The 72,089-nt window shown below is 33.0% G+C and overlaps 2 protein-coding genes, 1 long non-coding RNA gene and 1 pseudogene across 4 annotated transcripts; 2 read left to right on the plus strand and 2 right to left on the minus strand.

Annotated features, from left to right (window-relative positions):
- Positions 1 to 19,760: 19,760 nt before the first annotated feature.
- Positions 19,761 to 20,314, minus strand: LOC120090462 (uncharacterized). The gene is made up of 2 exons (XR_016524859.1): positions 20,126 to 20,314; positions 19,761 to 20,002 (listed from the first exon to the last, which is right to left on the minus strand). It is a non-coding gene; the product is annotated as an uncharacterized LOC120090462 (long non-coding RNA).
- Positions 20,315 to 21,968: 1,654 nt separating this feature from the next.
- On the plus strand, positions 21,969 to 27,148 carry LOC120090460 (Tetratricopeptide repeat (TPR)-like superfamily protein). 2 transcript variants are annotated; one of them, XM_039048141.2, is made up of 4 exons: positions 21,969 to 22,641; positions 23,055 to 24,293; positions 26,413 to 26,466; positions 26,549 to 27,148. In XM_039048141.2, exons 1-2 carry the CDS (start codon positions 22,231 to 22,233, stop codon positions 24,174 to 24,176), a joined length of 1,533 nt encoding a protein of 510 aa, XP_038904069.1. In that variant the 5' UTR covers positions 21,969 to 22,230; the 3' UTR covers positions 24,177 to 24,293; positions 26,413 to 26,466; positions 26,549 to 27,148. The 2 variants fall into 2 exon arrangements, with proteins under 2 accessions (XP_038904069.1, XP_038904068.1); XM_039048140.2 differs by lacking the exon at positions 26,413 to 26,466.
- An 18,413-nt stretch (positions 27,149 to 45,561) lies between these two features.
- Positions 45,562 to 54,531, plus strand: LOC120090542 (cytochrome P450 87A3-like; annotated as a pseudogene).
- Positions 54,532 to 64,887: 10,356 nt separating this feature from the next.
- Positions 64,888 to 68,124, minus strand: LOC120089731 (RHOMBOID-like protein 2). Its single transcript, XM_039047103.2, has 5 exons — positions 67,366 to 68,124; positions 66,386 to 66,549; positions 66,108 to 66,271; positions 65,760 to 66,010; positions 64,888 to 65,210 (listed from the first exon to the last, which is right to left on the minus strand). Exons 1-5 carry the CDS (start codon positions 67,641 to 67,643, stop codon positions 65,099 to 65,101), a joined length of 969 nt encoding a protein of 322 aa, XP_038903031.1. The 5' UTR covers positions 67,644 to 68,124; the 3' UTR covers positions 64,888 to 65,098.
- Positions 68,125 to 72,089: the final 3,965 nt, after the last annotated feature.

Below are 72,089 nucleotides of genomic sequence, written 5' to 3' on the forward strand. Positions count from 1 at the left end.
GTATGTGTGGTTGCACCCCTCTAGTCCAATCTTACATTTATGTTAATGGTTGATGTTGGATGCGACTCTGGCCCTACTGACTGCATGACCCGCTAATCATCAGATGGGTTAGTTTCCGCCTAAGTTCTCATCTTCCTATCAAGGCGGAGAAATTTACGTTAGAAGCATAACCGACCACCACATGTTATTATATGTTTTCGGTCCCAATCATATGTTTTCAGAACATGTTGCATGTGATTGTGCATTTGGTCACTACCCTATGTGAGAACTACTTACTGGGAATATTATATACTCATCCTATTTTTACAGACTTTGTAGGTAAGGACACAGCGTAGGTGACAGGATTGGACGTCGCTCAAATGGCCAACCATCAAACTCACTATTATAGGCATATGCATTTTTGTAACCGACCACCACATGTTTTTATATGTTTTCGGTCCCAATCATATGTTTTCAGAACATGTTGCATGTGATTGTGCATTTGGTCACTACCCTATGTGAGAACTACTTACTGGGAATATTATATACTCATCCTATTTTTACAGACTTTGTAGGTAAGGACACAGCGTAGGTGACAGAACTGAACGTCGCTCAAATGGCCAACCATCAAACTCACTATTATAGGCATATGCATTTTTGTATCACTATGCTAGTGTTTTATAGATCCTGATGTTTTGTAAAATAAACTTTTCATATAGTTTTCTACCTAATTAATAAAATCTTAGATATGTTCTTTTGGGATTTTTACCAAAACTCATCTCATAATAGAAAAGTCTAAGTATGCATGTCATAGCGGTCGGACCATAATATGTAAGGATCCAGTTGTTACAATTTAAAACAACTAATTGAAAATAAGTTTTTAATAAAAGTATTTTTTTAAATCCAATTTTGGACCATATAACATAAATCGATTTAAAAAAAAAAAAACATTTTGCATGTATGTTTGGAATCTTAAGTCTGAGAATGCTCAGCCTAGGGATTAGGTTGAAAGGTTTAGGTAGCCCGAGTTTAAGAAAATTGTGTTTGGAGTGTAGGTTTTGAAAGTCTAGGTTTAAGAAGTCTCGGTTGAAGTGCAGGCTTAGGAAGTCTGAGAATGAAGTGTAGATTTATAAATCTTGAGTTTGTTAAATGTTTATTTGTATATTTAGTCGATGGTTAGATTTTAGAGTAGTTTAAATTTTATCATCTTAATTATTTTAATATAGTTAAGTTTAATCTAAAAAGATATAGAAGAATATTTCTTTAATTTTAAAATAGAGATTTGACTAAAATTATAATTTTATTTAATTTATTGTTATAATAATTTGATATTTTGATTTTACTAGGATTTTGAATAAAATTTCATAGACCTTTGTCATTTTAACTAATTTGAAAAGAATAATTTTTTAGTCATAATATGTGAACTTTAAATTGAAAGAAATTAGTATTTTAATCTTAAATTTAATTATTAAAAAATTATTCTTTTTTTATCAAATTACATTTGAGAAATAAAAATAAATCATAAAGTTTGAGTTTTAATTCTTATTTTACCACTAAGTTGTTTCCAACATTTTAATCCTTTACATTTAGAAAAATAATTTTAAGTCTTCGAGCTTGTCAAATTTACCAAAGGAAAAAAAATAAAAATGTTATTAAATTAAATTAGGGGTTTCTACACCTATATTCTAAATAAATATATCTAATTACACAATTACAGTCTAATGGACCATAATTTCACACAAAAATCAGGCCTAATTTACCTTTTTGCCTCATTACTATTCAATTTTTATAATATATATATATAAGTAAATAATAAATATACATACACATATACATATAAATATATAAATATATATGTTAAAAGTTAACAAAAAAATTATTTGGGGTGGGGTTAAGGTCGGGGATACCCTCCCTGTTCTCGGTTTGACTCCATCCCCGATCAAATCGAAGATTTTTCGCCTCGATAGGGGTAGGTACCCGCGAGAATTTTTGCCGACCCTACTTCTAATCATTTTTTCTTTTAGAGTTTTTTGAAATATTATTATTATTAGATTTTTCTAAAAAAAATTCTCTCTTCCCTTGTTTGTTCAAAATTTAATGTTTCATGTATTTTACGAGATCTGGTTTATTTTCTTCTATTTTTCATAGTTGACAATCCATCACCTATCTATTGAGATCTCAAGTATATATCGAATATACTGGTAATATAGTAGAAAACGTAAATATGCATCACATATACCATGGTTTATTTTTTGTGTGTTTACAAATATATTGAAAAATATAAATATACTTCGAATATATTGTTCAGTATATAAGACAATATATTGTACAAATTATATTGTTTATGTATTTATCAAATATACACTAATTTGGTTCTAGAAAATTCAAATATATAGTGCTATATATCTCAAATATATCTCATTTCTCCTTCAAAGCTTCTCGTTAATTCTTGCTTTCATTTATGAGGACAACAATTATCAAATTTTTTAAGAAACTTTCTTTACTTGTTATGTTTTGAAAAGAAAACTGTTTAGAAAAGTTCATAATCACAAAAAACTTCACTTACATGCTTCTTTTGGTATCATCATCATCATTAATATATTAATCATCATCATCATCTACATATATATATATATATATATATATATATGTACACGCTCAAAAATAGTAGCTTAAAAGCTATTGTTTTTATTTTTTTATTTTTTTACTTTTTTTAATTTTCATTTTATAGTATAATTAACTTTAATTTTTTATTAAATTTAAAATATTTTTTATTATTAATTTTAATAATAATAATAATAATAATAATAACTTGTTACCTAAAATATTTATGATTTCAATATAAATACAAAAATTTAATTAATTTTTAATAAAAAATAATTTAAAATAAAAAGTAAAAGATGGAGATTTTTTCTCATGGGGATTCCCCGACTCGACTCCCACTCTCCAAAACAAGGAATGGGATGGGGATGAAGATTACAAATCTTCATGGGGACAAGGATGGGGAATGCATCCTTAACCTCGCCTCATTGCCATCCCTAATTAAAAGAATAATAAAGTGTATTATAAAAAATATTATTGTAATTAAACTATGAGCCTGTTTGGAATGACTTAGGAAAAAATGTTTTTCAAATGTTCATTTTTATTTAAACATTTTTAATAAAAACTCCTTAAAAAAAATACACATGTGTTTACCAACTCTTTTAAAAAGTATTTTTATGTACAAGTTTGTTAGATTTGTTATATACTAAAATTATTTTTATTAATGTTTTTCAAAGTTGATTGGTTGCAATCGCCAGAGGTGGGGTTAGAGTTGGCCGCGATGGTCATCAGATGTGGTGTCCGGAAGTTGGTCGGTGGATAAAGGGTAATCCATGGGTTTAAATAAGGGTAGGAAGCCAACGCTTACTAGATCCTTGCCCCAAACAAGCCCGACCCTTGAAACAAACACCCCAAAAGAAATCTTTTATCAATAGGTCAACAATCCATAGAGCCTAAAGTTAAACTATTGATAAACCAAATCAATGCAATATAAAATATTAGGCTCAAATTATAGTAGCTTGGGATGGAATGATAGAGATAAGTGCATAGAAGGTAGAAGAAAAATATTTGATAAAAAAGTAAACGTTGGTAAAGAACTTTGTTATTCCATTTACACTCAATTTTTGTGACTCTCATTTGTAACTAAATTACCATGTAATTGCAGTTTTAACCACTTGGGTTAAATCGATCATGGTTAGCTTATTGGGCATCATTTTTTTTTTAGAATAGGTGATATTATTATACAACAATAAAGAGGATCCCACAGCTCAAGATCAAGGCATCAAAGCAACAAAGCACAAAAAAAACAAGACTCCAATGAAACAAAAACAAACAACACTATCCACCTGGGAGAAAAACAAAGAAAAGGAAACAAAACCCCACAACCTGGGGCCAACAGCAAAACAAAGAACAACGAAAAGAAGAAAAAGAAGAAAAACATCCATAAACGCATTATATAAGACCAAGAAGATCAACCCGTTAGGAAACAGTACGAGCACGAACCGTAGAGACCATAATGTGAAACAGAGCAGACACTGTCCTCGGATTACCCCCATGAAGCCGCCGATTATACTCCTGCCAAATGTAGTAGATGGAAGCACACCAGAAAACATGAAATAGCTTACTATGCACCTCCTTACCCGACCCCACTCGACACATCCAAGACAACTCAACATCCCAATCCGTCACTCGATGAGACGAACCCAACTGATGCAACACACCTGACCACACCTCTCTCCCAAGCCCACACTCAAAATCACTTGATGGAGAAAATCAGGATGTAATCTTTATAAATTCACTTCATTTTAAGGAACATTGACTTAAAAGTAGAGAAGAAAGACTCTTAAGCATTGTTTGTTAAGGGACAAAAAAAAAAAAAAAAAAAAAATCACTTACAATTACTCCCACGAATAGGGACATAAAATTTGACTGCCCTATTTTAGAACAAAGTAGTTGCTCATGTTCTTGAAGTGTATGGGTCAACTGAACTACTTGTTATTAGTGAGTCTTATGGAACCAATGAATGGATTTTTAGGATATGTTTGGAATTCATTTTCAAGTGTTTAATTTAAAAAATAAGTCATTTTGGAAGAAGTTAGAGTGTTTGATAACCACTCAAAATAGTTTTTCAAATGTATTTTAATCGGTTTTTATCAAAAGTGTTTAAAGAAAAATGAAATTTTTAAAAAACATTTTTTTCTTAAATTGATCTTAAACGAGATTAAAAGAAACAGTGGGTGGCAAGGTCACTCATGTGAAATCAAAGGGTATGAATCTATAAAACTAGAGCTTGAAAATGGTACCATTAAGATTCTCTCGTAAGTGAAATAAGTGCCAGGCCTTGAGAGAATAATTTGACACGATAAAAATAAATAACTTGTAAGTTTTTTTTTTTCTTTTTATAGAGATAACTAGTGTAAGTTTTTTTCCCCCTAAAAGAGATAACTGATTTAAGTTAATTGTTGGAAGTTAGTTTCGATTAATTTTATGCTTTATAATTACATAAAATTATTGAAAGTAAAAGGCTGGTTTGGATTAACCTTTAATTGTTGGGTTGTTTGTTTGACTATAATAGAAACAGAATGTAATGTAATTTAAAATTTATGTTTGGCTTGAGCATCTTGAGTCCGAATTGTAATACTAAATTCATTTCATTCCGACAGCTTTCAATTCAATCCCCTTTTTCATTGTTTTCACGTTTTACGATTCCATCTTCGTTCCACCCTCGATTCCACCTGCATTCTAACACCCCTCTAATTTTCAATAATCCTAATTATATTCCAACTCCCTAAACAATCCCTTAAATGCTTAAGAAGTATTTTTAAGTGAAAAAAAGAGTATTTTTAAGTATTTAAAAAGTCAATCTAAATAGGTTCAAAATAGGGTTGGAAATAGGAAAAAAAAAACTATTTACAATTTATAGCAAAAAAAGATTCAATGTTCCTTTTTTTTCAAATTACCAAAAATACCCTTCATTTGCCACACGTTATCTTTGTTTCTTGTTTTTTTTTTTCTCAATTTCAGGCATCACGTTTCATTTTTTTTCAATTTCAGCATCACTAATCTTCTTCCTCGCCGATCTCCCTCCTCTACACCATGATTTTCTTCCTCGATCACGATACGATTCTTTTCTTCTCTTTTTTGCGCTTGTAGGTCTACATTTCTTTCTTGATTTTCTTCTTTGATTTTCTACACACGTCCATCGATGGCTTCTTCCCTATTGATAATGGATTCTTCTATCCTTCATCCATCATTGATAATGGATTCTTCGCTCTCCCCAATTTCTTTTCTTCTGTCTTGCGCTCTTTCTTCTTCGTATTCTCTTCTCTTCTTTTCTAGGTTTTAGGTCATTCATATGATGTAGCCTTCCTTCTTCTTGTTGTTTTTCCTTTTTAGATTTTCAGTATATTAGAATTCTATCAATTTGGTTGTTGTATTTGTGTTCTTTTCAATCTTTCATTAATTTTTATTATTCTTTATTTTTTATTTGTTGTTATGCATATAGATAGTTTTTGGTGTGAATATGTATGAATGTGAACATTTTTCTACAACTGATAGATAATGATAGAGCTCTATCACTATTTATTATTGATACAAAGTGATAGAGCTCACTTTCTATCAGTGATAGACAGTTATAGAGCTCCATCACTCTTTATAACAATGATTGAGCTCTATCACTAGTTGATATACTGTGATTGAGCTCTATCATTATCTATCAGTGATATACTATGATTGAGCTCTATCATTGTCTCTCACTGATAGACAGTGATAACACTCTATCACCGTCTATCAGTGATATACAATGGTAGAGCGCACTGATAGAGAGTGATAAAGCTCTATCACTGTCTATCACTTATATAAAGTTATTGAGCTATATACATATGAACATCTTTCTTATACAATCTTCTTTTCCTTTTATTGCAGTAATGTATATAATTTTTTTTTTCATTTATAGATCTTTGAATATGTATGGATGTTAACATTTCTCTACACTGATAGACAATGATTGATCTCTATCACTATCTATCAATTATATAAAGTGATAGAGCTCTATCACTGATAAATAGAAAGTGATAAAACTCTACCACTCTATCACTTTATTAGTCTTTATTTTTTATTTGTTGTTGGGTAGATAGTTTTTGGTGTGAATATATATAGATGTGAACATTTCTCTACCACTGGTAGACAATGATAGACATCTATCATTGTCTATCAGTTATACAAAATGATAGAGCTCTATCACTGATAGACAGTGATAGAATTCTATCACTTTCTATTTCTATCACTGTCTATCACTGATAGACGGTTATAGAGCTTTATCACTCTCTATAACAGTGATTGAGCTCTATCACTAATGATATACTGCGATTGAGCTCTATCATTGTCTATTAGTGATAGACAGTGATAGCACTCTATCACTGTCTATCACTAATATAAAGTTATAGAGTTATATATATATTAACATATTTCTTATATAATATTCTTTTCCTTTTATTGCAGTAAATTGATACTATGGTTAATATTCTTATAGTCGTTTTTTATGGTGGACATTGGACTCATTACAATTCTTGTCAGAATTATAGTATTGCTGGAGTTTTTATTGATGATATGATAGACTTCAATGGTTTAATTAGTTTGACATTAGGTGAAATTTAGTTGGATGTTTCAATAGAATTATTAGTATTAGATTTTGGTCAAACTAATATTCAATTTGTATTCCAAATAAAGGAAGATAATGATGTTGGTTGGTATTTGTTTTTGGCTAAAAATTTAGGGATTAAGCATCCTTTAGTTGCTCATATTAGTCATCATTTTATAGAAGAATCTTGTAGTTGTTAGGTTTTATGTCCTAAAACTCGTGGTTTTGTAAAATAATAAACTTATTCTGTAAATCAAAAAAGTTGTTATTGATGTGTGGATTTAATAAAGTTGTTATTGAATATATGAATTGCTTATTTCGTTTCAGAAATAAATCTAATAAACTAAAAGATCCATGACTGTTACATGAGTACTTAAACTTTATTGGAGACATAAGAGTGGATCAGGTTCGAGTAAATAGTCTAAATGATCTATAGTATACGAATAAAGATGGATACCTTATTCTAGTAACACTATCGGATGCAACCCACTCTGTAGTTGTTATAAGAAGCTGTAAAGTGCTACAAACGAAGTGATCCTAATTCATTCATGTGGTGACATGAGAAGTGAGGGCGTCCTGTGCAATGAGTTTTCATAATATTGGACCAAGAAATAAAGTCACTCTTACTTTATAACATTGTTTACTATTTAAGACTGACTATTTCATAACGATGACCTAGGTAACTTAACCTTAATCCTGAGTTAACTATGAACTCCTATTTATTCAGGATTATCCTTAGATTTACATAGGTGAGGATTGACTCAACAGCGCTAGCTCAATAAACCTCCCATTTCAGGGGTAAAACCGGATAGATAGCTAGAGACATAGGGTGCAAGAAGGAATTTACTCCTACTCGCTTTCAAGGATAGTAAAAAGCTTGTTCCCTCAAGTTCTGACTCCCGGTCTTGAACAAAGGGCTCCACCTTCTCATTAGCTCGAGAGGGACTCAGTCTGATGATTAGATCACAAACCAATTGTTCATTAGAGGATCGGTGGGACTTAAGGAATAAGAGGTAATCTCGAGGATAAAACAACCATTTGACCCAGCTTTCAGGGATAGTAGAAAGCTTGTTCCCTTGAGTGTAGGAAAAGGTACACGATCGTGTAGGTTTTACTAAGCGATCGTCTAGTAAATAGTAAGCAATCGTTTAGGTCTGCTCGACGCACTAAGCAATCGTTTAGAAATCGTGTGCGATCCTCTAGTGCGCGGATGTGCGATCATTTAGGACGATGGGCGCTATCGTATAGGCTCTCAATGCTAAGCGATCGTGAAGTTTTCACACAGTGAGGAAATTTTTGAACTCTTTACAAAATGAAACCAATTTTCATTTTATTCTTCAGTTACAAGAACCAAAATCAATCTTCCCACTTTCGCACGATTTAAGAAAAATTCTCAGCCAATTATCTCATAACCGTCTATTTAAATAAATAATGAATATAATCATATTATATTGCTAACCTATAGTTTGATATTACATATCACATATAGTAATTTGTCTCTACTTGATATAAATCATATTTATATCCAATATCCTCCAAAATAATGTATATCATACATTTAGTCAATTATACCATATATAATTAACTAGTTCAATTATATCATATATAATTGAACTGCCACTTGTCAATTTAAATATTTCAAACTGACCCAAAAACTGATTTTTCAACTTTATCCAAGCTACCAAGGGGGCCTTATGAACCTGTGGCTCGAAGCTCCAACTATACGTGAATAGTAAACTAAACTCTTTAGCCACGAGATCCACCATCCGTTAATTGCCAGACATTCCACTAAAGACCAACAACTGAACTCTTCTTACCACAGATATATTTCTGTGTCCATCGGATATACCCAATCCTGCGTACGATGACCCTTCGCAGATGTTCATAAGTACAGCTAGGCCAATTTACTGTTTCGCTCCTGTAGTTACATTTCACTCCTCAAGTACCACTGATCCCTCTAATGAACAATACAACATAGTCCAACTATGTGTGAACATTTCTCGGGCCAAGAGAAGGTATGTGGCGCCACATCGTTCAAGCCCTGGAATCAGTCCTTAAGGGAGCATCTATCTACTTGCCCCTGCTTCAGGGAAATAGTGAATTTCATCTTGTGTAGCTGAGTTCCCAGCTCCCAAATCAGACGAATCCCCAAAGTGGTAGGTTTGAGTTGGTGACCTGGCCACTCGCGTCCATGCAAATCAAAGGACCACCATCAATGGCAGAAGTTCCCAACTCACTCAGGATTGAGGTCATGTTACCTATGGTCATTCTAGTGAAGTGAAGTCTCTGTCATGAACGGTGTTATATAACAAGACATCAACACTTTGTGGTTAGGTTTTATACAAACTCTTTGTATAAAATGCCCCCGTTCGTATGTCCCCTACACGAATGATCAGGATCAAACCATTTGTGACAAGTCACAACACTTGTGACCATTCCACAAAGCGGGCAACATCCGTAGCGTTACCGGGATAAGGTTTCCCTCCTATATCCATATATTACAGACCATTTTGGTTATCACTTAAGACATGATCAACTTGTATGTCACCACATACATGCTTAAGTTACATCCAAATAACCAGGGATTTTAGGTTTATTGGTTTGCGGTAAAGCAAATAAAACAATTAACTGAGCAAAATCAAGAAGTGAAGTAAAATATCATATATTATACATCACAAGCGTTCGTATAAACTGTTTACAAACTATAGGACACGAGACTTTAGGGCATCAACCCCAATAATAGGTTCATTTATTGAGGGGTGGAGGTACTGTAGACCTACCATATCTATTGATGGCTTGTTTTTTAAGTCTAAGTTTGGTGGTACTCTACTATCAGCTTCCACACTAGATGGCAACAATAATATTTTCCCCCTTTGCATTTGCTATCTTAGATTCTGAAAATGTTGTATTATGGAAATGGTTTTTTGAATATATACCAACTAGTTTAAGGGATAGAGAACATTAAGTCATTGTCTCTGATCGACATTTGAGCGTTCCAAAGGGTGTCTAAAGTATGTTTAACAATGTTAATTACTGTGTGTGCATTCAACATGTTCTGCGAAATTTGAAGAAGTTCTTCAAGGTGAAGGAACTCTTAAAACAGGAAACCTATGAGTGAAAGCAGATCGTTCCAAACCCCATTGTGAAAGAACAACAACATTTACAATCTAACACGAGACAGATATGCATTAAGTAGATTACAATATGATTCAAGGATTAAAAGTAAAGAGATCAAATGAATCATACCTTTGAAGAACTTTTCTTCAAGTCTTCCCTCGATCAACACCAGCAAAGCGCCCAACAGCACAAACGCAACGTCTCTAGAATATCCTTGTACACAATCGAGTAATACTCGATCCTCAACCCTCGAACAGCAAACTCGACACTATCAAGAGGCTACCTTGGTATTCTAAGTATGAGAATCCATGAGGTATGGGCTCTATATGGATTTGGTAGAGGGAAAAAGGAACTATACAATCGATAAACGATTGAGTAAGTGGGAGAATGAGAAATTCTATCGTATAGACATGGATACTCGATCGTTGAGTAGCGATGAGCTATCATCTAGCAAACTCGATGCTTGATCATTGACTCTCTCAAGGTTATCGTATATTCTTTTTCTTTATGTGCGATCGATTATATAAAAATGAAAACGTTTTTTATTTTATCCAAGTTATCATAACCGATTAAAACTTCCCACTTATTCGATTAATAGAGAGCAAAATAACCAACAACAATTATCTCATAATTTTTTTATTATAAATAAATATAATAATTAATTTATCATATTATATTTATAACATATAGTTTTAATACCACATCATATGTAATATTTTAACCATAGTTCTTTTTCTCGTTCATGGAATTTAATATAAATCATATTTATATTAATTCCTCCAATTAATCTATCTAATACATCAAATCAATTATATCGTATATAATTGAATCAATTTAATTATATCATATATAATCAAATTCCCTCTTGTTAATTTGAACATTTCAAACCAACCCAAAAACTAATTCTCAACATGAATCCATTGAGCTACAAAGGGGATCTTATAGACCTGTAGCTTGAAGCTCCAACGGTACGTGAATAACTGACTAAACTCTTTAATCACGATATCCACCATTCGTTAACTGTCGGGCATTCCACTAAAGACTGACAGTTGCACTTTTCGCACTACAAATATATTTTTGTGTCCATTAGATATAACCAATCAACAGTACGATGACCCTTCACAAATCGCTCGTAAGTATAGTTCGACAAATTTACCGTTTTGCCCCTATATTTAACTCCTTAAGTACCACTGATTCCTCTAATGAACTATATACGTCATAGTCTCACTGTGAGTAAACCTTTCTCGAGACATAAGAAGGTGTGGCGCCATATTTTTCAAGCCCCGGAATCAACCCTTAAGGGAGCAATTTATCTACTTATCCCTACTTCAGAGAATGAGTGAATTCCGGCTTGTGTAGTTGAGTTCCCAGCTCCCCAATTAGACGAATCCCCAAAGTGATAGGTTTTAATCGACGATCTGGCCACTCGCACCCATGCAAATCAAAGAACTGCCCTCATAGGTAGGAGTTCACAACCCACTCAGGATTAAGGTCATGTTACTTATAGTCATCCTAGTAAAATGAAAGTCTCTATCATGGACGGTGTTATATAACGAGGCTAAACATTTCTTGGTCCAATCTTATATAAACTCCTTTGTATAGAGCATCCCTGCTCGTATGTCTAATACACGAATGGTCAGGATCAGACCATTTGTAGCACCTACAAAACGAGCCACACTCGTAGCGTCAACAAGATAAGGTTTCTCTCCTTTATCCATATACTACAGACCATTTAGGTTATCACTTAAAGCACGATCCACTTGTATGTCTCCACATACATGCTTAAGTTACAACGATAACCAGGGATCCTAGTTTATTAGTGTGTGGTTAATGCAACTAAAATATCTCATATTTCATAGACTATAGTGAATAAAATATCTCATATTATTACATCATAATTGTTTGTTCATACATGTATTTACACACTACAGGATCCTACGAGATTTAGGGCATCTACCCTAACACAAGGATCCTTTGATTGACCAGTTTTACTTTAGTTGTGCTAAATCTTATATTGTTGATGACTTCAAGTTTAATATGAGATCTATGGAGTCAATTTCTCCAAACATTCGAAGTTACCTTATTATGTAGGATTTGAGAAGTGGTCACGTGCATATTCTCGAAGAAGAAGGTATGAAATGATTACAACAAACCCTTCAGAGTGTGTAAATTCTATTTTGAAAAAGAACAGACTTACTTGTTGCAAGTTTACTCGATGCAATCAGAGAGGTTTGTTGCAAAATGGTTTCATGATCGAAGGAAAACTAGTTTGTCAATGAAAACAATTTTGACTCCTTGGGCTCCCATGTCCCGCTGAGAATATATTACATAACCAACATGAACAATCAAGAGGTTTCATGGTAAATGTTCTTTATAAAATTGATAGGAGAATGATATTCAGTATGATAGACAGTGATAGATTTGTATCATTCTATCACTATCTATCACTGATAGACTATGATAGACATCTATCATTGTCTATCACTGACAGACTGTGATAGAAGTTTATTGCTAACATTGATAGATTTCTACAACTTTTTATTTATTTATTTGTTTGGTATGTTTGGTATGTTTGTAATGTGCAGATTTCTTTTCCCATTTTTATTTATTAGGTTCATCCTATTGATAACGTTGAATACTCAATAATGGATGGTGATAAATAATTCTTAGTAATGCTTAATTTAGGATCTTGTAGTTGTCGAGTGTGGGATTTTGAAGAAATTCCATGATCATGCACTTACTGTTCTTCGACTACTTAACATGGATACTTATTTTTATGTATCTAATTATTATTACTCAAGTGTGTTGTTATCGACATATATGGGTTATGTTCGACCTGTTGGAGCCCATTCAAATTGGAGGGTTTTAAATGATGGCATTAAAGCATTACCTTCTATTTTTAAATGTTCAACAGGAAAACCTAAAAACAAAGGATTCCATCTATAAGTGAAGCTAAAAGTAGTTCATTAAGATGTAGTCGTTGTCATTCTAAATGTCACAATTCTAGGACTTGCAAACTTCGCCAAATTAATCAATGATGTAATCATTATAGCTACAATTTGTCTCTTGTATTGCCATATGGATTGATATTAGAACTTGTGAAAGTTATTTTCCCTTTAATTGGTTCTATTATTAAGTTTGTAAGTGAATGGAAGAATATCTTAATATGAATAAAATTCTTGAATTTCTTTGTTTATATTCCTTTTCTAGATTGAAATATGTGATATACACATTTATACAAACATAGATATACAGTGATAGACACTGGTAGATGTCTATCAGTGTCTATCATTTATACACACTGATATACCATTGTGTTGATATACACTGATATCTTTCCATTAGTGTATATCACTGATTGAGAATAATTAAAAGTAACTTCCCGCAAAGGAACAATTATTGCATATTTGACACAAATCAACATTGCATATTTCCTTGGATTGAACTCACAATTAAAAGTAACTTCCAACAAGCAGTTCTTTCCCCAAGTGACATAGAGCTTACAATCATTTTCCTTTTTGATAGACTATCACTGATAGACATTGATAGACTTCTATCATTGTCTATCAATGATATAATTCATGATGTATCTAGTAGAATTACATTGGACATATATTTGATAGTAGTTTATTCATCATGTACCTGATAGAATTTTGTCCAACATATATAAAAAAAATTATAAAACTGATAAAATCAAAGCAGATAACATCATTAGTATAAAACTAGAATTCTTATAGATGTAGTTCTATCATCAATGTTCATTGTCACTAGTATTATAATATTCACAAAACAACATAGTTCATTGTTAGTAGTATTGTAGTCTTTTTCAATAACATTCTAAATTCAATTTCTTATATTAAGTCTGAGAAGGTTGAGATTTAGATCGAGAAGATTGAGATTGAGTTTGAGAGTTCAGTTGAGAGATGTTTAAGCTGAAGCTTGGAGCACTGTCCATCAATGAAGTCGTTTCATTCTTTTTCTTCTTTTTAAGAGATGCTTTGTTCATTTCTGTTCGGAGCTAAGTAGATGTCGTTAGTTCTACCTGACCCAAAACAAACAATATTTGTAAAGCTCGAACAACAACCTAAACTAACTCGTAATTAAAGTGGAAGTAAGAGGTCGATCCACAGGGAAAGGATATTTAATCTTTTCCTTAACCAAGCTTAACATAAAAGCTATAAAACAGGGATTTTTTATTAAGACAAGGAACATACTAAAAATCAAAAGACAAAGGATAATTGTAAACAAGTTTACAATAATCTTGTTTCTAACCCAAGTTAAACGTTAAATGCAATTCCTATCATTGAATTCTACAAATTTACTTCACAATCGAATTAAGCTCGCAACTACCTACTTAACTAGATTAAACCAGTCTCTACAAAGGCAGACAAATAACATTAACCTAGTCAAGAAGGCGTCCTAATCATTAATTAAGGTTGGATAGCCCTAATCCTAATCAATCTATATGCTTTTACCTCTATTGGGTTCAATAGCGGCCATATAGAAGAGAAAATACGCGCATTAAGTTATAGGATTCAATTGTGCCTATTAATTGTCAAGATAGCTTACTCAATTAACCGAATTTTCTTCAAATCTAGTAATTAGTGCATCGTAGGATAGCCATTAAACACATGATTACTATTGCCTCTTGTAGATCTTGGTTAGACATTCTATCAAACACATTAAAAGCAACCATTCCATCATGAGTGTGGCAAAACCAAACATCTAGGCTAAACATGTTCAAGATATAGATCATTCAATATGCTTCAAGAATTAAAAACTGATTCAAGAATGCTCAAATCAGATTGCAAATGATAAAGACAAGTAGAAAACTCAAAAGAATTGCAAAAACTCTTGAAATAGAAACAAAATTGGTTACTTCACAAATCCATAGACAAATTCATGAAGAATTACAAATTGTTTATTACAATCCAAAAAGAAACCAAAATCTAACCTAAGTAGGAAACAAAATTATCATAGGGACTAATTGATACAGATAGAAATTTCAGTCTCTATCGAAATTATGTTTCCTCCCTTGCAAAAATGAAAAAAAAAAAAAAGACTATTTATATTTACAGGGTAGCTTCGTGACGCTGAGGTTAGCGTTGCAATGCTAAATCGCAAAAAAGCCAAAAAGCGTTGTGCTTGAGACGTGACGTTTTCCTTAACGCTGCACTGTGCGGGGCGTGCGCGCGAAGACAGTCGCGAAAAAATCCAGAGCGTTGCAACGCTGGCCTGTTTTTGCAGCAAAAGTGAGCTTTTTTTCTTTAAGCGTTGCTCGACGCTTCTCCTAGGGTGGTGACGCTTGAGCTTGATGGCATTTTGGTAATTTATCTGATTCTCTTCAACTTTGTTGACTTTCTTGATCATTTTTTTATCCTTTTTGGTCCATTCAGAGAACATATTAAAAATATGAATATTAATTGTGCATTCATTCAAAGATGTTGATATGTTCATGTGCATTCATTCATTCAAATTTAATTCATGTTGTTTAAAATTGGCAGTTAAACTTTTAAAATTTTTCTAACAAAGATTTGAAACCTATTTTGAAAAGAAAACATCTTTTTCTTATAAAGCCATAAAAGAAAAGACTACTCAGTTTTAGTTTATTTAAAGGCTAAAACTAGTAGAAAGGCTATATCCAACTCTCAATTACTCTTTGCCCTATACTGGCTCGGTTATTGATCTAAAGTATACCTATCTTGCAAAAAAGAGAGATAATTCTAGGACAAGGGTATCTTTTTAAACTCACGCACACAAAATATAATTGACATTTCTTTTATCCAGGATAGCTTTCACACTCACACTGTAGGGAACCTATCGCTCTTTTCTCGTGGGCCCTAACTAACACAATGGAGGAAGCTCTTTTCACCTCTATCCATATACACACACACATTAGTGAAGATTAAGATAAATAAGCAAGCTTGCTTTTTTTTTTTTTTTTTTTTTGTGCTAGCAAATTTTTTAATTTTTTTTTTTTATATAAAACACTAGGACCTTTATTATCCTCTTTGTCTAGACTTTATCTCTAAAAAAAGATAGTTTATCTTAGACCAAAATTTATCCTATCGAGATGACAAAGAAAATTAAGTGGATATGAAGTTTCTAAGAGTTTTGAGATTCTAAATAAATCTAAAGACTAAGTATTCGATTTTTTATGAAGTTAAAAGGAAAAGAAAGTTTCTTTTAAAAAATGAGTTTCAAATCTTGTTAGAAAAGATTTTAAAACCCCTAAAATTTGATTTGTATTATTGCTTGAGAGAATGTGTCATCAAAGTTCATTGATAAGAATTAAAATATTGAGAGAAACAAATGATCCATAACAAACAAAGCGAATATGATTCTTGAATGAATAAGCATGCTTTAGAATGAATCATGCGTTAAAAGAAAAAATGAGTCATTAAAAAGAATAATGTCAAGATCATGATATTGTGTTTCTTTAGAGAATAAAAAAGTATGTCATAAAAATGTAAAAGAGTCTAATCAAGATCATAAAATCCACATAACCCGAGCTCAGGTGCTTAAGGGTTCTAGACATGCAAAGATCATAGAGCAAAAATTTTTGTAAGGCTCATTTTTACAACCCTACTAAAAAATGTTACGAACATGCAATGTACCCCACCCCCAACTTAAAAAATTAAACATTGTCTTCAATGTTTATAAAACTAATAGTGAGAAGACAAAAAGAAAGGGAATAGAAAATTTCCTTGATTTCATGCAATGGGTGGTGGTAGAAATTTTTCTTTATTTGTTTCTTTTGTTGTTCTTTGTTGTTTCCCTGTATCAATTTTTTTTTCTTTCATTTTTTTGTTCCTATAAAAAGAGAAAAGGAAAGGAAAAGAAAGGAAAAGAAAACCTACAAGAAAAGAAGAAAGATAGTCTAGAATTTTCTAATCCTAGAAAGCAAATAAAAGTTGTTTTATTTTTGACACTTGGCTACCTCCAGGAAGTGCAAATTTTTAATGTTGATTGCTCGACGCGACCTGTCTTTTATGCTTTTCAAGATACATAGAAATTTGCATGCTTCTCCGATCCTCTCTTACATAAATCTATATAGCCTGGAAGAGCTATAAGAGAACTTACCCTTTTACGAGAACCAGACAAGTCGAATTTGGGTTTTCTAATATTTGGTAAAAAAGAGAAAGAAAAAAAAAAGAATCAAATGACTTAAATGACCCAAAAGAGTCGAATGAAAGAAAAGACTCAACAACGAACTCTGACTCATAAGGAAAATACGAGAAATTATGAAAGATGCAAAAAATACCAAGACAAAGTACAATTCTAGGCTTGGAAGCCTCTAACTATTTTACCTGAGATTCCTTAAGATGTGGTGCTGGCTCATACTTATCCCTACTTATTTGTTCTGAATATGGCATGGGATAAACATCATCTTCATTGTCGATCCAGGAAAACTCCTCAATTAGGGCTTTAGTGTTACAGACGATGGAAGGCTCTGAAGGTTCTTCAATTTCCTCCAAATTAATGTATCTCATACATAAAGTCAATTATATCATATATAATTAACTAGTTCAATTATATCATATATAATTAACTAGTTCAATTATATCATATATAATCGAACTCCCTCTTGTCAATTTGAACATTTCAAATTGACCCAAAGATTGATTCTCAACTTGTATCCAAGCTACCAAGGGGACCTTATGAAACTATGGCTCAAAGCTCCAATAGTATGTGAATAACTGACTAAACTCTTTAGCCACGATATCCACCATTCGTTAACTATCAGACATTCCACTAAAGGCTGACAACTGAACTCTTCTTATCGTAGATATATTTCTATGTCCATTGGATATAACCAATCATCAGTACGATGACCCTTCATAGATGCTCGTAAGTACAGCTAGACCAATTTACCATTTTTTCCCTGTAATTACATCTTACTCCTTAAGTACCACTGTTCCCTCTAATGAACAATACAACATTGTCCTACTATGTGTGAACACCTCTCGGGCATGAGAAGGTGTGTGGCGCCACATCATTCAAACCTCGGGATCAGCCCTTAAGGGAGCAATCTATCTACTTACCCCTGCTTCAGGGAAGGAGTGAACTTCATCTTGTGAAGCTGAATTCCCAGGTCCCAAATCAGACGAATCCCCAAAGTGGTAGGTTTAAGTCAGTGCTCTGGCCACTCGCACCCATTCAAATCAAAGAACCGCCCTCAATGGCAAGAGTTCCCAACTTACTTAGGATTGAGGTCATGTTACCTATGGTCATCCCAATGAAGTGAAGTCTCTGTCATGAACAGAGTTATATGACGAGACGTCAACATTTCGTGGTAAGGTCTTATACAAACTCTTTGTATAGGATGCCTCCGCTCACATGTCCTCTACACGAATGATCAGGATTAGACATCTATGACAAGTCACAACACTTGTAACTAATCCATAAAGCGGATCGTCTTCGTAGTGTTACCAGGATAAGGTTTTCCTCCTATATCCATATACGACAGGCCATTTTGGTTATCACTTAAGACATGATCCACTTGTATGTCACTACATACATGCTTAAGTTACATAAAGACAACTAGGAATATTAGGTTTATTGATTTGTGGTAAAGCAAATAAAATATCTAAATGTGCAAAGTCAAGAAGTGAAGTAAATATCATATATTATACATCACAAGTATTCGTACAAAAAAAATGTTTACAAACTCAGGACACGAGACTTTAGGGCATCAACCCTAACAGTAGGAACTTAAAGCTTCTCTCGATATCCTTTCTATCAATCGAATCATCATTCTTAAATACTCTTTTTTTTAAGTTTATAAATTTGTTCTTTTTCTTCTAGATTTATTAATGGTAGTTGGGTACCATTTAAACCTGTGATTAAACAAAATTCTTTTAATCCAAACTCTACTTTATGCCTATTTAAGTTAAAAGCCAAGACATTTAGCTTATTTGTGATGCATTGTTTTCTTAGAAGGTAGTTTATGAATCTTGTGGGCATTTTCTCAATTTTTATATTTAGAAAGTGGCAGAAATGACCATTTCTAAAAGTATTTAAATTCCTATCATCTAATTGGTTTTTTATAATTTGTATTACATCTAATGAGATACATATTGTTATCTTTAAATGCTTGTTCTGGTTTTGCATTATTGTTTGATGTTCATGTTCTTGTTTCACATGTTTAATCATACAACTATTAGCAATAAACAAGTGATATATGTCTATATTCTATCATTAACTATCACTCACTATTATCATTTAATGACTTCCATCATTGTCTATCATCGATAGACAGTGATGGAAGTCTGAATTCTATCACTATCTATTGCAAATCATGAAATGTGATAGGCAGTGATGGTGTCTATCACTGTCTATCAAGTACTTCTTTATATACAAAAGCATGACAATTATAAGTAGTCTACGAATGATAAAAACACCATCCGTAAAAGAAATAGCAAAACCAACTAAACGTATCTAAGAAAACATAATGTATATACATTGGTAGTGGTATGAACGATAGACAACAAAAAAATACTTAATGTCATATATAGACACTAATAGTAGTTTGTTTATAGTAGCCATCAAACATATATGAGAAAATGTTCATATCACTGATAGACAGTGATATACCACTATCAATGTCTATCATAGTTTGTTTATACCTTCCGTTTTAGTTTCCCTTGTTCTCCCTTTTGTGTTTTTGTCTTCTTTTGTTTATTTGATGATTCTTCTCATTTAACTGTCTTCCTTTTGTTGTTGCTTACCATTTGTACAAAAAAATTAGGGTTAATAATTATTACTACTAAACAAGAAATAAGAAATAGGCTTAATAACTATAATCACTCATAAATTGATTAAAAGAAAAAAAAAAAAGAGTTCTACCTTTTATGTTAAGTAATTACTGTTGTAGTTGTAGAAGAAGCAGTTGCGGAAGAAAGATTAAGAAAAAGAAGAAGAGGCCCAAGACGGACTAAAATGGAAATGAATAGCAGAAGAAAAAGGACGTAAATAGAGGAAAAAAAAAGCAGCAATGTCGATGAAGTAACGTCAATGGAAGAAAAGTACCTGCAACTTCGATGGAAGAAAATGACATAAGTAGGGAAAAAAAGAACATGAAGCAACATGATGAAAGAAGAAGAAGAAGAAGAATAAAGATTTTGACAGAGACGACAAGATTGGAGGGAGGCGAAACGTTTGTTTTGTTCGATTTGAGGAGATGAAGTGTTTGTTGTTGGGAAAAATCGGGTGAACTAATCGGGTTTTATGTTTTCCGTTTTTCTTTTTCATTTGGGCTGGGCTTTTTTGGTATTTTACATCATTTTTGGGTTTGGTTGGACTACAACTATTCTTAATGTTTTTTTTGCTACAAATTGTAAATGATTTGACCCAATTTTTTATATTTAAAAATCCCCCCTTCAAAATAACATTTATTTATATGTAAACTTAATAATATTCTCGTGTAGCATGAAACACAAATAATATATTTTTCAAAAAAATCTAATAACATTTCCATGAATAACCAAAAACATTTATTTTTAATCTCTAGACAATTTATTCTTAGACATCTCAAGGCTTAAAGTATGTTTAAAATTATTGAAATAAAATGTCTTAAAGTAGGTTCAAAATTAATTTTGAAATAGTTGAAATTATTATGTTTAGAATAATTATAGTACATTTTTTTATAATGCAGAATTGGTTTAGTGATATAAAACTTAATTTAAAATGTATAATATCAAACATTGTGATTATATATGGTACAAAATTATAATAAAACTCTCAAGTTGAATTTTTAGTCAAATTCTATAAATAAAAACAAATTTTTAAAAGAAAAATTATTTTAAATGGTAAAACTGTTGAAAATATATAAAATTTTACTATAATTTATAAATATTTTAGTTTATTTTTTATATTTAAAATAGATATTTTTAAAAGTATTTTTTTTAATTTTTCAAAATTTGACTTAAGTAAAATTAGTATCTATCGACTTAATTTTTTTAAAAAAAATAAAAAATCAAATAATTATCCAACGAAACTTGAACTAAAAACAATTCCAAAAAGGAAAAAACTTGATTTATGAGGTCATCAAAAGTGGAAAAAATGGAAAAGAAAAGAAAAAGGGGAAGAAAACCTAATACCCGTTCTTCCTGATCACCTTTTCCCCCTCTCCCTCAAGCCTCAGCCGCCTGAGAGGCGTTTTCCGGCATCTATACCAACCGGCGGCGAACTCCGACCAGCGAACCTCGCGAAGGCAGCCATTCACCCTCGATCCTTGCCGTAGCTTCACTGATCTCAGACAGACGCGTTCCGGGGGTTCCAGCAGCATCTTCCGGTGGTTTAGCAGCGTGTTCCGACGGTCTTGAAGGCGCTTTCCCGACGTCTGCGCAGCCAGCGAGCGGTAGTTATCTCCGGCAGCCACCGACATACCGGCGGCGCGCGTCTCTCCCTGGTTCTAGCAGCGTTGGCCATATGTTTTTGCTTCGATACGCTTCGGTCGCTTGACCCACAGTTCTATCGATCTCAGATTTGAACACCCACTACCCAATACTTAGTAAGTTTGAGGGGTGTAAGTCAATCCATTTACATGTCGAGTTTAAGTGCTAATATTTGGAACCTCACTGGGTGTAATTTCAGATTGATTTCTTGGGATTACATTGAGTGAAGGGTGAAGACTCTTATTGAGTAAACGTTCGGATCACTTTTAGGTAAGTTTGAACCTTCAGGAATTTAATCTCAAGCTTTGGTGGTTCGATGTAATAATTATAGTAGGCGGAACCAATGGTGGTAAATAGCTAACTCTCAGAATTCCTTAGTGCTTAGTTAGATGGCTGGAGGAATGTTTGATTTAGCTTTAAATCTTAAGCTTAAATTGCCTGTATGGTTAGGTTCATAGAACAGTTTCCAGGTTGGTTCTCACTAAAAAGTGTGTTACTTCGAGGGGACTCAGTCTGGATTACTGCAAATTCCTTTACCAACAAAGCAATCCGAGGATGAAGCAACTATGGAAGTTCTCTGTTCCTCGTAGGCTCTTAGTAAATCGCAACATTTTTGTTCCTTTTGCCTTCTCTATCACAAACACTTCGAATTATTACTTTTTACCTCATGGCCTCCATACTCAATCCCGCTCTCCCTCGTCACCTCCACCCTCAATCTCTTCATTTCCTTACATTATTGAAATATTTTCCAACAAGCCTTCCGACCATGATATCTTGGCGAGAAGTATTATGCAAAGGAAGGTCATGGAGGTGAGTCGTGAATTGATTCAGAACGCAGAGGATTCTGATAAGATAGTGAAAATATTGGAAGACAGTGAAGACTTGCTCTTGCAGAAACACACCGATGGTTCTGCTTTTATCGAGTTGCTGAAGCAGTTGGATTCACAGCCTCACTTAGCATTGGAGGTGAGTTTGATTTTACATACTCTAAGAAAATTGCTTCATATGTAGTGTCTAAATCTTATGTTTATGAGGTATTGTAGTTTGCGTCAAATTGTTATTTGTTTTACTTGTGTCTTACGGGGGGTTTTCTTCTTTATTTATTGTTCTTCTTTTGTACTACATGTGGAGGTTAAGTACATCTCGATGATATTTTGAGTGAAATGAATTTAAATGCATTATTTGAATTGATTAGTATGCTTTAGTTAACGTTGAGTTTGGTTAGTCATGTTTTAGCAATGTTGAAATTTCATTGAAGTGGAATTATTACTTTTGATGCTTAATAGTACATCATTAAGCAACTTGGCAGTCATGTGCAAGACCTTGACAAATAATTTGACGATACTAAATTTCTGATCAGCTTATTCTTTTGCACTTAGGTGTTTAATTGGAGAAGGAGGCAAGAAAGTTCTTGTCCTTTAACTGTAGAGGAATATGCTAAGGGAATTACAACTGCGGGTCGATCTAAAAATATTGGCCTTGCAGTGGAGTTGTTCACTGAGGCTTTTAATAAAAGGGTCAAGGCGACCTCTATTTATAACGCATTGATGGGAGCTTACATGTTTAATGGCTTGGCCGACAAATGCAACTCATTGTTTCGGGATCTTAAGAGGGATGCAGATTGTTTTCCTACTATTGTAACATATAACATTCTAATATCAGTATTTGGTCGCTTGATGTTAGTCGATCATATGGAGGCTACTATGCAGGAAATAGATGATTTAGATCTCTCCCCTAATGCGAACACGTACAATAATCTAATAGCTGGGTATGTTACTGCATGGATGTGGGATAAAATGGAGCAAACCTTTATGAAGATGAAGGCGAATTCAGTAGAGCCCAACACTGAGACTTTTTTGTTAATGCTTCGTGGATATGCACATTCTAACAACCTTGAAAAGATGGAAGAGATACATGACTTGATAAAAGATCATGTCAACAACAAGAATTTCCCTCTTATTAGAGCTATGATATGTGCATACGGTAGGAGTTCTATAACAGATAAAGTCAAAAAGATTGAGGCTTTGTTGGAGCTTATTCCAAAAGAAGAATATAGACCATGGTTGAATGTCTTATTGATAAGAGTCTATGCTCAAGCAGATTGGTTAGAGAGAATGGAAAATTCAATAAACGAGGCATTTGAACGTGGCACTTCAGTAAATACAGTCCATGTGATGCGCTCCATTATTGCCAGCTATTTTCGGTGTAATGCAGTGGACAAGCTAACGAACTTTATAAGTCGTGCTGAATGTTCAGGTTGGAGAATCTGTCGATCTTTATATCATTGTAAAATGGTTATGTTTGCATCAGAAAAGCGGTTTGAAGAAATGGAGTGTGTCCTTGATGAAATGAAAAATATCAACTTGGATTGGACAAAAAAAACCTTTTGGATTTTGTATAAGGCCTACGTAATAAGTGGTTGCAGGTACAAGGCCGACCAGGTGGTATGTTATATGTGCAAGCTTGGGTATGGGATTCCCTTGGATTCATCTCCATCTTGATGTTCTCTTCCAGTTGAATGATTGAAGGAATGAAAATTCCACGATTGACTTATCCAATTGTTCTTATTGGTTTTTCTAATGAATAAGTGCAGAACCGAGATTTCTGAGATATCTTAGGTATGCATCATATCTCATTCTTATTATCTGTCATTTTATTACCCTTGCTTGCTTCCCATGCCTATTACTTGGACTATTTGTTACATTTTCTGTGTGTATGTGTGTTTTTATTCTTGTGTTGCTAGAGGGAGATTATTTCTTTTTTGGGTATGAGTATTTGGGCTTATTAATATAAGTGAAATTCAAGGCGCTTCATTGATTAACATATTATTATATTTATCATTTATTCTTACAAGCTACGTTAAAGGAAGATTTAAGGCTTAATTGTCTGTTATCAAAATGTTTATTATTAACATCTAGTAGGCTATTATGCATTGAAGAGGGAAATAAGCAGTGCTTATTTTTGGATATCTAACCAATTATGACAATTTTATACTCTTATTATTTTGGGTGTTGGTGGGTCATAAAGGTTTTGGTTCTTAATAACAATTTAGTTCTACTGGACAAAAATGAAATAATACAAGGGCACACAAAAAACCAAATCCACATAATCCCCTAAGGAAAAAAGGGACCAAGAAAATAAAATATTGCTTAATTACTAATTACAAGAAGTCTTTGTAATTGAAGCCCAAAGGGAAACTTAATAGAGAAATTACTCAATTTTCTAGGAGAAGAAAATAATTTATAATCAAATTATTCAAATATATAATCTAAATTTAAATATTTAATTCGAACATATTTATTATATTGACCATTAAACAATGAAACTTGAAATTTAATTATAATATTTATGTAATAATAATAATAATAACATAACATAAAATTATTAGAATAAAGAGGCTAACGGGGTGGGGCCGGAGACAGGATGAGGACAGGGAATGGGAATGTAATCTAGGGGAAATTTTTTTCCCTTACTCCCTCCCCCATTCCTTGTTTAGATGGAGAATCCCCGCCTCGTTAGGTGTGGGTTCCACTGGGAAAATGAACATCTCTACTTTGTTATTTCTCTCAAAACCCATAACAAAACACAGACCCCTGCTAACTACAAGAACCGTCATTTCTTCCTAAAAGGCAGATGGAGAAGGAACTCCCCAAGCAAACTTCCTCCTAGGTAAGTGATCTAGATTTTCCTTCGCCTTTTGGCAGAGGATACAAAAGAGAAGACCAACTAATGAAGGCAACTTTCTTGAAATCCAATCCAAAGGGTCTTGCTAGTGCTAGTGCTAGCACTACCAACAACTCCAGAAGCAATCTATTAAGATAAATTGGTTCAAAATCATAAAACGGGCATTTAGTTCTGCACCCCTAACTGGTGTTTTTTTTTTTTTAAAATTAAAAAACTTGTTTATAAAGTTCATTCTTTATTTTGTTCTAGCCCCACTTCAATGCACTTTTTTTTTTTAACCTTTCTTTCTTGAGGGAATTGTGAACCAGGTTTACTCTTTACTTTATCTTTCAGAAAGCTTAAGGAATAAAAAATTTGATTAACTTTTATTTACCTGCTGTTGAGTATTCTGTGGCCAAGTTTTCAAATATTTATCTTGTAGTATTTCTAGAAGTTAGAACTTATTCTTTTATAGATATGTTCAGTTAGGATTAGTTCTCTTGCAATACTATTAGTCTATTTTAGCCTATGATCGTATTGTTTATTTATTCTACCTGAATATTTTTGTGCTAGTATAAATCAGGACATTTGCTTATGGATAGACTAGAGTGCTAAAATGATGACCCGAAAATGGACGTTAGGAGTTATTCGATGTCTTTTTCATGTTCTTAGTTATGCCTTGCAGAAGTATTTGTTTTGCTAGCTTGGCTATAGTTTTGATCCCTTGCAAACTAAATAAACTTTTCATTTAGGAGATCTATGATAACAATCATGGGTTGGTTTAATAGTAAATGAGGAGCTTGACCTTGATAAAGGGTGTTAAGAAGTCATAGGTTCAATTCATGGTGGCCACCTACCTAAGATTTAATATCTTATGGGTTTCCTTGACACCTAAATATTGTAGGGTTAAGTAGGTTCTTTCGTTGAGATTAGTCATGGTGTACATAAGCTAGTCTAGATACTCACGGATATTAGGAGGAAAAAAAAAAAAAAATTAACTTTTTTGCAAATTGAAAATGAACCTTTGGAACTAAATGATGGAAAGTTTCGGTTTTTGGGCTTCTCTTGCTATAGGCCAGGCTTCATCATTGCACTGATCGCTACAAACTACTGTTGATAGGATACACAGTGAGTTGTTTTTGAGACTTAATTATGGTTGGTTTTGATGTCTACTTGATGAATTTTACATACATATTTGTTTATTTGGTAGAAATCAAGCATTTGGAGCAAAACAGAAAATTTAAAGAATATATCGAGAAAAATGAGTCAATTGGACAAGATCAATTGAAGGAATCAAGTAAAGGAAGAAGAAATCGAGCTTAAGACTCGAGGGGCAGTATCGTGATGTTGCACAAGCCACACCACCCATGAGAGTGTAGTGTTGCGAGTGTCTCAACGCTACAAGATTTTCAACATATATCACGCAAGCCACGGATGAATTGCACGCGCACTACTTTTCGGAGTGTTTTGTTTGATGCCATGGACGACGTCTCCATGCTACGAACTCATCCCTTTTCCCTTTTTCTTTTCTTTGAAAGAATTGAGATTGAAATATTTTCTTCTCTTTTAAAATAAGATAATTACTATTATTGTTTTTTTTTTTTTTACAATGAGGTTGTACTATATTTAATGTAACAAGTCATTGTATGATTTTTATTTTTTTTATTTTTTATTATTGTTACAATTGAATCATGTCCATAAACTTGTAACTTGAAGCCAAAGTAACGGATGTTGCTACCAAAAAATCTTGTTCAATTCTTCTGCCTCTATTATATTTAAAAATGAACATTTATAGGAATTATTTACGAGACTTTATCAAACTATAAAGATTAAGTTCTAATTTTTAAAACCATAGATACTAAATTATAATTTTTGTTAATCCTATACATAGCATTATGGTTTAGATCTTGGTGATCTTTGCTTGTGATCCTTGCTCGTAGCTAGATACTCTTCACCAACAATGTAGGTAGCTGGAACAAATGTGAGAATGATATTAAGAACCACTCCTAGACAAGAAAAAGGAAAAAGAAAAATGATGAACTAAACCCTAGCAAAAGCACAAGTTTGGAGGTATTTTTAGGGGCATTTGCAAAAATAGCAAAAAATATATATTTTTAAATTTGTAAATTTATCAATAGTTTTTTAAATTTTACAAATATAGTAAAAAAAAATATTAAAGCAAATTTCCGTTTTTTATTATTTCAAATTTACTCTTATTGGTGTATCAACATATATCAATAAATATATTTGATATACTTTATATTCGGTATGTCATTCATCTAATATACTTTATATTTCGTATATCGGTTGACTTATATACCAAACATAAAGTATACAAGTTATACAATTGATATATACCATTCATATACCGTATTTATAATGTCAAAAAGTGCTTGTACATTTGCTATTATTCATGGATTTTGACTAATATACCAAGTATAAAGTATATAAGTTATACAATAGATATATCAAATTTCACTACAAGAAATAGTGACTCTTCCGACGCCTAAAACAATCGTCAGAACATAGGTTGTCGGGAGAGAGATCGTCTCTCGACAAAGTAAGAATGTCGTCGGAAGTGTGAAATAACTCCCGAAGGTGTATGCGTTTTGTTGGGAGTTCGTAAGAACTCCCGACGCCTCATCATGCCTGTTAAGCATTGGGAACGGAGGACAATCTCCACAGTCCAAACTCCCAACAGGCTATGGGAGCCCGTCGGGAGTTCCCATTTAAATCCCCAGCCCTTCATCTTCTTTCCCAAATCTACTCATTTTTTCCATTCTAACCCTAGCACAACAGCGTGAAAAATCATCTGGCAGCCCTTCATTCTTCAATCTTTCGTCAAGTCATCGTCTGTCTGGGGCCTGCCCGCGCATTCGTCCGTCCGGTCAAACCTAGCACAGCACGTTCGTCCATTTGCTCCACGCTCAACTAGGTAATGTTGTCTTGTTTTTTTCTTTTTTTTCAATATATATTCATAGATCTAGTATTTTTTTTTCAAATGTATGGATGAACAAATTTGTAAATCTAGAGATTTTTTTTTTTTTATTGTTTTGGATCTACCTAGTTTGTTTAATATTTTTGGACAATATTTTTGTGTAATTTGGAGTTTATTATTTCAGATTGAACTGATGTTTGATTGGGCTGGAGTTTTTTTTTTTATTTGGAGTTTATTGTTTTATATTGGAGCTACATCTACGTGTTAGGTTATTGAGGACTAATAACAATACCTTTATTATATCTTGAGATTTGTTTAGATGTTAATTAATGAGTTTTGTTCAGTTTGATTGTTGAAATTTACTAGCCATTAATGAAAATGACATTTTCGTTTTAAATTGATATATATGTGTGTGTGTGTGTGTGTGTATGTATATATATATATATATATTAATAAGACTTAGGTTTGTTCAAAGAAAGTAAGGCTTGGCTATATTTTACCTTCAATGAAAAGATGATGTGATGATATTTTATTTCTCATTCTCTTTATTCATGAACCACCATCTATTAACACTAGCCCAATTTGATCTTAGTACTGTTCATTATCTAAATAATACAGGTTATTGTTTTGGATTACAAGTTGGTCAGAAAAGGTTTGTTTTTAAGGATGAATAAAGAATGGATCAAACTTAGGAATAAGTTATCAATGGAGTAGAGAAGGAGTATCTCAGTTTTTAGATGTGGCGAAGTTTCATGTTAATGATTCTAGACGAATAAAATGTTCATGCAAGAATTGTAAGAATTCAATATAATTAAAATTAGTTGTTGTGGAGCAACATCTATTAACATATGGAATATCTCCCTCATACTATGAATGAATATACTAGGGAGAGCCAGTTAACTTATCTAGAGGTTTTGAAAGTCATACAACTCATCCAATACACAATGTTGAAATAAATAGTATAGAGGGTAATGTTGTTAAAGAAAATGAGATGTTGAATCTTATAAACGATCTACATGTTCCAATTGAAAACGAAAATGCAAATGAAGAAGGGATTGAGAATAAAATGTCCTCTAATGGTCAAGAAAGAGATACCACAAACTTATTCGATGATTTAATGACAGAAGCACATAATGAACTATACCCTGGTTGTTCACAATTTTCGTCCTTGAAATTTTTAGTGAAGTTGATGCATATCAAAGTTCTTAATGACTAGAGTAACGAATTGTTTGACATGTTGCTAAAATTGTTAAAAGCAGTGTTTATAGCCAGCACCGCTACACCAACTTCTTTTTATGTAGCTAAGCAAAAATTGCGTGACTTAGGCCTAGGTTATGAGTCTATTCATGCGTGCAAGTTGATTATGTATTGTACTGGAAAGAATTTGTCGATTTGCAATAATGCCCCATTTGTGATGAGTCTTGGTACAAAGTTAATGATGACAAGGGTAAAAAAATACCACATAAGGTATTGCGTCATTTTCTATTGATACTAAGATTAAAACGATTGTTTGTATCAAAAGAAAGTGCTTCCAACATGAGATGGCATAAAGATAAGCAAGTTGAAACGGAGGATGTGTTGTGACATCTAGCTAATGCAGAGGGGTGGAAACATTTTGATCATGAATTTCCTCATTTCGCTTTAGATCCTCAAAATGTTCTATTGGGATTAGCTTCAGGTGGGTTCAATCCATTTGGAGATGTGAGTATTTCATATAATATGTGGCATGTGGTGATAATCTCTTATAATTTGCCCCCTTGAAAATGCATGAAGAAAACAAATTTCTTCATGTCTTTACTCATATATGGTCCAAAATCTTCTAGAAAAGAAATTGATGTTTACTTGCAAACGTTGATTGAATATTTGAAAGAATTACGGACTATTGGTGTGCAAACTTATGATTATGTTACTTGTGAGTTTTTTCAACTATATGCGACCTTATTGTGGACTATTAATGACTTCCCTGCATACAATGACTTATCTGGGTGGAGTACAAAAGGTTATCAAGCATGTCCCATATGCAAAAAAGATAATTCATCCTTCGAGATAAAAGGGAAAATATCATTTATGGAACATCGACGTTATCTTCCAGAGATTCATAATTGGCATAGAAGTAAGTAACACAGTGAAAAAGTTGAACGTAGACCTCCTTCTCCAGTTAGAGATCTTACAAAAGATAAATATGTTGAACTTTCCTTTACTTAGTAAACATCCATCAAAGCAAGATAAAAAAAAAAAAAAAATCAAATTCTGAACTGGACTAAGAAAAGTATTTTTTTTTCCAACTTCCATATTGGTCCAGACTATTGTTATGACATAAATTGGATTGTTAAATATTGAAGGAAAAACAACGGATACAACAAACGCTCGGTTAGACCTACAATATTTGAAGATAAGAAAGGACTTACATTTGGTACAAGTGGATAATAGATTTGTAAAACCACATGCAACGTACACATTAACCCATAGCTTCTTGAACTTTTTTTAAGGTCTCTCTCCCAGAGTTCAAGAGTATACACTTAACGGATTTTGTTTTGTAAGTATTTGAAATCGGTGAAATTTCCTAATGGATTCGTGTTTAATATATCATGATGTGTGAATGACAAAGATGAAAAAATATCGAGGCCGAAAACACACGACTGCCATGTGTTGCTTCCTAGACTACTCTCTATTTGTATTCGAGCATACCTACCGAAGAACATGTCCACTACTATTGGTGAATTGTGTGCATTCTTTCACGACTTATGTGCAAAAACAATACGTGTAAGTGATTTGAATCGAATATAAGCAGACATCATAGTCATACTTTGTAAGTTGGAGAAAATATTCTTGTCTGTCTTCTTCGATGTAATGGTACACCTTGTTGTTTATCTACCATAGAAACCAAAGTGGTGGGTGTGATTAGTTACAGTTAAATGTATCCTATTAAAAAAGTTTACGAACATTAAAACAATTTGTACGTAACAAAGTACATCCTGAGGGGTCTATATTGGAAGCATATGTAATGAATAAATCATGGAACTTTTGTTCACAATATCTAAGTGGGATTGAAATGAGATTCAATAAAGATGAACAAAATGATGATAACATTCCCGATCATGAGATATTTGGTGAATTTAAATTATTTAGGCAGAGAGTACGACCATTAGGACTGTCAACTTTACGGACATTATGGGCAGAGGAAAAGAGTATTGCACATTGGTACATTCTCAACAATTTTAAAGAAATAATAGATAATCGCAAGTACATTTCAAACTTTATAAGTTTCTAAGTTCTAAGATAAATTCTTTGATATAACTTTCTAATGATCAATTCTAGGCAACACTTAAGGTTAATTCGTCGTGAAGCTCGAAGCGCCTTTGACTTTTATATAAGACATCAGAACAAATTTTTCGATTGGTTCAGATCTTAAGTATACATAGTATTGGAAGTTGAGAGGTGATTCATTTTTATAGTCATTTTTAACGTATAATTAATTATCAGGTTCTACAATGATGTGATAGAAAAGATCTCTCTGACGATTTCTTTTCACTTGCAATGGGATCTTCATCTGAGGTGCGCTCTTACAATGGATGCATTGTGTAAAAATCGTGACTCGAATACCTTTTCAGTTAGTTAAGTTTACATAACTAACCTTATCTTGTAATGGTTAGATGGTATGTATTATAAATACCACTAATCAGAACACAAAAAAGATTATCGTACTTTTTATTGTTCTGTAAACAACAACTGTTGTAAGCAATCTTCAAGTGAGAAAGAAAGTGAATCCTCTAATGGACGTAGGCTTATTGGCCGAACAACGTAACTCTGCATGTTTCTTCTTCTTCTCTTTATCTTCTTCTTTCAATCTTCATCTGTCTCTCTGCAAATCAACGAAAACAAAATATTGTTATCAAATCATAACATTTTTAGAGTATCGAGTTGGAACGAGTCACAAATTTCTTCTATCGAGTAGCATCGAGTCAAGAGTTTTCATCTTCGAGTTGTTTCGAGTAAAGATTAATATTCATCGAGTAGCATTGATTAACGACCAACACTTGTCGAGTTCCATCGAGTAACGAGTATTTACACATCGAGGATTTAACAGAGCCCTCCTCAGCCATTTCTTCACCATCTCAAGATTGATCTTGATTAATTGGGCCTAGAAAGATTGTATGACCCAACAAAATTTGGTATCAGAGCATTTGAAGATCATCAAGATCAGCATTCTTGAAGCATCAAGATACTCAAGAAAATCGTTCCCGACATTTTTTCCAGGTTAGTGATAGTTGTTGCTAGATTTGAGATAGAAAAATTTGATAGAAAGGGTGATTTTGGTATGTAGAAGGCCAAAATCAAGGCTATTCTTGGACAACAAAGAGCTCATCAAGCCCTTTTAGACCCATTGACTCTGCCACCTACGTTAACAGCTCAAGAAAGGGAAGATATGGAACTTACTGCCTATGGAACTTTAGTTCTTAATCTCAGTGATAGCATCTTGAGATAGGTGATCGATCAAGACACGGCTTACAAAATGTGGGTCAAGCTGGAAGATCTCTAGGAAACTAAGGATTTGCTTAACAAGATGTTTTTAAGGGAAAAGTTATTCACTTTTAAGATGGATTCTACTAAAACACTGTCAAACAATCTTGATGAGTTTAAAAAGATAGTTTTTGAGTTCAAGAGTTTTGGTGAAAAGATTGGCGATGAGAATAAAGCCTTTGTTTTGTTGAACTCTCTACCTGATGCCTATAAGGAGGTAAATAATGTCTTGAAATATGGAAGAGAGTTAGTTACCATTTATGCTATTATTTCAGCATTGAGAACTAGGGAGTTGGAGCTTTATACAATAAAAAAGGAATAGCCTGGTGCAGAAGGGCTATTTGTCAAGGGCAAGAAAAGCAGAAACATTCTAAAGAGACTAAAAATCAGTCTGGTGAAGAGCATAAACTAAAAAACCAAACTGAGATGTAATTACTGTAAGAAGAAAGGACACTTAATGAGGGATTGCTACAGCCTAAAAAGGAAAAACCAAGAAAAAGAGAAGGATCAGAAAGGAAAACAGCCAGAAGCCTCAGTGTCTGAAGGGTCCTATTTTTATTCTGATGCCTTAGCCTCTACTAGAAACAAAACCAACCAAATAAGTCCTCTTGGGAAGCATGACTAGGTACTTGACTTTGGTTGTACCTATCATATGACACTTTTTAGACCTTGGTTTAATATCTACAAGGATGTGGATGGAGAATCTATGTACATGAGGAACAATGAAGCCTGCAAAATCAAAGGGGTTGGTTCAGTATCCTTAAAGCTAAAGGATGGATCAATCAAGCTTCTAGAAATGTGAGACATGCACCTTTACTCAAAAGAAATTTGATATCTTTGGGTATGCTTGGCTCCATTGGGTGTGAGTGCAGAGGAAATGATGGAATCCTAGAAGTGATTAAGGGTTCTAAGGTAGTGTTGATTGGTGAAAAAGTCAATGATATCTATATAATAAGAAGAGTAGAGATGATGACTAGTGCCTACAATGTTTCAATAGCAAACTTGACAGAGGCAAACTTGTGGCACAAAAGATTATCCCATATCAGTGCAAAAGGGATGCAAGCACTGTCTAAACGGGGTATAATTCCTAAAGGGATCAATGAGCATCTTTTCTTCTATGAACACTATATTTTAGGGAAAGCTACCAGACAGAGCTTCACAAAATCTCAGCATACCACCAAAGAAACATTTGACTGTGTTCATTCTGACCTATGGAACCATCTCCTACATCAAGCCTTAGTAGTTCAAGGTATTTTCTAACCTTAATAGATGACTTTTCTAGAAAAAGTTGTATATACTTCCTTAAAACTAAGGACCAAGTCTTTGGGAAGTTTAAAGAATGGAAAGCTATGATAGAAACACAAACATCTAAAAGGTTAACTATTGTGAGAATATCCTAAAAAGGTTCAATCTAAGTGATGTTAAACCTATAACCTTGCCTATTGCTCAACACTTCAAGTTATCCTCAGCCAACTCTCCTAAAGATTCTGACCTAGAACATAAAAAACAGATGCCTGTTATAACCTATAGTCAGGCAGTAGGAAGCCTATTATATTTAATGATTTCTACCAGACCTGATCTCTCATACTCAGCTAGCCTTGTTAGTAAGTATATGTCTAACCCAGGTAAAAGACACTGGGAGGCCACTAAATGGATCCTAAGATATTTAATTTGGTCTAAAAACTCAAGACTAGTCTACCAAAATTAATTGAACCAAACTTAGAACTATATGGATATGTAGATATGGACTATGCTAGTGATTTGGACAAAATGAGGTCTCTAACAGGCTATCTATTCCTTTATGGTCCTAATCTAATTAGCTGGAAAGCCACATTACAACCTATAGTGGCTTTATCTACAATAGAAGCTGAGTATATGCCATTAACTAAAGCAATTAAAGAGGCATTGTAGCTTAAGGGATTGCTGAAAGATTTTGGATTAAGTCAAACAATGGTAAAACTCTACTGTGACAACCTAAGTGCTATACATTTATCCCGAAATTCACAATACCACACTAGAACAAAACACATTGATATAAAGTATCATTTCATCAAAGACAAAGTAGAGACAGGGGAAATAGAAGTCTTAAAAGTTCACACATCAGAGAACGCAGCAGACATGTTGACAAAACCAATATTAAAACTTACATTGGTCAAATGTCTAGAACAAGTTGGTTTCGAACTTCTAGGCACAAGGTAAACAGAATGGTCAGAATTAGGAAGATCAGAAGATTACAGACATTAGAGTCAAGGTGGAGAATTTGTAAAAATCGTGACTCAAATACCTTTTCAGCTAGTTTAGTTTACATAACTAACCTTATCTTGTAACAGTCAGATGGTATGTGTTATAAATACCACTGATCAAATCACAAAAAAGATTATCGTACTTTCTATTTTTTTGTAAACAACAACTGTTGTAAGCAATCTTTAAGTGAGAAAGAAAGTGAATCTTCCCATGAACGTAGGCTTATTGGCCGACACACGTAACTCTGCATGTTTCTTCTTCTTCTCTTTATCTTCTTCTTTCAATTTTCATTTGTCTCTCTGTAAATTCAACAAAAACACGATCTTGTTATCAAATCATAATATTTTCAAAGTATTGAGTTGGAACGAGCCACGAATTTCTTCTATCAAGTAGCATTGAGTCAAAAGTTTTCATCTTCGTATTGTTTCGAGTAAAGATTAATACTCATCGAGTAGAATCGAGTAACGATCAACACTTGTCGAGTTCCATCGAGCGAAGAACAAAAACTCATCGTGGATATAAGGAAAATTTCATCGAGTAACGAGCATTTCGAGGATTTAACAGAGCCCTCCTCAGCCATTTCTTCACCATCTCAGGATTGATCTTGATTAATTGAGCCTAGAAAGATTGTATAACCCAACACATTGTTAATGGGGTATGATTTCACACTGTAGAGTGTGATAATCATCAAGCTACAAAAAATAGTAGAGTCCTGGTGCCTGAGGAGATCAATGGGAATGGAAGTGTGGATAACAATTTCTACTGTGTCGATGAAATATTAGATTTCCAATATGTGAACAGAAGACGTGTTTTTATGTTCAAATGTAAATGGTTTAACACAGATAACAACAAAAGTAAAAGAACACATGTGGATTTAGAATATAAATCGATCAACACATCACGCTTTTGGTATGTTGATGAGCCTTTCATCTTTGCTATCCAAGCACAACAAGTCTTTTACCTCAATGACATATAATACAGTAGTAATTGGAAATTATTCAAGTAGTCCAAAATAAGCGAATATGGGATGTGCTAGAAGTGGATGATGTTGGAAATGAACAACTAGATTTACTAGAAATTGTGGTAGAGTTCAAGTGGATGAAGCCATTGAAGAGGTTACTTTATGCAGAGTTGACGTTGATCCTATAGTTGTGGAACGACCAATTATTCGACATGGCAATAATGACTTCATAAATGATGATGAAGAACAATTATCTCCCAATAACAGTTCAAGTACTAACGAATAATTTGATCTAGATGACGATGATGACTAATCATGTATCTACTCAATTCTCTTTCTCTGTTTACATATATTTAATATTGATTTTATATTGTTTTATCTTTTTTGTGTTTGTATAGATATGATATCAACCCCTAATAGGCAACATGAGGCAGATGAAGAATTCTGAGAGCAAGAGATCTAGGGAACACGAGATCTTCTGTGGGCGACACTCCAAGTTAGTATTCATACACATATTTTGTTGACTTAAATAAATCCTAAACTATTTAAAAAAATTTATTCCTCAGATAGTAGCTCTCCATCCACTGGGAGGAAACGTGAGCATTCACGAAATATCGAGTTGGAAAAATACGTCAAAAAATATGGGAGAATTCCAATCGTGATCAATAAAAGGGAGAAGAAGTCGATTTGTCAACATTCGGTACGATTTATTAATGCGATTGGTGTCGCTCTCAAATCTGCATTTCCAATACAATGTTCCAATACGTTGTCATACTTTTGCTGATGTTCCAAACGAATTTATAGAATTGGCTAAGAGTCAATTGTTGGTAAGTTTGTAAGTTTGTTCTTTTAAATTGTCATGAACATCATATATGCTAATTATTCCTTAATTCTTTTATAGCTTCATTTTATGCTTGATTTATCCCATCAACCACTTAATAATTTTATAGAACATCAAATGCAAAACTCATTCAAAGAATTCAAAGCAGTTTGCACATACATTATAAAAAATGTAGCAACCTTCAGCAAACACGTGCCAACCTTCCTAGCTGGCTTAAGAATAGACTAGAAGATTGTCATTTTTTGTGTGATCACTTCGAGAGTGAAGAGTTTCAGGTTATAATAATTTAGGGTGTGTATCATTTACTATTATAGAATATATTTTTAATTTTTTTTGTTCGAATGTAGGAAATTTTGGAGACGAACAGAAAGAATAGAGAGAAACTATCGCTCAACCACATAGGTGGATCGAAGTCGTTCCTACAAATTCAATCTGAGCTGCAGGAAAAGCAAGTTTGAGAAGTAGGACATGTTGACCTATTTAAAGAAACACATTCTAAAGGTGATAAATTCGTGAATCAGGCAGTTGAGGATACACATATAACCAGTTTTGTTTTGTTTTCATTTTGTTTTTCATTTGTAAGTTCAGTCACTCGTACTTACACAGTTAATTAATATGTGTTGAATCAAATGTTAGAATTACAATCCAACCCCACTCTAAATGGTTCCCAACCACTAACAGATGATGAAATTTGTGAGACGGTTTTGGGTAGGCAATCCAATCATGTAAAAGGCCTAGGTTAGGGCCCAAAACCTAAGTCAATAAGAGGTAGCAGCTCATCGAGTTCGTCATATACTCAAGGAACATAAAGTAGGGAGATAAGGGAATTGAAAGCCAATTTTAAACAGTCTCAATTGAGGATTAAGGAACTTGAAGACGTTAAAAAAAATGAGAGAGGAACATGCAAGAAAAATGGAAAAAATGAAAAAATGATTGAAGGCATAATACTATCCCAGAGAGAAGGGCCATCGAATTAGATATGATTACTTCATTATCTAGTTAATTATCTAGTTATCTAATATATTATTATCCTGCAGTTATGGTAACAAAGTAGTTATGTCTTCCTAGTAGCTTTATGATAATGAATTGTTGACTATCTTGTGGTTATAGCAACCAAACAACTAGATTTTGTTGTGTGATCTGTGGGGTGGGTTGAGATTACTTATACTTGTTCTGGAGTTCAACTTGGAATTTTTTGTGTGTTTGTAGATGTTTATGAATTTGAATGTTGGGGGTGGGATGAGACTGATTATAATTGTTTTCAAGTTCAACTTTGAGCTTTTTGTGTGTTTGTGGATGTTTATGAAATGTTGTATGGGATGTGTAGGGTGGGTTGAGATTACTTATACTTGTTTTAGAGTTCAACTTTGAATTTTTTGTGTGTTTGTAGATGTTTATGAAATTTTAATGTTGGGGGTGGGTTGAGATTGGTTATAATTGTTTTGGACTTCAACTTGGAGCTTTCTATGTGTTTGTGGATGTTTATGAAATGTTGTATGGGATGTGTGGATGGGATGAGATTACTTATATTTGTTTTGGAGTTCAACTTGAAATTTTTTGTGTGTTTGTGGATGTTTATAAAATTTAAATGTTGTGGGGGGTGGGTTGAGATTAGTTATACTTGTTTTTTTATTCAACTTAGAGCTTTTTGTGGGTTTGTGAATGTTTATGAAATTTGAATGATCTGGAGGGTGGGTTATGATTGATTATACTTACTTTGGAGTTCAGCTTGGAGTTTTTTGTGTGTTTGTGGATGTTTGTAAAATTTGAATGTTGTGGGAGGTGGGTTGATTAATTATATTTGTTTTGGAGTTCAATTTGGAGTTTTTTGTGTGTTTGTGGATGTTTATGAAATTTGAATGTTGTGCGGGATGTGTGGGATGAGTTAAGATCACTTATACTTGTTTTGGAGTTCAACTTTGAGATTTTTATTTGTTTGTGGAAGTTCATGAATTTTAAATGTTATGTGAGATGAGTTTGGGATGGGTTGTGTGGAACTTTATGAATTTTGAATGTTGTTTGAGGTTAAGATAAGTTATTCTTTTGGAGTTTAACTTGTGGTCTTTGTGTGTTTGTGGAGGTTTCAGGTTGGGAACATGTAGTGTTGAAAATGTGTTGATATTATTTTGTGAGATTGTTACTCTTTTTTTTGTTTTGTAGGATTGTAGTATTTTATTTGTTTTATAAGATTTGTAGGATTCACCTTATGGTTTTTGTTTTCTTGTAGGATACTTTTTGGAGATAAGGTTGGAGATAAGGTTGGAAATGTTGTTGGAGATGTTGTGTTTGAAATCATATGTTGGAGATATTGTGTTGGAGACGTTTTCATGTTCTTTCTTTTATGTATTTGTGAAGATATATTTCTTTTGTTTGTTTGTTGCTATATTTGCAATTATTTCTTCTTTTTTTTTTTTTGTTTCTATATTTGTAATTTTAGAAAATCAATGTCATGTTCATAAATACCCTTTTGTTTTTTGTTGCCCATTACAATTTCCCATGTTTTTACATAGGTAAGAAACTTGGGTGAAACTTGCAACTCATTGGGGGCTAAACTAGGTTCTGCGATCAATAACTAGGTGAGCTTAGCATGATGTCTAGGTTAGTTAAGGAAAGTTGAGTCAAAAGCCAAATGAAACTCTTATGAGGACCCTTTGGAGATTGAACAATTAAGGACCCTTTGGGGATTAAACAATTAAGGCATTAAGACTTTAAATCTCTCCTGAAAATGTTTATTTTGCATTTACTTTTGAATGAGCATGCCAACTTACTTTCTTTTGTTAATAGATATTTTGTTTTGATTATTTGAGGACAAGCAAAAGTTTAAGTTTAGGGTGTGATAAATGTCATATGTTGCATACTTTTGCCCTTGATTTAGTCACCTTTGATGAGTAAAAGTATTCTTAAATATGTCATTTTTTGAACCCTGTATTGTCCCAAATCAAGCAAAATAAGTTGATGTATGTCCATAAGTGATCTTAAGTTAAAGGCAAATTTTGAATGAATTAGGCCATATTTAAGTCCATTTTAGGCTTTTTGTGTTTGTGCATGAAAGTTAGCGCAGACTTCACGAGTCATCAACTGTTGTTAGTTTTTCGGTCTTCAAACGTTCTTGGACTCTGATTTTGACTAGGATGCTAGGAACAAGGATTTGAGTAATTACCCAACCACTATGGATTTGTACAAGTCTAAGGCATCATTAAGGAATTCATCGCATTCGCACCTTTTGAATAAAACGTACAAAATAATCCATGAACTCTTCAAGAATGAAAATTGCTCAAAAGAGTGGGCTCCTTTAGGTCACCCCCCTACATATGAGGATGTGTTGTAGAGTGGGATTCACCTTGAGAAAGATTGAATCCAACTTAGAGGGCACCTTAGTAATTTGTTGGTTTGATTCAAGGACCATTGTATTGTTTTTCTCCTTTAATTCTTGTTATTCTTTGAGTTGGTACATTGTAACCAATGGAATTTGATTCAATGAAGTTTGTTCATTCTCATTTACTTTTGGTTAATTTTTCTAAGGGATTTGGTTATGAAGATAACCTAAGGATAGTATGGCTTGAGCCAATGCAACCACATCACATTACATTCATACATTCTATTTCTTTTGGTAAAATAATGTCATCTTATTAACTAGGTTGAATTGGCCATTTAAGTTAGCATGATAATGGAGAATGTAAAGATATAGTCGAAACTCACAAAAGAATGTGAGACTAAAAGCCTAGACATAGGTTATCATGTGTCTTTAGATATAAGGCCCACCATAAGACTAAGTGATTGCATGAATTCACCTAAGTTTCAATAAGCTATAGTGATATAGAACTAGTTGCTTAGTGTCACGACGTCAATGTTTGAGACGACCAACCATGCAGCAGTTGGATGCTCTTGCTACCAAAGGGTGCACCAAGTAAGCCTTAAGAATATTTTGTGTCTATTCAAGGCACAAAGGAACTTGTTGAGAGGTTTGAAGATGAGTAGGCAGAGGGTCTTAGAGTTTGAGTGAATGCGAGCTTTATTGGAAATGTCCAAGGGATGCTTTACTAATAAGCCTCAATAGGCTATACATAGGCAAGCCCCACCGACTTTAGGCGCCCTAAAACCGACCTAGGAAGTCGGTTAAGACTCTCCTAGAGACTTCTCTACGTCTCTTACATACTTCTTAGGCTATACTAGGCCCTTCGAGATGCTACCAAGTACATACAAGATCTTTCTAGATACTCCTAGTCTATTCTAGACCCTTGTAGAGCATTCTAGAGTATGTACATGTGAGCTGATGTTGGGACCCTCTAACATGGTCTAGGGCCTTTCGGAACCATCTAGCATGTTCTAGCACTGTCTTGGGTCTTTTGGAGGCTTTCGGGGCTGTCCAACCCTTTCTAGCATCGTATGGCACTGTCTAGTGCTTTTCAGATGCGTCTGGGGCATGCGTGAGGGGTGCTGGCACTGCCCAACACCTTTTGGGTCTGCCTAGGCCTGTCTAGAGTCTTTCATAAGCTTCTTAGACTGTCTAGAGCACTCACAGGTCGTCTAGCATCGTCTTGAGGCGTCTATCCTTGGGGCAAGCACATAGGGTGGCGCGTGCGTCTGTTGACCACGTGCAGGGTTGCCCGTTTGGGCATTGCATGCGCACATGCTGAGAAGTATGCATCTGGACTCGTGCACATTGGGCCTTCGGCTGCAAGCCCATTCGGTGTACGAACGGCTGTATGCCTGGCCTTGCACACGTCTATATTGATGGTCGTGCGCATGCTTGCTCACTAGGGCACTTGTCTGGGCACCTGTCTGGGTGTATGCTTGTCTTGGCATGCCTTTGCGTGCCTGTGCCTAGGCACACGGATGTGTTGGGTATCCGTGATGGGCTTGCGCCTGGGATACGGGCGCATAAGTTAGCCTTATATGACGACTTGGGGATGCCTTCTAACGGGTCTTGACTTCTCCTTGGCTTTGCTAAAGGAGTCTTGGTCCTTGCATTGGCGCGATTTGAAAGGCCATTTTTGCTGGGCATGACACCCTCCCCCACTTGTTTTTACAATGACCTCTGTTGCGCTTCTTCTCTTGTGATGCCTTCTCCTTATCACTTGCATGGTAGTCATTACTTGTGGCTCAATCTTCTCCATGCTCTTTAGGGGGATCATACAAAGTTTACAATCTTCGAGCACCAAGAGAGTGTTTTAGGATGGTGCCAATAGGGCATCGACTTTTATGAAAAAGGCTAGACCAAGTATTGTCTTATGGTCATCCATAGATACAATGGTAAAGTCTAGTTTACCGTGCCAATTGCCTATCCTTGTTTTTACTCCCCCAAGCTATCCTTTTGCTTGCTTGGCGTTTTAGTTGACTACTTTAATCGAGGTTCTATCCTTTGTATATTTTAAGCCAAGTCATTGAGCTTCTTGCACGTCCATGAAGTTGTGCATAGCTCCTAAATCCAGCATAACGGTTGCCTTTTTTCCATTAATTGTGGCGTCCGTATAGAGTAGGCCCTTGTCTTTGCTCTTCTCGACAGGCGCCTCGAAAATGGTCGTTATTCGTTGCAGCAAGCCCATCTATGCTTTGGACTCTTCAACCTTCTCCTCTTTGTCCCAATGTTGTGCTACAAGAGCACTTTAGGTATTCTTACTTGGACAATCCCTCATCCAGTGTAGCCCATTACAAATGAAACAGGGCTTAGGAGGTGTGGTCTTAAGAGACTTACCCTCTCTCGTACAAGAGCACTTAAGGTATTCTTACTTAGACAATCCCTCATCCAGTGTAGCCCATTACAAATGAAACAGGGCTTAGGAGGTGTGGTCTTAAGAGACTTACCCTCTCTCGTAGAAGAACCTCTCCCTTTTTTACCATTTGAGGTTCGTGAATTCTCCTCATCCTTTTGAGCAAGATCTTTCTTTGGTTCGAACCCTCTTTCTTCTTCATTCGAAGAACTGAACTTCTTGCCTTTTGGGGTGGAGTAATTTGTGAGCAATTTGACAGCAACAATGGCATCGTCCAATGTCGAGACATTGTGCCTGTCAAGCTCTATCCTCACCCAATCTTTAAGTCCATCCTTGAAGTAGAAAAGGTATGCGACCCTCTAGCATGATCTAGGGCCTTCCAGAACCATCTAGCATGTTTTAGCACTGTCTCGCATCTTCTAGAGGCTTTTAGGGCTGTCCAGCCCTTTCTAGCACCATGTGGCACTGTCTAGTGCTTTCCAGACGCATCTGGGGTGTGCGTGAGGGGCGTTGGCAATGTCCAGCACCTTTTAGGTCTGCCTAGGCCTGTTTAGAATCTCACAAAAGCTTCTCAGATTGTCTGAAGCGCTCACGGACCATCTGGCATCATCTGAAGGCGCCTGTCCTTGGGGCGCGTGTGCAGGGTGGCACGCGCGTCTATTGTCTGCGTGCAGGGTCGCCCATCTGGGCGTTGCGCACACATGCTGGGGCATGCACGTTTGGACTCGCGCACGTTGGGCCTTCAGCTACGTGCATGTGCACGTGCGCTTGGCCGTGCACACAGTTGTGTGCCTAACCTCGTGCACGTCTGCACTGATGGTCGTGTGCACGCTTGCTCACTGGGGCGCTTGTTTGGGCGCCTGTCCAGGCATGTGCCTGTCTTGGCATGCCCTTGCGTGCCTGTGCCTGGGCATACAAATGCGTTGGGCGTCTGTGATGGGCTTGCGCCTGGGACAGTGGTGCACAAGTTGGCCTTATGTGGCGACTTGAGGATGCCTTCCAACGGGTCTTGACTCTTCCTTGGTTGTGCTAAAGGAGCCTTGGGCTTTGCATTGGCTCGATTTGAAAGGCCATTTTTGTGGGACGTGACATTGGGCTCCTAAAATAACTTGTAGAACAAGATTGAATGGGAGTGGTTCTTTGTTTATATAGTAGTAATGCGATTGTGATGCAGTTGTATAGCTCAAGAAAACTTATCTATTGGTCGAAACTTAACGATTGATCTTTGTTTCGATTACTTTTCTATTTATTAGTCTCATATGAAACGATATTTAAAATACTTCTTTTTTACTACTTATGACAGTGTATGCTTGCACTTGACCTTAAAAATTTACTAAATTACCATCCATACACGTTGTGGTTATTGAGATATATATGAAGTTACATATTAATGTCGAAATGAAATAAGTATATTAAAGTTAATTAAAATCAGTTGGGATAAAATATTAAAGTCCTTTGAAAAGGAATTAATTAAAAATAATGATATGTAATTAAACAAAAATCATTTACCATTATATGTAGAATCTCTATTATGGAAAATATAAAATATAATAGCATCATAAACGTTGAATGAGAACTAAGAGTAAAATGTTTAAGAAAAATGAAGCATAAAATCTAGTCAAGCTGAAGCCAACAATTTTCATAAAAATTGACTTATTTTTAGGAAAATATGACATTATGGCATATTTTTCATAATTTACATTGATCAAATATCTTTAAAATTCCTTTAAAAAAATCTTTAAAATAAAAAATATCGTATTTTTCCTTAAAGAATTCTTAAAAAAAAATCAATAAGAGATTAAAATTTAATTTCGATCGGTCAATCTAGACATAGCTTAACTGGTAAAGTATTTTCTTGATCAAAATTTCAATCTCCCCTCAACCGGTTGAAAAAAGCTTATATGTAATTTCTTAAAGTGACTTAACACATAAAATTTTCATAAGTTTTAGTAGCCCTAGAATCAATACAGATCTGCCCATGCTCTTTACCTATTAAATATTTTTCTAGTCACATCTATTTGAATTCTAAATAAAATACTATTCAATACAAAGCATTAATGGTTAATAAATTTAGATTAGCGGTTTGAATCTCAATCTCATCCTTCTATCACCTTAAAGAAGATAAAATAATTGACACATCAATATAAGTATATATAACCTTTTTTTCAGACAACAGGAATAAGGGATTTGAATCACAAATTTCTCGATCGTTAACATATTTGTATATGTCAGTTGAGAGTTATGCTCGCTTTTGATATAAATGAACTAACATAAATTAATTATGAATATTTTAAGAAAAGATTTTAATAAAGTTAGCTCCTAATCTCACCATGGGTTTGGCCATGCTCTTTATACACATTAAATATCTTGTTAGGCACATATAGATGACTAATAAATACAATATTATTCAATGAAAATAGTTAATGATTAATAATGAACTAAAAAAATTAATGATTAATAAATTCAAATGAAGGTGTCTTGTTAGTACCATAGCCAACTATCAACTTTTTCTTCACTCAAATCTTCCTAACAAAATTTTCACCAACTCAATCAACATAATAGTTATTTAAAACTAAGAGCATGATTTAACTTTAGAGAATTTCGGTATGATTTGCCACTAATTTTTAAATGAAAATATACCTTATTAATATAAGTAGTAACCATCGATTATCTTATTAAGTATTTTTACTAACCATATTTGTACATTTTCAAGATCTCTCATTTAAAGGAGTTCTTAGTTCATTCATGTGATATCCGTTTCCGTCCTATAATATCCAACATCGTGATCCGTGTTCATGAAATTTTATTTTTAAAAAAATAGTAACCATAAACAAATAAAAATTAAACTAAGAAATTTGTCATAACATTATATTAGTGGGGAAAGAGAAGACATGATGATTTTTAGCATTAAATTTATCAAAACCAACTTGCTATAAAGCCTCACCTCCTAACAAGCCTATTTAAGAAAGGAAATGTGCCATTCTTTTCTTCAAGTTAATTAAGAAAAATGTGGTTTCTTTTGATAGGAGGTCTTGTTGTTTTAGGTTTTACAACAATTATATGGCTTTTTACTTGGAAAAATCTCAAATACAATGAAAAGCTTCCAAAAAGTTCAATGGGTTTTCCACTACTTGGTGAAATTTTGCAGTTCCTTATTCCCCATTCTTCTTTTGATATTTCTCCTTATTTCATCAAAACCAGAATTGATAGGTCTTTTTAAAATATATATCTTTATCCAACCCTTCTTATATGTTTCTAGGTTGAATTATATTTATATTGTTAATATATAGTGTACTATATATTTTTCTTATATATATATCCTCAACTAAAATGTCACTAAATCTCTCACACCCTCACTTGTTGAATTTAAAATAAGATATTTAATATGACCCGATTGAGATTTGGAAGTGATTTTGAAATGGTTAAAATCACTTTTGTTATTTTTAAAATCGTTTTGATTCATGTGTATAAGGTGTGTTTGGATTAACTTTCTAAGTATTAGTGTTTCTAAGTGGAAAAAAAAGTGTTTATAAACACTTAGAAAGTTAATCCAAACTTAATTATCCAAAACCAAGTTTGATGATATGAAAATTGCATTAAAAGTGTAAAATTAAACATTCAATTAATTTTAAGTTATTAAAGTGCATAATAATTTTGAATCTGGCAAAAGTGATTTTAACAATTTTAACAATCATATTTACCCAGTTCCAAATGGCTTTGTTATAGGCATAGAGGAAATTTTTTATCGAAATCTTTCGATAGCCTTGAAATTTCAGTAGGAGGGAAATTCCATTTCTCCCTCATTTTCTTGAAATTTCAAAATTTTACCGAAAGTTGAGGGTTTTTTTTAAAAAAAAACAATTAACTATGCTAGTTCAATGGCTCTTTTACCATTAAAAATATATATATTTTTAAAAAACCGCATATTTATTTTTAACTTCATTCAAACATTTTTTTTCATTGTATTTTTATATTATTTCATCTCAAAATTGAATTGATATAAGTTTTTTATTGTATTTTTACATTATTTCATCTCAAATATTTTATATGTAAATATTTCATGTCCATCAATTTTATAATTAATCACCAATATTTGATATTAATCTATAATTATTTTTCTATTTATTTTTTGAATTTCTACTCTCGCATTGATATTTACATAAATATTGTACAATGTACATATAAATATTGTCTTAATTTATAGAAATAATGATGATTAAATATCGCCAATTATAGTCTAATTCAGCCACAATCAAAGTTTCCTTAACTAGTTATAATTATTTCCATCAATTTCCTTAAAGTTTTTCAAACTTTTCATCGATATTTCTATAAAATCAGGACTTCGATATTTCCATTGACATTGATATTTCAAATATTTGGTTATATGATAATCCAAATATAAACATAACTCGAAAACAAGTTTTATAAAAGAGAGTCCAAATTCATAGATTATTATACTTTTCAGGTATGGACCAATTTTCAGAACTAGTTTGATGAGACAGCCAGCAATTATCTCAACAGATCCTGACTTAAACCATTTAATCTTTCAACAAGAAGGTCATTTGATTCCAAAGTTGTTATCCCAATGGCTTAACAAAAGATATTTGGAAGACAAAACATCCTTTCTTTGCATGGAAATATTTTTAAATCTCTAAAGAATATGATCATTAATCATTTTGGTATTGAAAGTTTGAAAATTTTGGTTCCTGAGTTTGAGGCTACAATAAACACAACATTGAGACACTGGTCATCTCATAGCATGATTGAATTGAAAGATGAGATTGCAAGTGTAAGTTTTAAGGAAAAAAAATGACAAAGCTTAGTCCTCTCTGAACTTATATGTTTGTGTATGTTTTGCTTCTAACGTTTAAAAAGTATCTCATAGATTTCTGAGTTTTAAAAAATATTCTTAAACTTTCAATTTTTTATCTAATAAATTTGTTAAAACATCTTGAATGTGTTATGTAATGCTCCAAATAACCAAGTAAAGGGTCTTGTTTTTATGTTATCTATGATTTTGGCTTTTAGGGTTTAGAAAAGTGTGATATATAAACTTTTTAACTCTACTAGCGCCTCTGAATCTGTAATCTAATATTTTCTATCTAATAATAAACTATTATTAGTGAACAACACGTGAATCTCTGTGTTAATTTCTCTATTGTTTATATTTTCTCGCTATTTTTATTTGTCAATTTCATAACAAGGTTAATGAATTTCCATGACCAATTCTACATTTCTTTCTTATTCATGGACTTATTAACAAATTTGAAATTTATAGTCCAATTAAACATAAATTTTAATTTTATATTGGTTGATTTTTAAAAAAAAAAATTCCTATGTCAATGATCTATTGGACATAAAAGTGAAAGTTTAGGGACCTATACCACTGAGACACCAAAATTAAAATATTCAAAAATCTAAATGTTGATATATCTGCAAATTCTTTTGCATTGTGCTATACAAATATTTTGGGTCTGATTACTATTTTTGCATTCTTTAATAAACTTTTTTTTAATTAGATAATATTGATTGCTTGGGTTTGTTCATCCAAATGATATTTGATTTCACTTCAAAGAGGTTGATTAGTTATGATCTAGAAAGTTCATCCGAGAATTTGGAAAAGAATTTTGTTGCTTTCATTAAGGGTTTGATTTCCTTGCCTCTTAATTTTTCCGAAACGACTCATCACAAATGTATATAGGTAAATTCGAGTCAACAGGAATATAACTTAATTGAAATAAGATATATACTCTGGTCATGAGATCATTAGCTCAAATCATTCCTTAACATATAAAAAATTGTTTTGCTAAAGGTAAAAGATAAAACTCTGAGATATAGCACATGAAAATTTTGTCAAATTCAAAAGCTTAAGTGAATGAGTTACGATATATTATGGTCTTTTATTCCTAAATTAACCTTAAAACCAACATTATAGTTGTGATTTAAAAATTTAAATCTTGAAGTTGGATGTATTTCTTTGACAGGGTAAGAAAAAAAACAATGAGGATGTTCAGAAACATGCTACAAGAAAGGAAGGCAAAACTAAGGAAAAAACAACAAAGTGATTGTTTTTATTTTGTTATTGAAGAACTTGAGAAAGATGAAACTTTTCTCACTGAGGAAATTGCTTTGAACTTGATATTTTTTCTACTATTTGCAAGCTTTGAAACTACTTCACTTGCTCTTACTTTAGCCATCAAATTTCTCATTGACCATCCTCATGTATTGAAGAACTTAATGGTATGTTTAATGTTAATACTTTTTTAATGAGGCTTAATGTTAAACTTTTTTTATAAGGCTCAAGTGAATGAGTCCATTTCAACCTTCAAATTTAACATCTAAATTTGAATAAGTGTGTTACGAAATAGCCTTTAGGTCAATTGGTAATTTAACAGGATATCAGAGACGGAGGTCCTGTGTTCAAATTAATGTAATGTCATTTCCTCCGCAACGAAATTGATCTCAACTTTTTGAGTCTTTTACAAATTTTCAAGCCAAATAAGGGGTATTAAAGCCATAACCAAATCAGTCAACCTGAGGATAACTCAATAGTTAGATATATACTTTCGATCAAAAAGTTAAAGATTCAAAATCAAGTCAAATAAGTCATCCTTAGCATAATTCAACAGTTAAATCATATACTCTCGATCAAAATATTAAGAATTTGAAATCAAGTCAAATAAATCGCAATGAGCATATAACTCAACATTTAAGTTATATACTCTCGATCAAAAGATTATGAAATCAAAATTATGTCAAATAAGTTAACTTCAACATAACTTAATAGTTAAGTCATACGAATGAAAATGTTTAAAATTCGAATCTTTACCTAATATTTTGAACTTGAAAAAAAAAAATCAAATCAAAGACTCATCATAAATCCCAAATCTAGCTAAAATGTATCCATCATGACCCAATAATAAACTTGTGCCTACAAGAAAAACTTACTCCAATTATTACAATCATACTCATAATCATAGCTACCCAGAAATCTTAAAACAAGTTTGAAAATGCAATCAATTTGAAGGGTTTGATTTCATGATTAATTCAAGTTTATAGTTCAATTCAATTTATAGTTCAATTCAATCAACAAATTTAAAATTTAAACATAAAATTGACTCATTGAGCTAAGGAAAAAAAAAAGACAAAGATGAATAACTTTTAACAAACTTGTGTTCTTGATATCATAAATGTTGTTCTAACTAATAAGAGGGAAATGAGAAAAATGGAAAGTGTGTCTATTTCATTTATTAGAAAACTCCATATAAATACATATCTTAAGTCTAAAAATAGATTCCACAATGTTAGCAACTAATCCCACTAACTCCACAAGAATAGAAACTTAGACTTGACTACAACTAAAAATAACTTCAACTATTTCCTAGAAACTAGGAATTGACTAGACCATCTCAAAAACTAATTTGCAATTTTGAGTTACTAACATTCTCCTCCTAACTCAAATACTGCAAACACCTAACTTGTTCCTAAGAGCTTGAAAATGACTCACACAAAAAGACTTAGGAAGATATCAGCTATTTGCTCTTCTGAGCTGCAATGTACCAGCTGCACTTCTCCTTCCTTCTGCATCTCTCTCAGAACATAATACTTGATCTTAAAATGTTTGGTCCTTCCATGAAAAACTAGATTCAATGAAATGGCTAGAGTGGCTTGGTTATCCACAAACACTTTCACACACTTTTCCTGCTTCAGATGCAAGTCATACATCAATTTCTTCAACCAAACAGCTTGGTTGACTGTTGTCGTCGCTGCAATGAATTCAGCTTCTACAGTTGACTGAGCCACTATATCTTGCTTTTTTGAACACCATGAGAAACACCCTGAGCCAAAAGTGAAACAATAGCCCAAGGTGCTCTTCATATCATCTAATGACCTAGCCCAATCACTATCTGAATAGCCTTGTAATTCAAAATTTTCAACTTTACTAAATTTGATCCCAAAAGATAGTGTGTCTTTCAGATATCTCATAATCCTTTTTCCAACAACTATATGATTCTTGCTTGGACAGTGAAGAAATTTAGATAAGACACTTACAGTGTACATAATGTCAAGCCTAGTGGATGTGAGATACATGAGGCATCCAACTAGACTTCTGTACACATTCTCATCGGCAGGTTCCTCTCCATCATCCTTTTGCAACTTCTCCTTCTGAATCATTGGAGTGTTCACACTCTTACACTCCTCCATATTAAACCTCTTCAATATCTCTCTTACATACTTTTTCTAACATATGAGCATTTCATTCTGCCTTTGCTGAATCTCCATACCTAGGAAACAATGCATCAGACCTAGATCAGTCATCTCAAACACCTTCATAATTTCTTGCTTGAATATCTCTATCTAAACATCATCACTTCCTGTCACTAGCAAGTCATCTACAAATAGAGATACAATCACAATAGCAGTACTTGATTTCTTCACATAGAGTGTGGATTCACTTAGACTCTTCATAAAACCCAAGTTCAGCAAGTGATCATCCATCTTGCTATACCATGCCCTAAGAGCTTGCTTCAACCCATAGAGAGCCTTCTTCAACAAATAAACCTTTTGCTCTTGTCCTGGTATGATGAATCCGTCTGGTTGCTCGACATAGATCTCTTCTTCTAACAATCCATTTAGGAATGCTGACTTCACATCTAGCTAATACATCTTCCATCCATGCTAGGCTGACACAGCCAGTAGTAACCTAATTGTGTCCCTTCTTCAACTGGAGCAAAAGTCTCAGAAAAATCAATTCCCTAGACTTGTGCATACCCTTTTACCACTAACCTAGCCTTGAGCTTGTTCACAGATCCATCTGGGTTCAATTTGGTTTTGAAAACCCATTTGACTCCAATCACTTTCCTGTCTGCATGCTTCTCTACCAGCTCCCATGTATTATTTTTCTCTATCATACTCAACTCTTCTTTCATTGCTTCCATCCACTTTATATCTCTTTTAGCTTCTACATATCCTATAGGCTCTAATGCAGCTACACTTCTTCTTTCATACAACTCCCTCAATAGTCTAGTCCCTCTAACCGGTGCATCATCAACTAATTCATCAGGATCCAAAGAGACTTCTTGTTGCTTCACCTCTGCTTCTTTTGTCCAGTCCCACTCATCATCCTCCAAAAACTGAACATCTCTACTAATCACCATCTTCTCTGTGTGAGGTTGATAGATCTTGTAGGCTTTGGACACCATGTTATATCCTACAAAGATTCCTGGTCCGGCCTTCTCACGCAACTTGTCTCTCTTCACCTGTGGAACATAAGAAAAACACAAGCAGCCAAACACCTTAAAATTTGTCAGTTTTGGTTTAGTACCAAACCAAGCTTCATAAGGTGTCTTCTTCTCCAATACCCCCATAGATAGTCTATTCAATAGAAAGACTGTTGTGTTTGCTACTTCAGCCCAAAATTTCTTTGGCAAGTTTTTCTCATGCAATAAGCATCTTGTCATTTCCATAATACTCCTGTTCTTCTTCTCACTGACTCCATTTTGTTGTAGAGAATATGAAGCAGTGAGTTGATGCTCTATCCCAGTTTCTTCACATAAGGAATTGAACCTTTGCAATGTATATTCAGTCCCATTATCAGTTCTCACCACCTGAATCTTACAGCCACTTTGATTCCCAACCCATCTCTTAAACTTCAGAAACACTTCAGCTACTTCAGACTTATGCTTCATGAAATATATCCAACACATTCTAGTATAATCATCAATAAAGATAATGAAATACCTGCTACCATTTAATGAGCGAGTTGGTTGAGGTCCACACAAGTCAGTGTGGATGAGCTGCAACTTCTCAGTTACTTTCCATTGTGACTTCTTGAAAGGAAGCCTTGTTTGATTCCCTATTAAACAAGCTCTGAAGTTTGTTTTCAGCTCCTCTAGAACTGGTACTCCTATGCCATCTCATTCTTCTACAGATACTGCAACCCTTTCTGATGAAAATGCCCCAACCTCTTGTTCCATAACTCAGTGTCATTCACTTGACACTTGAAAGCTATCTGTTTCTTCCAGAAGTGAATCCAACGAGAAGATCTTGTGCTGCATCTTTATTTTGAACAAATCATTCCTATTGGAATCAGAAATGAGCCACTTTCCTTCTTCAAACAACACTTTGAATCCTTTCTTTACTAATTGACCAACACTTAACAAGTTTTGATCAATTTCAGGGACAAACAATACTTCAGTAATCAACTTGGTTCCAGCACAGCTCTCTATTGACACTGTGTCGTTCCTCTTTACTTCTAGATACTCACCGTTTTCTATCTTCACCCTTGACTTGAATAACTTGTCAAGGTCCTTGAACAACTCTTTGTCACTTGTCATGTGATTGGTACACCCACTATCAACCAACCAACCATCACATTGAGTGACTGATGAGAAACAAGTAGCCACAAATATTTGATCTTCTTCTTTCTATAATACAACATGTGTTCCTTCTTGCTGTTGTGTTTTTGCTTCCTTACAGAATCGTTCAATGTGCCTCAATAAATGACATCTTCTACACTTCACATCCGACCTTCTCCAACATCTGAAATGTGGATGATTCTGCTTTCCATAGTGTTTGCATGTACTACCAGCATTCTTTGCAGCAGACTCTGAGCTACTTCTGCCACTTCCCTTCTTCCTTTTCCCCTTCTTCTCTCTTCCACCTTCTCCCTGCTAGACTCTAGCTTTCAATGCCCCCTCAATGCTTCCTTCTTGTCTCATCAACCTTCTTTGCTCTTGTGCTTGTAAAGCACTAATCACTTCTATCACCTTGAGTGTTGAGAGGTCTTTAGTATTTTCTAAGGAAGCAATGGTTGCTTCATATCTCTCAGGTACTGAAACTAGAATCTTCTAAACCAATCTATTGTCAAATAAATTGATTCCTAATGCTCTTGCCTTGTTGGAAATCCCAATCAACTTATCTGAGTACTCTCTAATGGACTCAGAATCCTTCATTTGCATTCTCTCGAATTCTCGCACCAAGTTCAACACTTTCATGCCTTTAATCCTCTCATCACCTTCGTACTCACTTTTGAGGAACTCTCAGATCTCCTTTACCGACTTCAAGGCCATAATTCTGTTGAATATGGCGGGAGACACAGCTGCATATAAGCAAGCTCGAGCTTTTGCCTTCCTGATGACCCTCTCCTTGTGAGTCTTGATCTGATGTATTGTTGGGTTATCAGGAAGTGGAGCAATCTCATAGTCTTGCTCAATTGCTTCCCAATAATCACAACCCTCCATGTAAGCTTGCATTCTGATAGCCCATGCCTGATAGTTTTCACCATCAAACACAAGTGGAGCCAATGAAGAAAGACTGTTTGATCCTAATTCCATCTCTAAAAACTCTCACAGGTATATCACTCAGTTTATCTCGAAGAATATATACATATCGGATTCCATTGAGGGCTCTAGTACCACTGTTGTTCTAACTAATGAGAGAAAAATGAGAAAAATGATAAATGTGTCCATTTCATTCTAGAAAATTTCATATAAATACATATCTTAAGTCTAAAAGTAGATTCCACAATGTTATCAACTAATCTCATTAACTTCACAAGAATAGGAACTTAGACTTGACTACAACTATTTCCTAGAAACTAGGAATTGACTAGACCAACTCAAAAATTAATTTGCAGTTTTGAGTTACTAACAATAAATCTTAATAGGCAGAGTATGAGGGAAGTTTAAAGAAGAGGGAAAAGGAAGATTTTGGATTGACTTGGATCCAATACAAACTCATGACTTTTACTTTATAAGCAATTAATTTCATCATTCTCTCTTAACTCACTTGAAATTCTTCCATGTTTCTTTTTTTTTTTTTTTTTTTTTTTGTTCCTTTTTTTCTTGTCTATATCATAAATTAATATCTTCATTTTTTTTTTCAGTTCATCAATGAAACATTGAGACTTGCAAATATTGCTCCAATAATCTTTCGAAAAGCATTAAAAATGTCGAGTTTATGGGGTATGAAGTGAATTCGATATGACTTTTGGAAAAATGAAAAATATTTTTATAGCCAACCAACAACTACTTCTCAAAATATTTATTGTGTTTGATTTGGATAATGAAAGTGTTAGACATATATAAATAATAATATGTTTAATTAAAGTATGGGCTATATATGTGGATTAATAATTTATCACATTGGATTATTTTATTGGATTGGGACCTATTATGTGATCTAATTAATTAAGGCCCTAGATTCCTAATTGAGTATGGATTTAATGGGTAGAAGCCTATTCCTAGTTAATTAGGGTTTAATTGGAACCCTATTTGAACTAGTATATAAAGAGACCTTAGGGCTATGGTCCTCAATATACCCAAAGCAATAAGCACTTAGTCTTTCTTGAATCCCATCTAGAGAGAGATCCCATTTAGGGCATTTGGAGCTTTGGTTGAGAAAGACAATAGCCGTCACTTAGTCATCATCAATCTTTCAATGGAATCCGGTATGTATATATTCTTGACAATTTGACATAAATGATTCTAGGGTTTATCTATTCAATATAGATATAAAGTATTTATACTAACAAGTGGTATTAGAGCAAGAATTTCATGTTGGATCATTGGTTTATGTTTATTTCCCATTGGGATTTGGTTCAATTTTTTTATTTCTTTTAAAGCTGATTAAAGATCCTTTAAAAAAAAAAAAATTGGGCTTCGCAACACACATGAAAACCTTAGGCCAAGATTATTTTTGGGTCGATTCGTATTAAAGACACCGTCGGAGAAAATTTTGATCAAAAGTCACCAACTATAGTTATCATGGTTTTCCAACGATGAATTTTCAACCAAAAGAGCTTGTCGACTGTGAATTTATGTTAGTTTTAATTTGATGAGTTCTATGAATTTAAGTAGGTTTTAAGGTTAAATTTTATTGAAGATCTTGTATATTTTAATACTGGATTAACCAAAATTAATCAATCCCGTAGGTTATTGTTGTTTGATTACGAATTGATTGATAATTTTATTTTTTAAAATTTAAATTTTGATCGATGATTTTGTGAATTTAAGCTTAAATTTGATTAATCATTTGTGAATTTAGGTTTAAATTTGATTAATCATATTGTGAATTTAGGTTAAGATTTGAATAATCATGTTGTGGATTCAAGATTAATTGATCATGTTGTGGTTTAAATTTAAATATGATTGATAATGTGGTAAATTTAAATTTAAATTTGATTGATATTTTGGTGAATTTAAATTTAAATTTGATTGATGATATTTGGCGATATTCACATGTTTATGTTGCTTTGATTGTATTTATGTATATGCAATTATTAAGTGAATATTGGTAAAGACTATTTGGTGTTCTCCCTCCTTTATTTTTGTACAATAATATTTTTATATTATTGTGTCTTATATTTTAGATTGAACTGGTCAAAATAACATGTTACCAAAGTAGCCTCTGTTATCTAGATTAATTTAATTCTAAAATATAAGATATGCATATTCATGAATTTATGCGGATAATTATCGGCCCAAAAGAAGATAATTATTTGGCCATATTGTGGGTATGCATGTGGTAATGAGTATGTGGCAATTATAAGGATTGCTCATGTGAAAAACAGTCGGTCCAAAGAAAGGCTGTTTTTTTTACAGAGTTAATTGTTAGTATTTGATTACTACGCTGAGAGTACCATTTACAGTTGGTGTTTTTGCCCAAAGGTTGGACATCAATGTTATGTTAGGTATCTTGTTAAAGGGGCCCACCACATATGTGAAATTATTTTGTTATATTTTAGTTGTGAGCATATGTTTTGTTGTTTATTGTTTCAGTTGGTCTTACTCAAATATCTGGAAATCTGAGTTCAATCCCTAAGTTGAATGGATCGAACTTCAAGATTTGGAAGGAAAGTCTAGAGATACTTCTCGGGTCTATAGATTTGGACTTTGCATTAAGGACCGATAAACCTACTTCTACTGAGGAACAGCCAAATACAGCTAATATAGAGAAGTGGGAACGGTCAAATCACATGTGTCTGATGATCATTAGGCACTCCATTTCGGAGTCTTTTCGGGGCTCTATCACGAAAAGTGAAAATGTCAATAAATTCCTTGCTCAAATTGAGAAATATTTTGCTAAAAATGATAAAGGGAAAACAAGTAGTCTTTTGACTTTTTTAACTTCGTATAAGGGCAATGGAAACATAAGGGAGTACATTATAGAAATGTCCAATCTCGCAGGTAAATAAAGGCACTTAATATCGAGATAAATGAAAATTTACTCGTACATCTGGTACTTATCTCTCTTCCTGCACAATTCACTCAGTTTAAGATAAGTTATAATACACAGAAGGATAAATGGAGTATTAATGAGCTTATCTCACAATGTGTGCAAAAAGAAGATAGGATTAAGAGAGAAATGACAGAAAGTGCTCATTTGGCAACATGCTCTCGTGATAAGAAGAAAAGGAAATTTGTGGATGCTGCAGAAGGGACATCTCAACAGAATAAAACAAGAAACAAGCTACTGAAAATCCTTTTTTTTTTCTGCAAAAGAAAAGATCACTTCAAGAAAGATTGTCCCAAGTACGCCAAGTGGCGTGTAAAGAAGGGTAAACTTTTCACTTTGGTTTGTTCTGAAGTTAATTTAGCTTTTGTACCTACAGATACTTGGTGGGTAGATTCTGGTGCTACTGCTCACATAACTATATCAATGCATGGTTGCCTGAGGAGCAGGTCGCCAAGTGATGCTGAAAGATTCAACTATGTGGGCGATGGCAAAGCAGTTCCAGTTGAAGCTATTGGAAATTTTAAGATTACTTTTAAAAATGAGTTGTTATTTGGATCTGAATGAGACTTTTGGTGTATTGTCATTTAGAGGAATTTAGTTTCTATTTCCAGTTTGGATAATTTGGTTTTTCTTGTTCTTTTGAAAATAATAAAGTTAGTCTTTTTCAAGATTCTAAGCTTATTGGTACCGGTTCTTTAATGATAATTTATATATGCTTGATTCTTTTGCTTCATTTAACAAGATCTTGTTATCTAATTCATATGATACAAAGCGTAAATTAAATGAGAATTCCACAATGTTATGACACAAGCGTTTAGGTCACATCTCTAAACAGAGAATTCAAAGACTTGTGTCAGATGGAATTCTTGATTCCCTTGATTTAAGTAACTTCAACATTTGTGTGGAATGTATTAAGGGAAAATAGACAAACATAAGAAAATTAAGGGTCAACAGATGCTCAGACGTCTTAGAACTAATACATACAGACATTTGTGTTCCATTCCCTACGGCCTCTTGGAATGGACAACAATATTTTATTACGTTCATAGGCGACTATTCAAGATATGGGTACCTATATTTAATTCATGAGAAGTCCCAATCCTTGGACGTTTTCAAGTCTTTCAAAGTTGAAGTCGAACTTCAACTTGGAAAGAAAATTAAGGCTATTAAATCTGATCGTGGTGGTGAATATTACGGTAGATATGATGGATTAGGTGAACAACATCCAGGGCCCTTTGCCAAATACCTAGAGGAATGTGGAATCATCCTGCAATACACTATGCGGGCAAACCCAGCATGAATGGTATAGCGGAGAAGCGAAATAAAACACTTAAGGATATGGTAAGAAGTATGATTAGTCATTCTTCTCTACCAGAATCCCTCTGGGATGAGGCACTAAAGACTGCAGCATATATCCTTAATAGGGTACCTAGTAAAGTAGTAGTTAAAACCTCTTATGAGCTGTGGATAGGAAAGAAGCCTAGTATTAGGTATCTTCACATCTAGGGTTGTCCAACTGAGGCTAGGCCTTATAGGCTTAATGAAAGAAAATTGGACTCAAGAACTATTAGCTGCTATTTTGTTGGGTATTCTGAGCACTCTCGGGGTTTCAAGTTTTATGATCCCACTTCGAGATCATTGTTTGAGACAGGAAATGCTAGATTCCTTAAGGATGTTGAGTTTGGGGGGGAAGATAACATAAGAAAAGTTGTCTTTGAAGAGGAATTGGTTTCTTTTCCTCATGTGATTATAAATGATGTTCAGGCTTCAATTCCTAACTTTATTATTGAACCAATTATAGAACAAGACAACATTGAAGTCCCCGTTGTTGAACCTGAAGTTCAAACTCAACAACCTCAAGAAGTGTCATTAAGAAGACCTATTAGAGAGAGAAAAAGTGCAATTCCAGATGATTATATTGTGTTTCTTCAAGAACATCGGGATAATGTAGGCGTAATGGAAGATGATCCAATCAAATTCCAACAAGATTTACAAAGTTCTAACTCTCAAAAGTGGATAAGTGCTATGGAAGAGGAAATAAAATCCATGAAAGACAATGACGTTTGGAAATTTGTCGAACTGTCATCAGGAGTGAAACCCATAGGTTGTAAATGGATATTTAAAACCAAAAGGGATTCACCTGGCAATATCGAAAGATATAAGGCTCGTCTTGTTGCAAAGGGTTTTACTCAAAAGGAAGGCATTGATTACAAAGAGACTTTCTTTTCGGTTTCATCGAAAGACTCTTTTAGGGTAATCATTGGTAGCTCACTTTGATTTAGAGCTACACCAGATGGATGTAAAAACTGTGTTTCTCAATGGGAACATTGATGAGACGATTTATATGGTGCAACCAGAAAACTTTGTGTCTGGTAATTCAAAGTCTATGGTGTGCAAATTAAATAAATCCATCTACGGTCTCAAGCAAGCCTCTCGTCAATGGTATCACAAATTCCATGAAGTGATAACCTCATTTGGTTTTGAGGTGAACAATGTGGAAGATTGTGTATATCACAAGTTCAGTGGGAGTAAATCAATCTTTCTGATGTTATATGTCGATGACATACTCATAGCTAGTAATGATGTAGGTTTATTGCATGACACTAAGATATTTCTCAAAAGAAATTTTGAGATGAAGGATCTTGGTGATGCTTCTTTTGTATTAGGAATTGAAATACTGTGAGATTGTTCTCAAGGTATTTTGAGATTATCACAAAAGAACTACATTGAAAAGATCTTGAGTAGATTTGCATGAAAGATTATGTGCCGAGAGATACTCCGATCGCTAAAGGTGATAAATTTCATTTAGGTCAATGCTCCAAGACTTGAGACTGAGGAGATGCAGAAAGTTCCCTATGCATCGGCCATTGGAAGTCTAATGTATGCTCAAGTATGCATGCGTCTAGATATTGCATTCATAGTTAGAGTGTTAGGTAGATATTTGAGTAACCCGGGGATGGATCATTGGAAAGTAGCCAAACGGGTTATGAGGTATTTACAAAGAACAAAAGATTATATGCTCACTTATTGGAGATCAAAAGTTTTGGAGATCATTGGGTAATTCTGATTATGCTGGATGTCAAGACACTTTGCGATCCACTTCAGACTATATCTTCATGTTGGCTGGATGAGCTGTATCCTAGAAAAGTGTTAAACAAACACTTATGGTTTCTTCTACCATGGCTGCGAAGTTTATAGCATGTTATAAGGCATCCATTCATGGAATATGGTTGCAAAATTTCGTCACTGGGCTGCGGATAGTGGTTGATATAGAAAGACCACTAAAATTATTTTGTGACAATAAGTTGATGTATTCCAACAACAATAGAAGCAATACGAAGTCAAAGCATGTAGACATGAAGTTTCTGGTTGTTAAAGAAAGAGTTCATAATGGTCAAATTTTGATAGAACACATACGAACAAACTCTATGGTGGTAGATCCATTGACTAAAGGTTTACCACCTAAAGTTTTTCATGAGCATGTTGCTCACATGGGTGTTAGTCACTTTTCTGATTCCATGATTTAGTGGGAGTTTGTTATTAAGGATGTTCTTTGACCTTATTTTGTTTATTTTCTATATAGAATAAAGTTGATGGTTTATGTTTTATTATCTGAACTCGTTTATTATGCATGCAGTTTAGCATAAAGTTTTTTTAGAATGATCTCATTAAGGAATTTGGACCAGTAAGAAACATACATGATTTAGATCACTTTGCATATAGTTTCCATACTGTCCATCCATACTTGATCTATATCATGAATGTATTGGAATTGGTGATCAAATAAAGTTTAGTTACAAGGGTACTGACGAAAGTCGCCTTGATTCCGTGCTAATACAGAAGATGTACCAGATTGAACTAAAGGGGAATTCTATTATTGAAATAACCTGTTTATGCTCGTTTAAGGTTTATGTGATCTAATTATATCAAGTACACAGACATAGCCCAAGTGGGATATTTTTAGACATATATAAATAATAATATGTTTAATTAAAGTATGGGCTATGTATGTGGATTAATAATTTATCACATTGGATTATTTTATTGGATTGGGACCTATTATGTGATCTAATTAATTAAGGCCCTAGATTCCTAATTGAGTATGGATTTAATGGGTAGAAGCCTATTCCTAGTTAATTAGGGTTTAATGGGAACCCTAATTGAACTAGTATATAAAGAGACCTTAGGGCTATGGTCCCCAATATACCAAAGCAATAAGCACTCAACTTTCTTGAATCTCATCTAGAGAGAGATCCCACTTAGGGCATTTGGAGCTTTGATTGAGAAAGACAATAGCCACCACTTAGTCATCATCAATCTTTCAATGAAATCTGGTATGTATATATTCTTGACAATTTGACATGAATGGTTCTAGGGTTTATTTATTCAATATAGATATAAAGTATTTATACTAACAAAAAGTTGTTGATGACAAAATTCAGCCAAGAAAACTCGACAAACTTTCATGTGCAGTGAATTTATATTTTGGGGAAGATGTCACCTACAAAACAAAATAGCGCATCGATGTGATACTTGCAACAAAAAAATTCGGTGCTTACATTTTTTAGCAAGGGGTTAGAACACACTTTTAGGGAAGAAAATGAAGCTTTCAATGAAATCTGGTATGTATATATTCTTGACAATTTGACATGAATGGTTCTAGGGTTTATTTATTCAATATAGATATAAAGTATTTATACTAACAAAAAGTTGTTGATGACAAAATTCAGCCAAGAAAACTCGACAAACTTTCATGTGCAGTGAATTTATATTTTGGGGAAGATGTCACCTACAAAACAAAATAGCGCATCGATGTGATACTTGCAACAAAAAAATTCGGTGCTTACATTTTTTAGCAAGGGGTTAGAACACACTTTTAGGGAAGAAAATGAAGTTATCATGTTTTATTTTTAGACTCACTATCAATATAATAAGACTGAACCTAGAATGTCCCCAATCCCTTAACTCGAGAAGCCTAGATCAGGCATGCAAACAACAGTACCATATAGGGGTTATCATGGATAGGCTGCAAAAAGAGAGAGAGGCAAGTTGGCCGACGGGGCCAGCCCAACTACTTCCCCCACTCTTCTAAAGAACCTCTCTCGTCACTTCTTCTCATTTCGGCTTGTTTGGAATGAGGCAACTATTGGAAAAACCCTCACACTTCTACCTCAAAAATAAGCAGAAAGATAATAAAGAAAAACATTTTTTTTTAAAAAAAAAAAAGGAAACGCAAGATTTAGAGAAAAAACTACAGCCTACTAGAAAGAAATTCACTTAAGAAAAAATGGTTACAATCACGCAAAATAATTCTCTCCCTGATCCCAATGACAAGAGCACTTTCACAAAGTTTTTATACTACTCGCACCATTTAATCCCACTCTCAAACTAGATAATATAAAACTAGATTTAACTAGAATTAACACACCCAAACTTAAAGTATTTCTAATTAAGACATAGACTCTTTTTATAGTACTTGGAGTCGTCATTTGAACTTTTCTAATATGGAATAACCGTAATTTTAAAACAAAATTGGAATTACCTACTAAACCGGCCATAAACTATCACTTCTTCTTAAAAGTACTAAAATACTTTTATATGCACAAGATTTGTAATTCCAGCAGGGTGGGTGTTATACCTTGTCAACCCAAAAAATTACATTGATCCTCTTGCCTTCAACCCTTGGAGATGAGAGTCTATGAGCCTAACATAAATGCGAGGTTGATAATACAAGTACGATTTCTATTGAGCTATACTTATTCGGGCATGCATCGCTTTTAATGAGTTTATGACGTTGACCGATTTTATAATTGTATCAAGTATTATGATCCATAAGATTGACTATTTTGTGACAGAAATTTGATGGAGCATCCAGCATTTCATGGCCTTTGGTGGGGCCCTTAGATTTGATTTTGGTGCAGAATTTGTCAAATTGCAAATGGTTGGAGTAAGTAGTCCATCCTTTGGATTCTATCTTTAGTACTTGTAAATTTAAATAAAATAATAAAAAAAAATACCTCACTTATAGATTTTGAATCTAGTTTTTATTTGGTCCTTAAAATTTATAATTTTATATTTTCACTCTCAATTTGAGTTTTAATTTCCATTTGATCCCTAAATTTAAGAATGTTACATTTTTATTCTTGAGTTTTGAGTTTGGTTTTCATTTGATTTCCATATTCTTCATTTTCTACTAATGTTTATTTAGTATTTGACTTTAACTTTTAGTTATTTAATTTAAAATAATTATGATGTGAAATTGTAAAAAATTTGATAGTGATGGAAAACATGACAATTAACGTAATTCTTTTAAATCAATCAGTACACATTAACACTAAGAATTGAAAGTGAGTATATAAAAAAAATTGAGGTCAAAAGAGTAAATATTGAAACATTAAGGATCAAATTGAAATAAAACTCAAAACTCAATGATAAAAATATAATATTTTTTAAACTTAGGGACCATATAGAAATTAAAATTAAAAAAAAAAGATATATGGGTAAAAACATTACGGGGGTGTTTGGGGCAAAGATTATCTATAATAACCATCTCTTGCTATAGTACTATTCAAAACCCCCCAATTAGTTACAGTAAATACTATTTCAAAACCTCCATTTTCTACCGTATTTACTATTTGCTATCGTTTTTACTTTTTACATTCATCATTTTTTTATTTTTTACCGTGTTTATTATTTCCTCTCGAATAAAATATTACACCTCAAACTAAAATAATCTATATCCCAAACACAAACTAACTCAACTATAATAACCTAGGAGTTTAATAACCTAGGAGTATAATAACCAACCCCTGCCTCAAACGCCTCCTACGTTTTAAAACTTAAAGACCAAATGAAATGTCCTGATCAAAAAGTATCTTTCTCCTTAAAAAAAAAAAAAAAATCTATAATGTTAAGATTGAATTCTTATTTTATGCAAATTTTGCCATGCTCACCCTTATTAAAAAAAAAAAATGGGATAATAGCATGCGAATTGAATTAAGAAAAGTATTGATTTGTCACCACATTTCCTATAGGAGTAGATCAACTGTATAAAGGATAAAATAATTATAATTTGAATGATTTAGAAATTATTAAAATCATTTGGATCAAATTCAATATATATACTATAAAATTGGAAGACTAAATCTCTGACCTCGAAATTGATAATACAAATTTATGTTAGTTGAACTATACTCGTATTGACAACTAAATAGATCGTTGAAGTTAACCTATTTTGTATCTATTATGTATTTGGTTCACTATAGGTTTAAAGCAATTAGAGGCAACATTATCCGAGTCCCAGGCTTACAATTTCCAGATGGCTTTCACATTCAAGTCAAGGAGAAATCATGATGAGAAATAAAATAATTAAAAGGCCTTCACACAATCAAAGAATATTGAAGGACCTCTATGAAAATTAGTGTTCTATATTCATGTTAGAAATGAAATATGGGTTTTTATTTGTTAGAAGCTGAAGAATATGGTTGTCCATAAAGAATGTAAGAATAAGCAAGTTTCAAAATTCATCCTTTGGAAATATATGGAAGTTTGGGAATGAAAATGAGTTAATCGTGGTATTTTTTGTATTTTCACTTTTTTATCATTCCTATACTTTAATTTTAGTCATTTCGGTTCCTATATTTTCAACATATTCATTTTGTTCTTCTTTTTAACTTTCGTTCATTTTGATCCCAATATCTTGAATATATTCATTTTGATTCTTGTACTTTAAAAAGCGAACCATTTTGGTTCCTTCATTTTTCATTTACATTTCATTTTCAAGGAGCTAAAATGTTCACTTTTTAAAAATTGAATGACCAAAATAAATTAAAGTTAAAAGTACAATGACCAAAATGAACAAAAGTAAAGAGTATCGGGACCAAAATGAACCAACACCAAAAGTATATGGACAGAAGTAGTAACCTAATCTATTACTATCATCTACTAATTTCATATAATATATTTATGATAGTTAACAAATTTGCTTGCAGCCCTAAATTTATTTATTTTATACATTAAAGTTTTCATTCTAGATAACTCCATATATTGGACATGCTCTCAAGTGATACAGATAACAAGAAATAGAATGCAAAAATGAATGAAGTGATTCACTATATCATTAATAGAGAGTTCAAATTCAAAAACAGAAACTATCTCACTCTTTTTTTTCTACATACAGTGTTTCTTCAAGTAAGAAAACAGGAAATATGACATCATTAACAAAGACATTCATAGATATGTAAAAGATGAAATAAGAAACAAATATGAAAACAAGGTCAGAAGTGTACATATTATACAATGTGTAATCAGTTCCCACATTCCCATTTTGATGTTGGCACACAACTTAGATAATGACACCAGCTGCAATGGTTGTTTCCGTTCTCGCCTCGAAATAGCATCACCAACCCGATCGTGAATCTGCAAGAACGAAACGAGACTGTAATGAAGTTTTCTTTTCATCTGTTATCAGCATTCATCAATCAGTAGCACAACAGAAAGAAGACACAACATAACAAACAACATATATCATCTCTGTTGAGGACCTTTCACGTTATAATTAACTAACTAAACATCTATGATAAGATTGTGAACAGGCTGAATATAATCATCTTCAGAGTTCCATCTGTATCTTAGATGAATAATTCTCGAGTCTAGATTGATGAATATGTTTCCTAATATCCCATCTTCCAAAAACCGAGTTGACACATGTCAAGTCACCGATTGATCCAAAAGTTTAAGTTGTGAGTGAAGGTAAATCTTCTCTCATCACTTGTGGGCTTGAAATATATAGAAGACCCAACATGTGGAAATCAATATTAATTGGGGTGGAATAACATTGAAAGGGTTTGAACATAGGACCTCCCTCAACCACATGTTCTAATACCATGTTAAATCACCGATTAACCCAAAATCTTAAGTTGTGGATGAAGGTAAATTTAACATTATATCATCTAACAATATACTTACCCAACAATTAGAAGAGCCAGGGCCACGAAGCATAAAATATATTGATAAACCTTGTGCTTAGGTATGGCACGAGAATTCGCAGGGAGATGCCCGCGTTCCATCCACCCAAACTGAGGACGGAGAAGCAAAACAAAACCAAGAAGAAAGCCTGTCAAGAACCCACCAATATGGGCAAAGTTATCGACATGAGGAAGAATCCCAACAGCCAAGTTAATGACGATGATTACGATGAGTGTGATGAGAGCTGCAGCCTACAAGAACAATACATTAGCTGCTGATAACATGATAAGTTCAAATAAGCTACACACCAACCAACATGGAAATAAAGACCAATTACTTCACTGTTACCTTATCTGTATATATACTCCAGTTGGTCAAAAGTTCTGATAGCATTGCACCAAGAAGCCCAAACAAAGCACCAGATGCACCAACAGATATGTTGTTTTGTATGAAAAGAGAAGATAATATGCTTCCACCTAAACCAGAAAGCAAGTAGAGTATTCCAACCCGAACTGCGTGATTATATCAACAAAGAACCAGTGAGCATGAAATTTCTAGTCACCCAAACTTTAGGAGTTAAAAAGAACTGAAGTAAAATACAAGCCAAAATAAGATACTTGACGTACTGAATCCAAATTGTTGTTCGAGGCGGATCCCAATAAATACCAAGCTCAACATATTTGCAAGTAAATGAATGACTCCAGCATGTAGCCAAATACCAGTAATAAGTCTCCATGCTTCATGTCCATGAACTATTTTTTCCCATTCCAGGGCTCCCAGTTTCTGTAGTCTGAAAGAAATCGTGCCAATTATGGTATAAACTCATTATCCAAAAAGTACTCTCACGTTCTATTCTTTGCATTCTTCCTGAAATAAACTAGGCCATTCATGTGTTTCTTCTATGATTTTGAAAACATGTCACTTCCACAAATGGAAACAACATGGTTGAATTGAATTCACGCTATGGACAAATACAAAACTAAAACACACAAGAACCTTATCAACAATCATCATTACAAATGTCGAAACAGAAGAGCCATTCTTCCACAATTGTCTTACCAGATGATTAGTTTAACTGAGATGAAAAGAGAGACCAGGGAGAACTTTACAGTATTCAACCAAAAAGCTTCTCCAAGGAAAAACTTTTTCTAATCACAAAAGTAGAGCACAGATTAGAACTTTTCCTAAGGATAAACCTCGTCAAAAGAACAAATTAGATAACCTCTGATGGAGTTCTCCAAAGCCATCTTATAAATTAGTCCATTAATGGAGGTAGATTAGTCATTTGACCCACAATGAACTAGAACACATGAGGCTATAGATTACACAAGTGCATAAAAAAACCTAAACAAGCAAAGATAAGAATCTAAAAGAAAACAAGGAATCTCAACTTAAAACAGATTAATACGGTGATTTGAAAACATCCATACAAAATTTCAATAAAAACTCATAACCACAAAACCCCAATTGATCAAGAAAACAATAATGTCAAGAATCCTCAACTAAGAACTCAAGTAGAAGGGTTACAGCAAAACAAAACAGAGTCCATAGAAACCCACTAGCAAAATTGAACAATTTAGAACCAAATGGAGAGCAGAAAACTCACGTGGAAGAAGAAGGACCAAACAGAGGATTCACTCTAAGGGGCTCAAAAGAAAACCTTCCAAGAAACCTGGCAACACATTCCTCAGAACCCAGATTATGTTTGGGACAGTTATTAACATACATAACCACAATGAACATAGCAACATTAGCCACCACGAACATAGGAACCAACCAAGAAGTCCATTGTTTCTCTGAGGTTTCTTGGTAATAGGAATTTGCGTAATTCCCCAGTGGGTTATTGGTTTTAGCCCCTCCTCTTTCCAGATCTCGACTACCCATTTCTGTTTTTCGCACAGAAACTCACTTTTTCCCTCTATTTCTCTCAACCTATCAGTATACGAAGGGCAAATGAGCGATCACTTTCTGCTAAGGTTTCAGAGAAAGGAACTTTCGTTTGTCCTTTTAGTTGGGTAAAAGACGAAAGATGAAAAGGGGAAAGAAGGAATGAATGAGAGTGGCTTCAAAGGGAGAGAAGAAATGGCCAAATGGGTTGCTTCAATGGAAGAAATGGAAATGGAAAAAGAGGGGTTTTCACAGATTCAAGTGATGGAATGAATTGGACTATAAATTTGCTCTGCCTCCTGATTTGTTGTCCATTTCATTGTTAGGCGGTGGCTTTGTATGTTTGATGCAACAACCGAGGGGGTTTCAACTTTGAATCAAAGCTGTATGAAAATGGAATAACTAGCAGTAATGGAGCCTTAAAAACGTATTGTTGATAGCGTTTTTGCTCGTGTGAAATGTGGAGCGGAGAATCATTACATTAACAATGATTGTTATTAATTCATTTTAAAAAGGAAAACCAATTAGTGAGTGGTTCCCATTTTCCATAATATTTACAAGGCTGAATTATCAATTATTCAATTTTTCATGTTTTTGTCTCTTTAATTGATTAAGTTAAATTAAATTTATTTCCATGAGTTAATCCATAAATTTTAGAGAGAGAAAAATTACTCTTTTTCCTTTGCCTAACCATTAATTTTTTATTTCATCTCATTGCACATTAAATTTGGATAAGGGTTACAATTTTAAGTATTGTAATTTAAATAAAGAAAAATTCTTTTATGTGATCAATCGATTTAATCATATATACAATATGAAAATGATAAAATTTTAGAGAAAATAACATTTGAGTTTTTTTTTTAAATATAATTTGTGAATTTTGGTAAGATTATTATATTAACATTAATGGGTGAATTAACTAAAATTGAATTGAAGGTAAAAATTGTGAATACTTATTAAATTTTAAATCCAATTTTATACAATTGAAAGTTTAGATTGAACGGAAACAATTTAACCCAAACTTAAAAGTCAAAATTAATTTTGCCCCCTAAACTTTAAAAGGCTTGATAACATCTTAGCTTTTCATTTTTTTTTTATTTTAGTAAAATTTTGATATTGAGAATAGCGCTGCTAAGATATTAATATTGCAAATTGACTACTCTTCTATGTTCAACATGTGGATATGAAGATTTTAATATTTGACCTTTTAATGGAGGATATAATGTATTAACTATTGAAGTAATGTTAAGATTAACATAAATTGATTAGATTTTAGCATGATAATATATGATGTAAAAAAGTAGATTACATCTAAAAGGGCGACAATACTTAATTTAAAAATCTCATTCTGGAATGTTTTTTAAGTTTTCTTAAAAGATATTTTCAAATTGTTAAAATATTGTCAAAGATCTTTTTAATCAATTAGAGATAATAACCAAGTGTATAACAATATTTTTAAAAAATTACAAATATAGCAAAGTTTATCAACGATATATATCAGCGATAGACTTCTATCGCTGATAGACTCTTATCAACGATATGGTCTATCATTGATAAACTCATAACAGTTATATAATTTATCACTGATAGATTATCCACTTTTTATCATGTTTTAATTTTTTTAACATTATGTCATACTTGTAAATATTTTAGACTTGATTGTTATATTTGCAACTATCTCATAAAAAAAAAAATATGCATACATTTAAATGTTTACTATTAAAATATCATACAAAGCTTGCAAGTGGGAATGGGTGAAAAATGATAGTGATGTATTAGCTCATTTTTCTCACCTATTATATGGATAACCAAAATCATCCAACACCTAATTTTATAGAAGAAAAGAATTTTAGTAAGTGGTTTTGCTATAATGGGGTTGGAAGGAGGTTGTAGTGGACAAAACCTTATCAATTACAATTTTTATTTCATTGTATATATATATTCATTTACATCTCTATTATAATTTTTTTTTAACTTTTCTATTTTTAAATCTAATTATTTTTAAGATAATTATTTTAAATGACAAAACAACTATAAATATTTTCAAATACAATAAAGTATCATTGATTATAAGTGACGGACACCGATAAATAGACATTGATAAACTTAATATCTATTGACTATTCAACTGTAATTTAATATTTTAGAAAATACTTGAAAACAAATTATAGATTTTTTTTTCCTAATTGGCATACACATATAATAACAATTGTCACTCATTTCTTATTAAAAAAAAAGAGGGAAAAAAATATTGTCTCTCTCTCACTTTTTAGTTTTCAAAAATCATACTTTTCTATTTGACCAAATATATATATATATATATATAGTTAAATTTTTTTTTATTTAAAGCTTTATTTTTGTGTATGTATTTGAGAAGTAATTTTAAAAGTTTAAAAAATACATAAAGTTATTAATAAAGTAGCTTATGTCTTAAAAACACATGGTAAAATCTCGACTTCAAAAGAGAAACACATAGTAAAATCTAAAAGTGTACTAAATACAATGTTGAATATATTTATGGAACTCTTCTTTTATATTTAAAAGTTTGTTAGAATCGTAAAGAAAAAAAATCTCTTTTAGAAGCCAATTATTAAATAAAGAAAAATTGAATAAGATGAAAACAAAATCTTTGTCAAACACAATAAAGTTTATTTTTTCTTATTCAAGAATACCTTCGTTGACTTTTATATTAATCCCAAATTTTGACTTATAATATTTTGATATATATACATGTGCTTGTATGAGATGGTTAATCTTTTGCCAATATATTAATACATGTCTATAAATTTCAATGATTAGATAAATTGTTTAAATAAATGGATTTTAAATATAAATTTAATCAATATTTTGTAGGTCAAACATGCCTACTTTATGTCGTATAAATTCCTAAAACTTTAAAAACATATATACTATATCCATAAACTTTTAGATTGATGCTTGATATATTATTTTTTATGATTTAGTGCATTAAACGCTTTTTAAGGTTGGCACCTATAAGACACAACTTAAAAGGTTCATTGATCCAACTTATAATTTAACCATCAATATATTATTCAAAGAAAACAAAAGGCCAGAAATTTACTATGTAAACCTATTATAAAAGATATGTTTTAAAATGTAATCATTTTTTAAAGCTATGTTTGTTACCCATTTGGTTTTTAAAAATTAAGTTTATAAATGTTACTTTTATATGAGTTTATTTATTTTGTTATCCACTTTTCATCAATATTTTCAAAAACCAAGCCAATTTTTGAAAACTAAAAAAAAAGTAGTTTTTAGAACTTGTTTTTACTTTTAGAATTTGATTAATTAAGAATGAAGTGTTTCTTCTGAGAAATGTGAAAATTATAATATACAATTTAGGAGAGTAAACATAAATTTCAATAACAGAAAATTAAAACAAAATTGTTACCAAACAAAACGATAGTAACTTCATTTCCCTTGCAAAACCAAATATTCTTGGTCGTGCAAATAAAAGGCTTTTCACTGAATCGTTCAACAAGAAAACATTCTATTTCAAAAGAACAAGTCTGATGATAATTGACATGCACTTTCTCATTTGAAATTGGATGTTCAATCTCTTATTTCCCGCAATTTTTTACTTAAAAAATTAGGGAAATCTTATTTGTGTAAAAAAAAATTGAAGCCGATTCAAGGGCTAAATATATAATTTCTTCACCTTTTAGTGTGAAAATTTAATGGATAGCAAAATTTTCTAAAATATTTGTATCTTTATAAAAGTAATTCGAAGTATTGAATTTTTAGGGGGGAAAAGACGATAAATATAGGCTTTTTTTTAAAACATGCTAATCATTGATATGCCTACACGCTTTGAAATCATAGGTTAATTTATTCTTATATGGCAATATGTATTAATAGCTAACTTGTGCATGGTTCAACTGATTAACGCTATTAACTTGATTAGCAATAATTTTTTCTTTTTCATTTAGTAGAAGGGATATAGAGATTTGAACAACTGACCTTGAGGAAAATACATTTCATTTATTTATAATTAGTAGCATACAATAATTAAAGTCAATCACCAAGATGTATGTTTCAAGTTTTATTATATTTACAAATATTTTTTAGGTTTCCATTTTTATAATATTATGCCAAATTTGGATTCATTATTCTTAAATTATGTTTCTGAACATGGATCTACATAACCACCACCCAACAAACATCCTAAAAAATTTCCATACTTTTGTTCATACCAACAATAGATAGATTCATAAAAGCTTCATATTTAGCATACTCATATCTTCAACGTTGACGTTTTCCTAAATCAATGATGTAGAAATTTTGAGAAGCAAAATATTGAAATTCCCTAGAATTGGATGTAGATACAAATGACAGATTTGGATTGTACAAACAGCCAATGTTTTTAAAAGTTTTTTTCATTTTTATAAAAATGGCAAGAAAAATGGGCAAAAGCTGAAATTG

This window comes from Benincasa hispida, chromosome 11, assembly GCF_027475165.1.
Source record: "Benincasa hispida cultivar pf3 chromosome 11, pf3_genome.v1.1, whole genome shotgun sequence".
In the NCBI taxonomy this organism is placed as follows: Eukaryota; Viridiplantae; Streptophyta; class Magnoliopsida; order Cucurbitales; family Cucurbitaceae; genus Benincasa; species Benincasa hispida.

What these genes read in the sequence shown, in the direction of transcription:
- LOC120090460 (XM_039048141.2), top strand. Translation starts at nt 22,231, where the DNA reads ATGAAGCAACTATGGAAGTTCTCTGTTCCTCGTAGGCTCTTAGTAAAT. An exon ending in AGCCTCACTTAGCATTGGAG is followed by an intron (nt 22,642 to 23,054) that starts GTGAGTTTGATT and finishes TTTTGCACTTAG; the next exon opens with GTGTTTAATTGGAGAAGGAG.
- LOC120089731 (XM_039047103.2), bottom strand. Translation starts at nt 67,643, where the DNA reads ATGGGTAGTCGAGATCTGGAAAGAGGAGGGGCTAAAACCAATAACCCA. An exon ending in CGAACAACAATTTGGATTCA is followed by an intron (nt 66,272 to 66,385) that starts GTACGTCAAGTA and finishes ATAATCACGCAG; the next exon opens with TTCGGGTTGGAATACTCTAC. An exon ending in CTGGCTCTTCTAATTGTTGG is followed by an intron (nt 65,211 to 65,759) that starts GTAAGTATATTG and finishes TCGTTCTTGCAG; the next exon opens with ATTCACGATCGGGTTGGTGA.